At 38.2% G+C, this 72,089-nt stretch overlaps 2 protein-coding genes across 4 annotated transcripts; one reads left to right on the top strand and one right to left on the bottom strand.

Moving 5' to 3' along the window:
• The first annotated feature begins 31,360 nt into the window (after positions 1–31,360).
• LOC148031650 (protein KINESIN LIGHT CHAIN-RELATED 1-like) lies at positions 31,361–35,520 on the top strand. Of its 3 annotated transcripts, none has more exons than XM_087685242.1 (4): positions 31,361–31,720; positions 31,993–33,192; positions 33,326–34,209; positions 34,324–35,518. In XM_087685242.1, exons 2-4 carry the CDS (start codon positions 32,218–32,220, stop codon positions 34,544–34,546), a joined length of 2,082 nt encoding a protein of 693 aa, XP_087541368.1. In that variant the 5' UTR covers positions 31,361–31,720; positions 31,993–32,217; the 3' UTR covers positions 34,547–35,518. The 3 variants fall into 3 exon arrangements, 2 of the variants coding, with proteins under 2 accessions (XP_087541368.1, XP_087541367.1); XR_015691927.1 differs by lacking the exon at positions 31,361–31,720 and having other exon boundaries at positions 31,747–33,192; positions 34,324–34,666; positions 34,783–35,520; XM_087685241.1 differs by lacking the exon at positions 31,361–31,720 and having other exon boundaries at positions 31,747–33,192.
• Positions 35,521–39,659: 4,139 nt separating this feature from the next.
• LOC148031649 (large ribosomal subunit protein eL22y-like) lies at positions 39,660–42,842 on the bottom strand. Its single transcript, XM_087685240.1, has 2 exons — positions 42,513–42,842; positions 39,660–41,913 (listed from the first exon to the last, which is right to left on the bottom strand). The coding sequence occupies exons 1-2, from the start codon at positions 42,758–42,760 to the stop codon at positions 41,769–41,771; spliced, it is 393 nt and encodes a 130-aa protein (XP_087541366.1). The 5' UTR covers positions 42,761–42,842; the 3' UTR covers positions 39,660–41,768.
• Positions 42,843–72,089: the final 29,247 nt, after the last annotated feature.

The following is a 72,089-nucleotide window of genomic DNA, read 5'->3' as shown; positions in this document are numbered from 1 at the left end:
TGTATGTGGGCTTTGATTGTAACATATTCAATGGACTTCTTTATTAAGAAAGATATAGATTGAATGAATCTAGATTGAAGAATCGTTGTCTTCAAAGAGCCATTGGATAATGTACATTGGTTTTTTGTGACATCGCCCATCATAACTGATAGAGTGATGCCTTCTTCTTCTAGCTTATTGAATCCATCTATAGCTAATGGGTAGTCAACTAAGATCGGGTAAATTGCTTCATCCCACTTAGCACCATGCACCATTGGAAACATCCAATTACATGTCTTGTTTTAGGAGGGATTTACTCAAAAAATATTTCTCATAGATAGGGAGGACACTAAATACTATCTTTGAAAAACATAATCAATGATATGCAAGTACATGTCTAAAGGAAGGTTATCAATGAGCATAGACATAAGCAATGGCAAAAGAAGGAAGATATACAAACACTTATTATGGTCTTTCCAACCACATAATTACCAAGATATGTTTTGCTTTTGAGGTGCCAAAAGTCTTAGCAAAGTAGATAATGTTGTGAGTACTAAGGGATTCATATCGATTGTTAGCCTAATTGAAAACAAAGCTTTTTCTTTAACTAAATGAATGTTATAATTGCTAGACAATTTTAAAAGGAATGTATAGTCAATTTTGGATGCATGACATAAAAGGTGGCTAGTGGCTAGGTATCAATGTCTTTAACCATGATGTCATAAATGAGGAAATAATAAGAAAAAAGTAAATTTTAAATGAGTTACTTTGTTGCCACATGATTTTAAAAATCATGGCCCATTTTGCCAACTTAAAACATTTCCTCATTACAAGGAAAATTGATTGTGATAGGGATTTCACATAGATATAAAACTTCAATCCACTCAAAACCACTTCAATCCACTTGAAACCAAGCAATCAACCAACTGTCACTTTTAAGATGTACATTTGTTAAAAAAAGTTTGTGGGCTCAGACATCTATCTCATCTATCTCATTTCATATAGATCACTAAAAAGATTCTTACTTGTACATAAAAGATAAGCACGTAAAACATTTCAAGCAAAAAAAGTCTACAAACAAGGCAAAACTTAAGTCATTTCAATCACTTATTATAACTTTCAAGTGCACTATTGCATGTTTAAAGTTACCATGATATGTTTTTAGACACTTGTTTGAGATGTTTGTAAGTATATAGTTTGTAGTGCCCAATTTCAATAGATTAAAGGGCAACATACTTTTTGCATACATTTAATAAGGTGGACAACTAACTACTTCAATGGACACATGATGTAACATATATGGTCCTTAATGAGCCTTGATAATATACATATTCTAAATGGGGTTGTGGTATCAACTTCCTTACCATAGCCTTGATCAAGTTAGCTAGCTCATGATTTAGTATCCTTAAATGTTTTCACCATTTATTCCAAAACCTATTACAACAAGATTCCAATGTCAATTTCACAATATCATCCTTACGTATCTTCACCATCCATCCCAAAATCTATAAGACAATAATATCTAATGCTTATGTCATGCTTACTTATTGTGATGACCTCATGAGATTACATTAACCCATGACATTGACATGCCATACACCAAAATCATGCTTTATCTAAAGATACTTCAAGCCAAAAATATAACAAAGGACAAAGGGGGCACAATGGCCAATATCTAAACTTTATATTCATGATACTTTGATGTTTTTGTTGCAAATGCTTCAAAAATTGTGTCATCTGCGTACTACTTTCATACTTGAGAGTGTAGAGATTCTTCAAGTTAACATGCTTATATACTTGAGAAATGGTCTTTAAGATATGCCTTAGTGAGATGCTTTGATTGAAAAGAAAATAAAGTACTATGGAAAAGGTAGAAGGCCCCACACTATAAAAAAAGTTCTCATGTAATGACCTAAGCATTAAGTTACACTCCCAATCCCAAAACTTCACAGATTTGATTCCAACATTGTTACTACATTACATAACTAAAAGTAGATTTTGGTAGTATAAGCAAGATTTTACACTGTGTTACTATATTTGATCTAAAAGTTGCTAGTCTCACAATTCTTCCATATGCTTCTCCTGATGCTTATAACCATCGCTTCAACTCTTCTACAACTATTATATCACCACATGGATAAAGAGAACAAAGAGAGGGTAAGTAAATAAATGAAGAGAGGTTGTCTTTTCAAAGCTTTCTATCACATTTCCTCTCAAGCTCTCAACCTCTCTCATAAGCTATAATGAAGCAAGGAGGGGGTAGGGAGTAAAGGCTCTCAAACTTGCAAACACTATAATAAGCTTTATTTAATTTTTGATAATTATATACACAAGGTTTCCTTTTGGGTGGGCATCCTCAACACTTTTGTCCCTTGTCCACTTACAATGGCATGTCCTTAGATTTGCAAGATATTAGTGTTATTGATTCTACAACCATAATAAAGTGATGTAAGACTAATTATATTGTGGAAACAAGAGAATAAAATTTCTAGTAAATCTATGGCAACTAAAATTGCATTTGGTCAAAAAATTTTAAGAAAGAAAGAGTTTGACATATATGTATATTTCACCACCAAACTTCTTGTGAAGTTTTAGAATTAATTCACAAATGCACTTCTTGCATAATTGGATTCCATGGTGCTTCTAAAATGTAGTAAATGGCCTCTAGGATGGTGTTTGCCTCTGAAACTTGACCACTAGGTAGATGAGAGTTTGAATAAAATATTGACCCAACTTTTATATTAGACTTTTGGAAATAGATTTCCTAATGCATCTGTAATGTAGTCGATGGTCTCTAGGATTGTGTTTGCCTCTAAAATCCTAACCATATTGTAGATGAGAGTGAGAAAAATATTGATCCAACTTATACATGAAACTTGAAGAGGTACAACTTCTTACTGGAAGCTATTCCTCCAAAATTGAGCCATTGCAATTTTAAGTGTTTGTTCATACATCTGGTATTTTAGGTTCCAAATGTCCATTTACAATGTGTGTATTTTTATAGAAGACACATATAATCTAAACTTGAGTCAAGGTTTTCATGTCTAGCTTTTGATTCTAGTCTCTATATCAAAGCTTAATATTGCTACAAAAAGTAAGCGGATGAGCTTCAACATAGCAGCAGCACAACGTAGTGTTTAATCAAAAATGAGAACTACATAAAAGCTTATAAAACTTTCTAAAATTTCTAGTATTGTGGCTTGTTTGCATTAGGTCCCTATTGAGGTAGAACATTGTGATAATGAGATCAACATTATTTTGATCAATGTGTCATGATTATCAACAAAATGTCTGGTTAGTGAGCCTAGTGATTGCTCCAACAACTATACTAACCTTGTGTATGCACTCCTCTACAAAGAATATGCTTAAAAGGATCAACGAGACATTGATAGGCCATTTGAACTAATGGGAAGTTTACAAATGTGTACAAAGAGACTAGCCAATGTCCAACTTTTAGCTATAAGAAAGCTTTTTAGTTTGATATCTGGAAGTTATAGTTGCTACACAATTTTAAGAGGAATGTGTATTCAATATTGGATGCATCTCATAAAAGGTGGCTAGTAGCTAAGTATCCATGTCTTTAACCATGATGTCATAAATGAGGAAAATTGAAGGAAAATCAAAATATAAACAAGTCAATTTGTTGCTACATGATTTTGTAAATCATGATCCTTTGTGCCAACTTAAAACATTTTCTCATTATAATGAAAATTAATTGTGATAGAGATTGCACATGGATATAAAACTTCAATCCACTTAAAACCACTTCAATTAACTTGAAACCAACCACCACTTTTGATATGTACATTTCAAACAAAATTTTATGGGCTTAGACATCTATCTCATTTCATATAGATCATGGAAAAGGTTAATTCTTACATATAAAAGATAAGCACATAAAACATTTCAAGCAAAAAACATACAAAGAATGTAAAACTTATGTCACTTCAATCGATTATTATGATTTTCAAGTTCATTGTTGCATGTGTAATGTTATCATGACATGTTCTTAGATGCTTGTTTCATATGTTTGTAAGTTTATAGTTTGCAATGCCCAATGTCAATAGATTAAAGGGAAACATGCTTCTCACATACATTTAATAGGGTGGAAAAACAACAACCAACCACTACAATGGATATGTGATGTAATATTCATGGCCCTTAGTGAGCCTTGATAACATAATTCTTCTAAGTGTGATTGTGTAACCAACTTCCTTACCATAGCCTTAATCAAGTTAGCTAAATCATGATTTACTATATCCTTAAAAAATTCCACCATCCATTCCAAAATCTATTATTACAACAAGATCACAATGTCAATTGGACAATAGCATCCTTAAACATATTCACCATCCATCCCAAAATTTGTGAGACAATAGCATCTAATGCTTATGTCATGCTCACTTATTGTGATGACCTTAAGAGATCACCTTAACCCACGACATTGACATGCCATACACTAGAATCATGCTTTATCTAAAGATGCTTCAAGCTAAAAATATAAGAAAGGACAAAGGGGCACAAGGTCCAATATCTAAACTTTAGACTTGTGATAATGGGAGAGCTAAAAAGGAAAGAGAGAGAGAGAGAGAGAGAGAGAGAGAGAGAGAGAGAGAGAGAGAGAGAGGAGATAAAATATAGAGAAGAGTACTCATACTTATGAGACCACTCAAATGAACACTAATGTATAAAACACATATACAATCGCACACATCTAAATATATATATATGGGAGAAAAAAAGAGCAACCACACAAATAGACATACACATATTAAACACATACATATATGTACACATGTATACACATATATATGCACACAAACACACACACTAGAGAGAGAGAGAGAGAGAGAAGAAAAAATAAAAGGGAAAAATGAAAAATGTACGTGAGATTAAATTTTATTACTATTATTATATCTATAAAAATATTATTATTATACATACAATTATATTTATATTTATTACTATATTTAATATATTTAATAATAAATAACAATGATGATATAATTGTGCGTTAATTCAATAATGTTTGTATTATCTATAGTGGTTAATACATTAACATAATTGATTACGTATCAATTACTAACTATTAATATGTTAATTAATTGCTAATAAAATATGTATAACATATATGTATATAATAATTATTAAGTAAGCTAATTTATATATATATATATATATATATATATATATATATATATATATATATATATATATGTATGTATGTATGTATGTATGTATGTATGTATGTATGTATGTATGTATGTATGTATGTATGTATGTATGTATGTATGTATGTATGTATGTATTATGTATCATGTATATGCATGTAACTAAAATCTAAAATATTGATTAATACTTTATTATGTTAAATTACCCTTCATATATTATTTAATCATGATTGTGTGTGTGTGTGTGTGTGTGTGCGTGTGCGTGTTTATCTTTGAAATACTTTGAGAAATAGTCTTAAGGATTCTTTGGATATATAGTTTAGGCTTTGTCATGTTAATATTGATCTTCTAGTCTCCATATATCAAGGTCACATCCTCATATATTGCATTTTTGTGCATTCAACATGGTATTAGTCTAAGTTTCCAAACCTTTCAAAGTTCAGAGCGTGAAACTCCAAGAGAATTTAGGTGTGGAGTGCCTAGTTTGAACTTTAGAGTCATCATAATGTTTATTTTTTTGTTGCAAATACTTCAAAAAGTGTGTCATCAACTTACTACTTTCATACTTGAGAATGTATAGAGTTTTCAAATTAGCATGCTTATACTCTTGAAAAGTGGTCTATAAACTATGCCTTAGTGAGATGCTTTGATTAAAAAGAAAGTGAAGTAATATGACAAGGCTAGAAGGCTCCACAATATACTCTAAAAAAAGTTATCATTCAATGACCTAAGCATTAAGTTGCACTCCCAATCCCAAAACTTCACAGATTTGGTTCCAACATTGTCACTAGATTACATAACTAAAAGTAGATTTTTGGAAGCATAAGCAAGCTTTTACATTGTGTCACTATATTTAATCAAGTTGCATGTAACCTAAGGTTAGATGCCTTTCTACACCTTGGTCTCAACTGGAATGATGGTTTGGTTGTGATCTAACTAGTTGTCACCTTGACTTTTCATGTGAGAGATGTTTGGCAATCTTCTAATGTCTTCCACTTACACTATAAAAGGTTGTACATAGTTCTAATATATCTTCTAAGTATCTTCTAAAAAGATACAAGTGTCTTTTTGCATACCTAGAAAAGAATGCTCACTATTGAAAATTCCATCCCTCTTTCTTAAATTCCCTTTCAAAGTGGGAGACCATGCAATAGACTTTTAACTATTCAACCAAACTTTTTTGCTATAACTAATTGTCCACCCATGTGCATGCCAACACCATAGAAGTAGATGACATATGTTTCAATCTTTGGTTTTGTAAAAAAAAGGGTCTCTTGTAGTTCTAAAATCCTTCTTATGGCTGGAACCCTATCTATGGGTCCTTACTTTATGATGTCCATTCACATTAGTCATGGTTAGGTCCACATGCCAACATGTCTTTCATTGCCAGAATAAAGTGAATGAGTCTTTACTTTAAAATAACAACGCTTCCAATTGAAAGTTCTTTTTATATGGTTACCATTTCAAGGTGGAAAACCATACATAGCACTTTATGCTGCCTTGCCCACCTTTCTTCGTATTTTTTCTAATATGGACTAATAAATCAAACTATGCTTTGCCATGTGCTCGTATCATCAAGAATCGCTATTACTTTTGAGGTGAAAAACATTGTCAACACCTCCAATGAAAGTTTTGATTATTCGTTTCTACAATAGCATGGTTATCTCCACACATGACCATATCTTTGATCTAGTAAATGAAAATGCATGCAACTCATTAGGGCGACATAAATATAGGATGCACCAAACTAAAACACAAACTTGCAAGTTAGATGTTTAATTGTTTCTATTATCACAACAACAAAAACTCAACAAAGAGGCATAAATCCCTGCAAGATGCATATGTACATAGGAACCATGAAGAGCAATGTTCGAAGTTTTCAAAATCAGCCATATACTCATGGCATCAAAAGTATCTATTTGGATTATGCTCATCATCCAATGTGTACTTAAAGAGTCATACTACTTTAGTAATTATGTATTGATGATACGTGAACAAGGATCATAGGTTAGTCAATACTTTTTTCACCAACATGAAATAAAAACAAAAACAAAAACTTGTACACCATGCATGCCTTTTTCACTAATGTATAACAATGGTTAACAAATCAATACCTAGGAACAATCTAATTTAAGGTAATCTCACTTGAGTTAGTGGAAAGTTTGTTTTTACCTCCCCAAGGAAACAAGCATTGCACAATCACCAATAGTATTCTTTTATTGTGAATTCGCATTTACATTTTGTTTTGTGGTAAAACCTTCTACATTTGAATTACTTTCACACTTGTTGCGATATTCATGGAAAACCAAGATCTAATGTTAATGAAGTTCAAAATCTAGGAGAAATCTTCAAATGCTGAATTTTAGTTTTGAAACTACTATATGTGAAGCTATCTTTGTTATCTTTTGGTGAACTAACCTTCAAATATATTCAAAAGAATGTCCTTTGTGAACATGGAGTGTGAGTTTGAGAAGAGAATATGCTTGACACAATAGAATGCAAATTTTACAAGAAAAGAAAAAGAGCTTTATAAGGGGTCTGAGTAGTGTTGAAAAATTGCAAAAAAACTATCCAAATAGTTGGAGAAGATGTTCTAGGGTGGTTACATACTACCGTGGTCACCCAAACAGGTGCCCTTTTTGTGGGTGCTCATATTGGGTGGCATGTGATCATTTTGACCGTTATCGTTTTCACACATATTAGCGGTCAATTTTTTTATGTTTAAATGATGGTGGATTTTCATCCACTAATCTCTACCCACTATGTGCTTATCAAAGCATGTTCTATATCTTCTTCTCTAATGTTTAGCAAAATTCATCCAATGGCCTTAATTTAAAAGTTTATGGACAACCCATGGACATGGAAGCTTCCCTATCCAAATAAGAACATAGAAATTGGGCAGGGATTGAAATAGGAGTGGTTATACACAAGATAAATGGTGCCCACCAAATAAGTACATGAAAGGACCTACAAAAACCTACTTAATACATGCCTAAGCCCAAATGAGTTTCTTGGAGTGCAATAAGGGTCATTATACACAAGGTACAGGGATCCCCACCAACAAGTATTTAAAAGGAACAATGGAAAACCTACTTTTATATTGGGCTATGCAAAAATTGGCTTGCTTGACTTCATTTCAATGGTCCATATCCATCTTCTCTATTCATTTAGATAATGTAGCCTCCTCTCTTGTTGTCGGTACACTTTTTGGTAGAGCCCTAAAATAGATTCCACCAATCACACCAAAAAAAAGAGAGAGCTAGAACATGCTTTGGCACGCAACAAATGTGCAAATACGAGTGGACACAAGCTCGTTCATAATTTTAACACCAAAATGTAGTCCATTACCTTACATGCAAAGGGTAGTGGGCAAAGTGGATGCTTGCAACCCAAATGTCTACACCCATGAAAATTGCACCCATTTTGGTGCCCATTGCAATGTGTAAGAAACTTACATATGTTCAAAGAATGTTAATGGCATTTGAATAAAGGGAAGGTCGATCACACATTGTGACTATTGTGTGTGTGTCTCTTTCTCTCTTGTTGTTGCTCCTTCTGCAATAGCTCTTGCTTGCGCTCGCGTGCTTCCACTCTAGGCTCACTCCCTTCAACTGGTATTAAAGGCATTGCATCGGCATTCAGGAGCTCTTCCTCTTTAGTTTGCTTCAGCCTGTGAATACCTACATCAATTCATTTTGATATAGCTATGGATCATTCACTCCAAAGTATGCATTGAGCTCCATCCCTTCCCGGCTTCTTCCCATCATTTGAGGCTTATTCCAAGACTTCCCTGAGATATATTGGAGCTTCCCTTTTGCCTCATTTGGATTGGCAATAGTGACAGTCCACATTAGCAAATCAATGTGATTTGCCCTTGTTTGCAAGTCCCCCATCTCTGATTATCTTGATCATCATCTTTAGCTCCTGAGCTACTCAACTGAGCTTATTTGTGCACACCTTTGTCTCAAGTTTCTAAGAGATTTCCTTTGCTGTAATAACAAGGTTGAATGTCATTTATATGGAAAAAGCTTATGTCTATTGCAACTTGATACTGTCGAATTATCTATTGGATGTATAAACCTTTTGGTTGTCATGTATGCCCATGGGCATGTTTATGACATGCTCTCAAGTTGAGATTGGAACTTGGATGCTTCGATATTGGCAATCATTCATTTCATTGGATGCTACATTCATAGTGTGAAGATCTTTATTGGGTTTGATGCTTTGAACTTATGCTACATATATCTTGGATGTGTATTGAGCTTTGCAATGGATTACGCATGTGTTAATTCTCTTCATTTTCTCTTGAGACCTACCTTGTGCACGATATCTATGCCTATTGCATGTAAAATTACTAATACACTTTGGTTGTGACAGTCTTCAGTACCGGTTATTCCTTGCTTCTTCATCTTGATTGCCCACAATGGGTTTTTGACCTATTGCTATAGTTTATTAGGAGCTTATCATTTCTGATCTATGCATTCTTTATGAGGGCAATCACTTGTACTTGTTGACAGCTCATTATTTTATCAGTACCTCTTTTTTTCAGCTTGATTTAGTAGTGGTTTTGGGGCTTATTTGTTGCAGGATATTACAATAGCATGTTTTGTCCTTCTCGGCACTTGCTTGGTCTCATTATGGCTAGTGGTTCTCATGATAATGCTATCTTCAATATTGAGAAACCAGATGGCACCAACTACAGCTATTGGAAGACCTAGATATTGCAAGTTTTAGTGCAAAAATTAGAGGTTAGATCACTCAAAAATGGGGGTGCCAAACCTAAAAACATCGTGGCTAAGGATTGGGATGAATTGGATAACCTATGTAAGTCCACAATCATTTTATCACTCTTTCTTAGGGCTTGGATTCCACCATATATTTGCTATTTTATACCTTAGTATTAGTATGCATGTAGTCTTTTGGATCACCATATGTAAAGAAGTCCTTATACTTTGTATGATGTTTCACTTGAAAAGTCAGGGCGCAGGTTAAAAACATCAAGTAGTTGTATTCGAGCAGTTGCTTTTTTATCAGAAATGGAATATGACTAAGTGCAGCGCCCAGAACTGGTGGTTGATGTTTGATTCCATTGTCTTTTACTTGTCTCTTGAGTGTTAATGTTATTTCTTTCAAGTTGTTCAATCAATCATGGCTATGGAGATAGGAAACATCGTAGTATTTGATGATCAGCAACTCTATGTTGCTGAGTACGATGTGTGCTTTGTGTTTGAATGTATTTCTTGAACTTTATGAAGTGCTAATGGCCGTAAATCCATTCAAGAAGTTCTCTATTGTATTGTGATGTTCTCTCAGGTAGAACACTGTGTTTGAATTGTTATGATATTCTAAGAGGGCATAACACTTTGGTGATCCCTACCAGTTTCAGGAAAATAATTTATTGATTCAGGAGTAGAACTGGAACCAATTCCTTAGAGATTTACGTGACAGGAATGCTGATGGCATTTATCATGTACCAGACGCCTTTTATGGGCAGCATTTATGTCAGGCAATTGTCCTTATTATTCAAACCCTATCCTTCTAATGCAAAGGTTGTTACAGCAGTAGGGAAGTTGGATGAAGAATAGGCTGTACCTGATAGTCAAGGTGATCAAGATGTGGGTCCCTCTGGGGGTACAACAACCGTTTATAATTCTCCTGCTGGTTCTGAAGAATCTTTTCCAACCCCTCCAAATCTTGAAGTTTCATCTAATGTTTCAGAAGATGATAACACAATATTAGTGAGTTTGGGAATCTCCCAATTCCCATTTTTCGAATACTAAAAAGGTGGCACCTAGATAACATGCCCATAAGTTTCTCAAAACCATATGATGTGACCTATCATTGGAAAGCACTTGAAAAATGGAATCTATTGAGCTATAGAGCACTCAATTTGGAGTTATACTGTTCAAATTATGACAAATCCAAAGATTTGACCATGTGTCCCAAACTTATGGAAAATTCCCATATTTTCCAATATGGTGTTTGATGAACTATCATTACCATTTAAAGATCAAGAAACTCCTCCTAAGCAGGCACTTGAAAGACTGCAACATATAGTGCTTGGGAGATCATTTTTACTGAGAGGTACAGCTCATCAATCTAAGAAGTCTTTAAAATTTAATCCTCTACCACCATTGCGAAGGCCTTATAGACCGAACATAATGAATCCAAATCAAATTGTTAACCCAAAAGTTAGAGCCTCTAAGTTTTTAGGAAAGAAAAAAGAAGACCCTGATTGTCATGTGGCCCAGTTTGACATAAAATGGACAGCCTGTGGCTTCAACCAAATGTATGGGGACCAGGTCAAAAAGCAACAATTTGCTACCACCTTTCAGGGAAAAGCTATGGACTGGTTTGCCAGTTATGGTATGGCAGCCTTCAATTCATATGATGCTTTAAAATAGCATTTTTAGGCAGGTTCCGTAAGGACAAAACTACGGGAGATGTTCTAAGGAAGATCAAGAAGATCAAACAAAAGGCTGTGTTGGTGGAGGACTATGCCCAGAAATTCACGAACCTGTTGAATAGGCTGGATACTGATGATACACGTTCAGTGGAAATGCAGATTGCCTATTTTATGAAGGGCCTGAGAGGTAAGATTCAAAATCCTATTGCCAATGTAGAGATGGGTCTGAATGATACATTGGACACATTGATAAGGACAGCTATGAGCGTGGAAAAAAGACTTAGTACCTCCAGATCTAAGAATAGTAAAGATGAGGACTCTTCGGACTCAAATTCTAATGCAGATTCAGTGTCAGATTCAAACATAGATAGTGATGATGAGGATAGTGATTACAGCTCCGATTCAAATGATGATTCAAGTGACTCTGATGAGGATAACTCTAGCAGGAGGAGGCATAAGAAGAAAAAGAAGAAATTAGGATCAGCCAAGACTAAAAAGAAGAAAGCAAAGGACAAAGATAAGAGGAAGTCAAAGGATAGCAAGTTAGATAAAATGATAAAACAGAAGCTAAAAGATTTGGGTATTTCTGAAAGTAAGAAGAAGGAAAAGCATTGTGAGATATGCCAGAGAAAGGGCCATGAGACTAGGGCTTGCTGGTATAATCCTAATGTTAGGATGGCACAGCAAATGCCAGTAATGCAGGCTAGGCCAAGACCTATTCAACCAACTACAGTAAATTAGATTATTCCTGACACCATGTCACAAAGACCCTTCAGAGAACCTAGACGAATGCAGGCTAGACAACCTTGGGAAAATTTTCAGGCATAGCAGCAAACTACCCAAATAGGAGCATGCCACTATTATGGAGGTCAATGCCACTTTATTGGACCAAACTGTGAACTTTGGGCAAGGCATAGGACTGAGAGAGGAATGCCAATAGCAAGGTCCCGCAATGATGGAAGACCTGTAAGAGTATCTCATCAACAGCATCCACTTGCCCCAGTTGCAGCAGTCCTTATAGAGTTACCTAATCAAGATGAGAAAAGGCAATCTCTTGATGGTATAGGAATTGCTAGCTATGAGACAATTCAGTAAGAGAAGATTCAAGATGAGGCAAAGGAGGTGTCAGGTAACACTAATGCTATAAGTATGCATGTTGATTGTGATTGTTCTAATTGCATTGAAATAGAGGAATGTCAAGAGGAACCAATGGTTTTAGTAGTAACCAGAAGTCAAGGTGTTATGAAGCTTGATTGGCAAGAACAAGAGAAGATAAGGAAAAAGGCAACAAAGCAGGTGAGAAAGGTGCAAAAACTTGCTGAAAAATGTGAAGTTGATCAACTTGATGATGTAGGGAATTCATGTCTGCAAAGACCTGAATTGCAAGAGCAGTTTCCTAAGATTCAAGAGTATGCTCGTGAACAATAGAACCAACCTCTTGAAGATCAGGAGCAGTTTCTTGATAGTATTGTTGCTCAAAAATTACAGCAATGAGGCTCAGAAGAGCTATTCCAGGCTTTAGCAAAGTGTTCTATGCATTTAACTTTGGAGCAAATCTTGGATCTAATACCGGGATTTAAGGAGAAGTTGCTTCTGAAGATCAGGCAGAAGCAACAAGAAGTCCTTAAAAGTATAGTAGTTCAGGATCAAATCGTTTCTGACTGTCAAGCAGTGATACCAACCCAACAGGAAGTGGTGGATTATCAAGTACCTACCATTCAGGTTGAGTATGCAAGTAGTAAGTATGATGATGTTCTATTGGATGGAGGTTCAAGAATTAATATACTTCATGAACATACATATTTGGCAAATAAGCAAGAAGAGTTATTGCCATCCCCATTTTAGGTTCGGATGGCAGACCAAAGGAGGCTATAGCCTTTGGGTATTCTTAGAAATCAACAAATTCGAGTAGTTGGCCTGAAGTTTAGGGTCAGTTTTGTGGTCTTGAGAATGTCCGAAATTGGGGATTCTTATACAATGCTTTTGGGGAGGCCGTGGTTTAGTTTGGCTAAACTCAAGCAGGATTGGGGAAATGATTATGTGTGTATTCCAAGAGGACTCAAGGAAATCAGGTTATCTACAGTGAATAAGGTTATTTTGAAGAGTTCATCTAGACCTGTCATGGCCCAAACTATTAACCTTGTAGCTAAAGTAGAAGATGATGAGGAGGAATTATATCTTCAAGAAAATCCTTACGTAGTTCCAGTTTTTGAGATAGATGTTGATGGTATTATACAAGGGTATCAAGAGCAACCCAATATGGCTGGAGATGTATTTCTGGAGCAGCAACCTGTTAAAAATGCAGGTCAAAATTAGCATGCACAACAATCAAAAGGTTTTCTTGAAGGTCAGGAGAATCCTAAATTTCAAGACAGGTCAAGGCATGAAAGGAATAAATTAATTTAGGACCGAGACACCACTCATCCTAAAGTTTTACAGCACAAAATACCTGATAAACAACAAACTAGTATGGACAATTTCAGGGACAGTTCCGGTACAATGGAGGAGTAAGGGCAGAAAGCTATTGTTCAGGCCGAATTAAGATATAAGCATACAATGAGAAGATCAGCAAGAATGGTTGAAGATGAGGTTCAAGAGGTTAATCTAACTGTTGAAGACGAGCTTAAACCCATCAAGGTCAGTATTTTTGTGGAAGATAATTTCAAGCATGATCTAATTCAGTTGTGCAAAAAGTTTCAAGATATTTTTGTTTGGGATTATACAAAAATGAAGGGATTCAATCCATTGTGTGTCAGCACAGGATAAACTTGAAAAATGATGCTAAGCCTTTTGTTCAAAAGAGGTATAGAATGAATCCTAATTATGCCAAACAGGTCAAGGAAGAAATTTGTAAGCTTTTGAGAGTTGGGTTTATCAAATTAGTTAATGAGGTTACTTGGTTATCTCCTATTGTTATAGTGCCAAAGAATACTGGGAAGATTAGAGTTTGCATGGATTGTAGGAAATTAAAATGCAGCTACCATTACTAATCCCTTTCCCATTCCTTTTACCAATTCTCTTCTGGATGATATAGCAGATCATGAAATGTATAGTTTCCTGGATGGTTTTTCAAGATATAATCAAATTAGGATGCATCCAGAAGATATGGATAGGACAGCTTTCATTACAGAGTGGGGAGCTTACGTTAGCACAGTTAGAACTTTGGGCTGAAAAATGGACCGCCTGAATTTCAAGGAGCTGCTCACAAAACCTTTGAACCATATTTAACAACTTTTATGAGAGTATTCATTGATAATTTTTGTGTTTTTGGTAGCAAAGCGGAGCACTTAAAACACCTTAGACTATGCTTTCGGAGATGTAGAATGTTTGGTATGTCATTAAATTCTTTCAAGTCAGTGTTCATAGCCAAAAGAGGTGTGTTGTTGGGTCATATCCTATCTAAAGAGGGTATGAGTATAGACCCTAGAAATATTGCAATTGTAAAGAAGGCTAAGGCCACCAGTAATGTGCAAGAAATCATGAGGTTTGTGGGGCAAGTTAAGTGGCATAGCAGATACTTAAGGTACCTGTCGCATATGTATTCTCCTCTTACAACTCTCACAAAGAAAGGAATGCAGTTTGTTTGGAGGGAAGATCAAGAGAGAGCTTTTAGTGTTTTGAAAAAGATGTTGGTGGTGGCTCCAATTTTACAACCTCCAATATGGGAATAACATTCCCATATTTTTGTTGATGCATCTAATTTGGCTGTGGGAGTTGTTCTTATGCGGGATAAAGTGTCTAGTTGGTATAGACCAATTTATTATGCAGCCAGGAGATTGAGTGCTACGGAGAAGAACTATTCAGCTACGGAAAGGGAAGCACCTAGAATGGTCTTTTCGATGCAAAAATTCAGATATTATTTATTGGGAAATCAAGTTTTTTCCATGTGGATCATCAAGCATTTTTGTTTTTTATTAATAAGCCCCAATTGACAAGTAGATTGGCTAAATGGATGTTGCTGCTGCAAGAGTTTGATTTTAAGGTTATTCATACCCCTAGGAAAGAGCATGCCATTGCTAATTATCTAAGTAGATTACAAACTTATGAGCCTGAAGTAGGAATTCATGATCAGTTACCTAATGCTGAACTTTTTGAGGTTCAGGTTTTTGACCCCGATTCATACTATAACCAGATGCTGCATTTCCTGAAGTCAGGAATTATGCCTGCACATCTTTTAGTAGATCAAAGAAGAAGGTTGACATTAAAGAGTAGATTATTTCATGTCATTTTGAACACACTCTGTGGAAGGGGAGTTGATTATATATTGAGATGATGTGTGCCTGAGTTTGAGCAACCAGCAGTATTGCATGAAGTTCATTTCGGATTATCAGGAGGTCATTTTTCAGGAGAGATTACAGGTAGGAAAATTTTGTAGGCAGCTCTTTGGTGGCCTACTGTGTTTAAAGATGCTCATCAATATGCCAAAGAGTGTTTACAGTGTCTAAAGGAAGGTCAACCACTTAATAGGGATTATTACCACTTGAACCATTTCAAAAATGGGGAATTGACTTTGTTGGGCCCATCAAACCAGCAGCTAAACAGGCAGGTTATAGATACATTTTGGTATGCACTGACTATGCTACAAAGTGGGTAGAAGCTCATGCATTAAAGGATAATAAAGCAGCAAGTGTGGCCAAGTTTTTATACTCTAATATTATGACTAGATTTGGTTGTCCTATTGAGCTAATTAGTGATCGAGGAAAGCATTTCTTGAATCAAGTGATCAGAGAACTAACTATCACACAAATGATTCTGCATAAGAAATCTACTCCCTATCACCCTTAAGCTAATGGTCAAGCTGAAAGTTCTAACAAGATTTTACTCCGCATCTTGAAGAAAATTGTCAAGGATAACATGAGGATTGGGATATTAAACTTGATTCAGCATTATGGGCCTTCAGGACAGCATATAAAGTTGCCACAGGGCTTACACCTTTTAGGCTAGTTTATGGTTTGGAAGCAATGGTTCCTATGGAATTTGTAGTTCCAAGTCTGAGAGTTGCTGTTATGCACAAGATGGATCTTGAAGAATCAGTGCAGCATAGACTAGAACATTTTTTGAAATTGGAAGAGGATCGGATATTAGTAGCTTATATTACAAGTGTCACACAATAGAGGAGACAAGCATGGGTTAGTAGGCATGTTAAGAAGAAAATTTTTCAAGAGGGAGACTGGGTTGTAGTATATAACTCTCGCCTTGGAAAGTTTCCCGGTAAGCTAAAACTCAAGTATGCAAGTCCCTTTGTTATTTTCAAGGATATGGGTCAGGGTACTTTTTTGTTGCATGACTTACAAGGAAAGGTTTTATACCCTACAGTGAATGGGTTTAGGCTTAAGAGGTTAGTACAACCGTATTATTCAAATGTTCATGTTATCATTCAAAATGGGACGAAGGAATCAGTTATTGGTAGTTACATTTATGAATGGTCTAAATCTTATGATGTTGAGGTGACACTTAGCACAAAACAGGGTACACTGAGAGAAGACTTGGACTTTGGCATGCAAATGGAAAAGGGCATGTGTTCATTTGGGAGTTTTTCTCCTTCTCCATTCTCGACTCATTCTCAGTTTGCAACTCTCACTATCATGTTGCTTTGGTTTATGGAATGCTTTATGATGTTCATCAAGACAAATAGCATTGTTAGAGATACTTATGGGATTCTTTACTATGCAAAGAATTTAGGGATGCCAAATTGGGCAGGCCTTATGTTTGAGAGGCTTATGGCTGACATTAAAATTTCAAAAACCAAGAAGATTTTTCAAAAATCTCAAATGGGTTGTTTTCTAGCATGGTTGTATGAGCATGCACAGGTTTTATATCCAAAGCTTGACTGAATGTTTGTTGAAAATGGATGTTGCTTCTTTGGCCAAAGATGCAGTGGAAGACAATCATAAAGTTGATGTTTCCCATGAGCTTTAAAATGTCAATGATGCTCATGATATGTTTGATGGTGATGTTGGAAAACATGCTATTTATCGTGACTTGAAACAGGTTGGATATGATGAGGCATGTGCCAAGCAGGTGGCTTCCGAATTTGTTAAGGGAGACCATAGAGATACAGGTATTAAAGATGTACTTCATGTTAGTAAGCAGTATGATGGGAATGCTTCTAAAATGGATGGTAAATTTTATGCAAAGAAGAAGCAGAAAATTGGGAAGATATGGTTGAGTTGTAGGTCAGTATCAAAGGAGAAAAAGCAAGATACTAATCTTGATGCTCGGAATCATCTTTTCAATGACTTTGGTGATCAGCATGTGGCTGAAGGTACAACAGAAATACCTTCGGGTTCAACCGGTTGTCAGATGTATGATGGTCAATTTGACAGTTTTTCTAATGTTGTTGGAGTTATGCAGAAACTCATGGTTTACTTCCAGGATTATGATAAGCGGAATGCTCAAACTGTTGTTTGGGTTACTGAATTGCAGGATCAGTTGGTTGCCAGGCAAAAGGCAATTGAGGAGTTGAATCAGAAGCTACAGCAAAACCAGACAGAGAATGATGCATTAGAATTGGATCTTGGGGTTAAAATTGCAGATATGCAGCAAATGTTGGATAGAAACAAAATGTCTACTGCACTTTTTGAAAAATGGACTAGTGAACGTAGGATTCAATGTTTGGAGGAGATGCAGTCTTTTATGGGGAAACATGTTCAACTTCAGGTTGATTATCAAATGCTATTGGAGAGATTTCAGCCATTGTAGGGAGTGGAAAAGCAAATTTTGAGCAATGTTGAAGTCGAAGTGAATGCTTCAGTGACAGTCTTATCATATGCTTAAAAATGTATTTGTGTCAGCAGATTATGAGGATCTCATGCATGAGAGAGATGCTTTGAGATTGAAAGTGGAAGAATTGGAGACAAAATGCATGGATCTAAATGAAAGATTGGAGAAGGCATTGGATGCAAAAAGAGTAAGTGAAGAGCATGTGGCTTCTTTGTTGCAGCATAGAGATTTTTGATCTAATGAGCATGATTCTGTCATTAAGGAGGTGGTTCATAAACTTCATCAGGATTTTTCTATTATGGATCATGGGATAGTTCAGAATCATGATGTCGGTGCTATGGCATCTAAGATATCTTTGTGCATAGACATCGTTTTATATACTTTTAGATCTATCTAGTTGTTACTTTGGATGTAGTTTTGTTTTTTGCATGACATCTTTTGATAATCCCACTAACTCTTAGAACCAATAATGCAACTACACGAGAGGACTATGAGTATCCTAGAGGGGCTCTACTCATGGTAGCTCAGTGTGGCTTGTTAAGAGGTGCAAGGTCTCTGGCAAGGCATAATTATGTTCTCTGAGTAGTTATTTATCATATTTAGTTTTCATATGTTTAATTAGCCATCTATATGCTTGTGGGTTCGAGTCATGACTATTCTAGTCATCCATCGGGCTGTGCCAGGTGTTAGGGCTCGAATTCCACCATATATTTGCTATTTTACTTAGTATTAGTATGCATGTAGTCTTTTGGATCAGCATATGTAAAGTAGTCCTTATACTTCGTATGATGTTTCACCTGAAAGTCAAGGCGCAAGTTAAAAACTCGGGTAGTTGTATTCGAGCAGTTGCTTTTTGATCAAAAATGGAATACAACTGAGTGCAGCGCCCAGAACTCATGGCTGATGTTTGATTCCATTATCTTTTGCTTGTCTCTAGAGTATTAATGTTATTCTCTTTCAAGTTGTTCAATCAATGATGGCTATGGAGATAGGAAGCAGCACAGTATTTGATGATCAGCAACTCTATGTTGCTAAGTACAATGTGTGCTTTGTATTTGAATGTATTTCTTGAACGTTATGAAGTGCTAATGGCCTAAATCCATTCAGGAAGTTCTCTATTGTATTGTGATGTTCTCTCAGGTAGAACATTGTGTCTGAATTGTTATGATATTCTAAGAGGGCATAACACTCTCTAAGCAAGTTCACTACAATGTTGTAACTAAAAATCAAATTGCATATGAGCTTTGGACACAGATTAAGAATTTTTATGACAAACAAAGTCCTACATCTCAAATGTATTAGCTAAAACAATTGATGGATCTTCTCATGAAGGAAGGGACTTTTATGTGCACACACTTGAATGAGTTTCACTCCGTCATTAGCCATTTAGCTTCGTAGGAGATTGAGTTGGATACTTTTTGTGTCCTTTATTTCTACTTGGTACTCTACGTGGGTTGTGGGACACTTTCCGTACAGCTCTATGTGCTAAGGATAGGCTAAAATTACAATACATTGAGAGTGCCCTCTTGATAAAAGAGGTGAACAAAAAGAATGTGGATGCTTCCTAAACATCACATGCATTGATTGTGAGAGGCTGGCAAGATAGAAATAGTCGTGGTAAAGACTCTAACAAGTCTCAGTCTAAGACATGTGGATAGTCTCGTAGTAAGTCCCGTGGCTGTAAGTCTAGTCTTACTTATGATTATTGTGAGAAAGTAGGTCATATTCGACCATAGTGCCATAAAATGCACAAACAAGTGCAAGGAAAAGGAAAAGAGTAAAGTGTAGAAAGAATGATGATTGCAGCATTGTGCCTAACAAATCTAGCATCAAGATTGAGGAGATTAATACGGTGCAGCCTGATGTATCTAATGATCTTATATTTGAAGCCTCTTCTTTGGATGTTTCATTATTGATTTATGCTTGTCAGGACACCCATTGTTGGTTTATAGATTCAAGGGCTTCCTTTCATGTGACCCCTCATAGAGAGTGGTTTCACTCCTATCGCAGTATAACTAGATCTATCCATTTGGGTAATGACATGGCATTGGAGATAGTTGGTATTAGTGATGTCCAACTATGTTTCAATTCAAGCAGTATGTTCACTCTTCATGATATACATCATATGCTGGCTCTCATGAAGAGCCTTATCTCTGTTGGTACCTTGGATGATGCAGGTTATGTTGCCTCTTTTGGTGATTTTTCATGGAAGATTACCCGTGGGAATCTTGTTATTGCATGTGGTGCTAAGTCTAGTACTCTCTAGCCTTTGCTTGTGTTTGGGTCATTTGACCATGTTTTAGTTGTTGCTATAGTTTCAAGTGTATCTCTTTGGCATTGTTACCTTGGGCACATGTCTCTGAAAGGAATAAAAATGTTTATCAATTTATAGCATCTTCTATCCCTAGACTATAAGTGTTTTGAGTCTTGTGATAATTGTTTATATGGCAAGTAGACGCATGGTATGCATATAAGAAGTATGGCATGAAGCATATGGATGAGCCTTCGGCTCTTGTTCATTCGGATGTATGCAATTTCATTCCTTGTCAATCGCTAGGTGGTGTGAAGTACTTTGTCACATTCATTGATGATTACTTACATAAGATCTGAGCTTACTATATTAAGCAGAAATTGGATGTCTTGTCTACCTTTTAAGGTTGGCTTGCTCTTGTTGAGAACCAGTTTGGGTATAGGCTGAAATGCCTAAGGTCAAATAATGGGGGTAAGTATGTCTCGAAAGCTTTTGGGTAGTTTTGTAATGAGCGGGGTATTAAATGTTAGTTAACCGCCCCTTACATCCCATTTTCCAAACGCATGAATAGAACAATTCAAGAGAGAGTATGCATTATGCTTAGTCAAGTAGGCTTATCACAACACTTTTGGACTGAGGTAGTTACTACTACCATACACTTGATATACCAACCCCTTACGTTACTATTGATTGCCAGGTAGGTATGGGCTAGAAAACCTCCATCATATGTTCATTTGCACGTCTTTGATAGTGAGGTATTCTACCATGTTCCTAAGGATAAGCACAATAAGTTGGATCCTAAGTCTATGAAATGTATCTTTCTTGGTAATGGGGATGCAAGTGAGATGGGCTATTGCCTATGGGATCCACATGCTCGTAGGGTTATCCGTAGCCATGATATAGTTTTCCATGAGGAAAAGATGCATAAGCAGACTAAGCAAGTAGTTGAGGTACACAGGATGATCTTTTAGGAGGAGCCTCTTGCTCTCATCCAAGCAACTAAACTACTTGCAGTAGTAGTTGATGCTCCAATGGCCCACGATATGCCTGGATCAACTTGTTTTGAGATGCTCTACTAGAGTTGCAATGCTTTATGCCCTCCATTGATTACATTATGGTGACAAATATAGGTGAGTCTCTCTCTTATAATGTGGCCATGCACAACAATGATAATCATTCATGGGACAAGTCTATGTAGTCGGAGTGTGATTTGGTTCCTTTGCCTATTGACAAGAAGGCATTGTCATGCATGTGGGTATACAAGTTGAAAAGTATCCTTGGATGCCCCAAGCATGCTTATAAGGCCAAATTGGTAGCTAAGGGTTTCAAGCAGGAACGTGTTGTTGACTTTAATGAAGTCTTTTCTCCTATGGTCAAAATGACGACCCTACACTTGGTAGTAGCATTGGTTGCTCAGCTGGATCTGGAACTTTATCAGATGGATGTAAAGACACTTTTCTCTATCGAGACTTGCATGATGAGATTTATATGCAACAACCTAATGGGATGTAAAGAAAAAGGCAAGGAACACCTAGTGTGCAAGTCGAGAAAGAGTCTAGCCTCAAGTAGGCACCTAAAGAATAGTACCGTAAGTGTAAGGCTTTTATGTATTCACAAGGCTATAGTTGTAGTGCTATGGATCTAAGTTTATACATGAATAAAGCATGTGATGGTAGCCTTATGATTTTGGCACTCTATGTGGATGAAATGTTTATTGCTGGGAGCGCTTATGATGAGCTGGATGCCTTGAAAACTCAGCTCAAGAAGAGCTTTGATATGAAGGACATGGGACTTGCCTTGCATATTCTTGGAATGCACATCATGGGTGATCGCTCTAAGAGGCTCCTTTATATGTCACAAAAGAAGTATATCCAAAAATTCCTTAAGTAGTTTTATATGCAAGATGGTAAGCCTATTGGTTGCCCTCTACCTTCTCATGTGAAGGTTAGCCAGATGACATTGGAATTCCCTAAAGGGTATCATGAGGTACTTGAAGGGCATAACAGCTATGTGCTGAAAGGGAAGTACAACCCAGGAGGAAGAAGCTTGGCGGTGAGAGCTATGGCGGATGGAAAGCAAGAGCGAGAGAGAGAGAGAGAGTCTCAAAAGTGGGAACTCCAACAACCACAATGTGTGGCCGGGCCTTCCTTTATTCAAACTTTCACTAAAAGAATAAGGAATAAGTGACCGTGATGGGCACCCGGCCACCTGCAGTGTGTAGTGGCAGGTACTGTCACTGTAGTAATACATGGGCGGCTAGGCGGAGGCGCCTTTACCCCCAACAACCTCCCACTTAAAGGTAAATATGCCCTGGTGAGAGAGAAAAGAAAAGAAAATACAGGACAACATGTACACATGTACAACAGGATGAGGAAAAAGACATCATCTCATCCAACGCCCATCAATCTTCTGAGGAAGGCAAAGCGCTCTGTAGTAAGGCTCTTCATGAGCAAATCTATAGGATTCTACTCAGTCAAAGTCTTGACAAGGTCAACAGACCTGTCCTCAATGACCTTGCGAATGAAGTGATACCTCACCTCAATATGTTTCGTCTTCTCGTGGAAGACTGGATTCTCGGCCAACTGAATGGCACTCATAGAATCCGAATGCAGTGTAGAGCCATAGCATCTGTCATACCAAGGTCTGCAATCAAACGGCCTAACCAAATAGCCTCCTTGCAAGCCTCTGTGGATGCAATATACTGGGTCTCTGTAGTAGAAAGAGCCGTACACTTCTGTGCCCTAGACATCCAAGAGATAGCCTCTCCAACATAAGTGAACACATAGCCAGAAGTGAACTTCCTACTATCTGCATGTCCTGCATAATCAGAGTTAGTGTACCCACGACTCCTATATCTTGGCTTCCATAGCGAATACACATATCTGTTGTGCCCTTCAAGTACCTCATGATACCCTTCACGGCATCCCAATGTTTCTTGCCAGGTGTAGCCATATAACGTGCCACAACCCCAACTGTAAAAGCAATATCTGGATGGGTGGCTATCGTGGCATACATAAGACTTCCCATGGCTAATGCATAGGAAATCTTGGCCATCCCGGCCCTCTGCTCATCTATTTGTAGACAATCGGCCTGTGAAACCTTCACATGAGAAGGTAATGGGCAGCCAATATGCTTAACATCTTGCATATGAAAGCGCTCAAGGACTTTATGAATGTACTCCCTCTGACAGATAGAGTAGTCCTTGAGATCTGTCGCGCGTAATGCACATACCAAGTATATGACAGGCATGTCCCAGATCTTTCATCTCAAAGCTCTTCTTGAGCTGAGCCTTAAGAGCATCTAGCTCCTCACGAGCTTTCCCTGCTAAAAGCATGTCATCCACATAGAGTACCAAAATCAGTAAAGAACTGTCACGGGCTTTCTTCATGTACAAGCACGAATCCATAGCACTGCGACTATAGCCCTATGACTGCATGAATGCATCGAACTTATGGTACCATTCCCTAGGTGCCTGCTTCAAGCCATATAGACTCTTCTTTAGCTTGCACACTAGGTGTTCCTTGCCAGGGTCTGCAAAGCCCTTTTAGGTTGCTCCATGTAAATCCCATCATGCAAGTCCCCATGTAAAAAAACCATCTTGACATCCATCTGGTACAAGTCCAGGTCAAGCTGTGCAACCAAAGCCAAGACTAAGCATAGGGTGGTCATCTTAACCACAAGAGAAAAGACTTCATCAAAGTCAACACCATGCTCCTGCTTAAAGCCCTTAATAACCAATCGAGCCTTGTATGCCGGCTTGGGGTGCCCAGGGGTACTTTTTAGCTTGTACACCCACTTGCATAGAAAAGTCTTCTTGCCCTGAGGCAAGGAAACCAAATCCCAAGTCTAATTCTTATGCAATGAGTCAAGCTCAGACTACATAGCCCTCTCCCAAGAGTGACAATCACCCCTATGCATAGCCTCATCATAAGTGAGAGGCTCTCCTACACCTGTAACCAGTATATAATCCATAGAGGGCGCAAAACGGTCAGAAGGTCGTCTATCTCTAGTAGAACGTCTCAACCCAGGCTCTACTGCCTGACCAACATCATGTCTAACATCAATATGTCTAACATCTAGGCCATGAGCATCAGGTGATGTTGCACGCTATCTAGCTAGCCATGAAGCGGGCTATACGAGAGCAAGTAGCTCCTCCTGAAAGATAACTCTATGTACCTCAACAATTTTCTCAGACTGCATATGCATTTTGTTCTCATGAAAGATGATATCATGGCTGCAAATCACTTTTTGTGCCTGCAGATCCCATAAATGGTAACCCATCTCTCCTGCATCTCCATAGCCAATGAAAATGCATTTGACACTTTTAGGATCCAGCTTATTGCATTTGTCCTTGGGCACATGGCAGAATGCCTCACATCGAAAGACACGCAAATGATCATAAGAGGGGGGCTTGCCTGCCCATACCTCCTCTGCAACCTGAAAGTCAATGCTACTGCTAGGTGACCTGTTAATGAGATGCACTGCAGTAGTAACTGCCTCAGCCCAAAAGTGTTGCGATAAGCTAGCCTAGCTAAGCATGCTACGAACCCTTTCGTGAATGGTCATATTCATGTGTTCAGCCATACCATTCTGGGGAAGGGTGTAAGGGGCGGTCAACTGACGCTTAATACCCCGCTCATCACAAAACTACTCAAAAGCATGTGATACATACTCACCCCCATTATCTGACCTTAGGCATTTCAACCTATTCCCAGACTGGTTCTCTGCTAATGCAAGCCAACGTTGAAATGTGTCTAAGACATCAAATTTTCTCTTTACAGGATAAGCCCAAAACTTATGTGAGTAATTATCTATGAAAGTAACAAAATACTTTGCCCCACCTAGTGACTGGCAAGGCATGGGCCCACATACATTTGAGTGCACAAGAGCCAAGGGCTCACCCATGCGTTTCTTACCAAACTTTTTATGTGTATTCCTGGTCTACCTGCCATACAAACAATGATCACAAGAATCAAAATGCGAAGAGTCAAAAGGCGGAAGATACTGCAAAGCACGAAGCATTTTCATTCCTTTAAGGGACATATGTCCCAAAAACGAGAATGCCAGAGGGATACATGAGGGATAGAACCCACAGACAAAACATGATTCAATGTAGCTCCAGATACAAGTAAGGGATAGAGGCTGCCAGACTTGGCACCTCTTGCAAGCACAAGCCTGCCACCCACGAGTAATCTTCCATGCAGAGTCTCCAAAAGACACAAAATACCCTACATCATCAAGCTATCCAGTTGACATAAGGCTGCGAGTCAATGCAGGTACATGATGTACATCATGCAAAACAAAAGAACTGCCAAAAGGAAACTGAAGCCTAACATCTCCAATGCCCATAATGTCAAGAGACCTGTCATCACCAAGACGCATAGAACCAGAGATGGTACGATAGGTATGAAACCAATCTCTATAGGGTGTCACATAAAATGACGCACTCGAATCCAAAAGCCAACACTGCGCATACATAGAATGTGTCTCAAAAGCCTGCAAGGCATCACATGAAGAAGCTGCAATTATGTAATCCTCATCTGAATCAGTGGCCTGCATGACATTAACCTCTTCTATCTTTACACTGGACTTTGTAGGTACAATACTGCGCTTAGAAGACTTTTCCTGTACTTTCTCTTTTCCCTTTTCCTTGCGCTTATCATCGCGCATCTTATGGCACTACGGTCTAATATGTCCTACTTCCCCACAATAATGACATGTGAGATCAGACTTCCATCCCCAAAGGACTTACTACAGCCACGTGACTTTGACCTAGACTTCTAAGATTCCTTGCCCTTATGATCATTATCATACCTGCCATGTCTGCCACCTCTAACGGTCAATGCATGTGAAGAGCGGGAAGCATCATTGTTTCTCCTGTTGATTTCCTTAGTCAATAAAGCACTCTCAACATCTTTGATTTTCAGCCCATCAAGCTTGTTCGTGCATATGGTAGTACGGAAGACATCCCATGATTCAAGCAAGGTGCCAAGTAGAAACAATGGGTGCAAGTTGTCTTTGAACTCAATACCTTGTGACAATAGGTTCTTCATGATAGCATGAAACTGACTGAAATGAGATGATAGGGATGTCCCCTCCTTCATGCAAAGGTCCGTTAACTGTGCTTCAGTCAATACATCTGTGACACAGGACTCTGCTGCACATAAAGCTCTTGAATCTTCTCCCATAAGTCCCATGCACTCTAATTCTCATCTTCAACAACATTATGATGGACCTCTTCTGAGAGTGACAAGATTGGTAGACTTGCATAGCTCATCAACTTCCATCCAAACATCATCATCCATATCCTCGGGTTTAACACCCTTGAAACATAAGGGTTTAATCCGCAACTTCTACACCAAAACCTGCCATATCTGGGACTTCCAATATCCATAGTTGGTACCATCCAACTTGGCAATGTTAAAGAGAGTTGTGTCTTTCAAATGACCAGTCATACTGTCCCAAATCAAAGCAAAAATGCAAAATTGCAGGTTTCTGTAATTAGCAAAAAATACACTAAAACCATTGCTAAAACTGGCTGAAAGAGTGGATATCACCAAGAGAACCACCTATCCACCAAATATGACCAAGATAACATCAAATAGTAAGCATTACCCTCATACAAGTGCTCGAAATCTGTAAATTTCAACTTGCTGGAATAAATTACAGCAGTATGTAAAACTGTCCCAAAGTGAAGCAATCACTAATACATATGTCACTGCAACTACCAGGTTACAAGATACATCCAAAAGTGAGTGTCAAGGGGCAAGAAAGTACCAAGAACTATCAAACCAATAACCTATCAGGCAAGATACATCTCATACGTCTAGAAGTCATGCATGTAATGGGTTTTGGGGTAAGAGAAGAGACCAAGCACAAGCACAACTGATAGAGCAAGAAGCTCAATGCATAACCATCCAAGATGCATACAAAACTGGCAAACATGTGATAGAGATAGGTACCTGCCCCAATAGGCGTATCAAATCAGCCCAATATAGACTAACTACAAACATAAAGCTCTCAAGAGAGCAAATGCATGTAACTGTCCCACAAGCTCAAGCTCAAGTGTAAGTAAAACTCTGTGTACATCCAAATATGCCAAGAGGCTCCCACTGGAAGTAAAGTCAGATGCAAATAGAGCTTTGCAACACTCAAATGCATTGAGTACATAGCATCAAAAATTCCAAATCCAAGTAGGGTACATCCGGAGCATAAAGCCCAAGCTATCTCTGACCCGTAAAGTATAAGCATGAAAGCAGTCAAATAGCATGTAACTGTCAACCAAATGTAATGCCCAGTAGGTCCAAAATGCTCAAATACATCCAAAGATGAAGCTCCAAGTGACTGTCAAGCATGGGCAAACCAAGTGGCATCCATATCTGACCAAAGCATAAATGCAAGAAGCCTAAATGTCAAGCAGTGACAATAGGCATAAACCGGTCCAAAGCATGCCAACTCAATCCAAATGCCAGTGAATGACGACCAAGACAGAGCCTAATCCAAGCTCAAAAGCATTTCGGAACCAAAAAAAAAGTATTTGACAATCTCCAAATACATCGGTATGATCATTCAAATCGTCGATAAGCACCCCGTATCCAAGAACCAATGCATACACCAAGTAAATGAGCTTCATCCCACTATATTACAGTAGTATATTCATTGGCAAATGAAGCTCAATCGATGCCCAAATCTGCTCCAAATCAGTCCCAAAGCATAAACATAGCATCCTATAACATCCGAGCATCACCGGGCATCAATAGGTATCAAACGGGCAATGCCAAGAAGCATCAAACATTAAATGTCAAGTGTTGCCCTATTTTTTACGGTCTTGGGACTATGTACACAGCAATGGTTGAAGATGAAAGCACTCGTATCAATCGCCGAGAGCCAAGAACCAATGCCGAGGAGTCCGAAGATGATCGGAAAGGTTGCAAACAGTGCCGAAAAACCGGGAAAGGAACTGGAAATGCCAGGAGGAGATCAGCCCAACCCCCTAAAAATGCGCCGCATTTTGCATTGGCTGCTCCAAGGGGCTGGGGGGTCTTCAGCAATGCTACTGAGCACTTGGCAATGATTAGGGGACTTCGATGCAGCCCTGCAAGGTGCCGAATGAAGGCTGGAAGATCAAGGAGGAGACAAGAGATCAAAACATACGTGCAAATGAAGGTGCCATGGTTGCCATTGAAGCTTGAGTTGAAGCTCTTCAAATCCGGGCTAAAGAGAATGCCGAGCAAGCTCCAATGCCTTTACTTTGATACCAATTGAAAGGGAAGTTGAACCCAAGAGGAAAAAGCTTGGCGGTGAGAGCTATGGCGGATGGAGAGCAAGAGCAAGAGAGAGAGAGAGAGAGAGAGAGTCTCAAAAGTGGAAACTCTAACAACCACAATGTGTGGCCGGGCCTTCCTTTATTCAAACTGTCACTAAAAGAATAAAGAATAAGTGACTGTGACGGGCGCCCGCCACCTACAGTATGCAGTGGTGGATACTGTTAGTGTAGTAATACATGGGCAGCTAGGCGGAGGTGCCTTTACCCCCAACATGTGCATCTATTATGGTGACCAAGATACAGGAGTCGTGGGGTATACTAACCCTGATTATGCAGCCTGACATGTCGATAGTATGAAGTCCAACCCTAGCTATGTCTTTACATTTGCTGGAGGTGTTGTTTCTTAGATGTCCAAGGGTAGAAACGCACGGCCCTCTCTACTACCAAGGCCAAGTATGTTGTAACCATTGAGGCTTGCAAGGAGGCTGGTCTAGTGGTAGACTTTGGTATTATTGATGTGGTCCCTACATGCATTTGAATTCCATAAGTGCTATCTGGTTAGCCAAGAATCCAGTCTTCCATGCGGAGACAAAACACATTGAGGTGCGTTACATCTTTATCAGAGAGGTCATTGAGGATAGATCTATTGACCTTTTCAAGATCTCAATTGACCAAAATCCTACAGATTTGCTTATAAAAGCCTGTCGACAAAGCATTTTACCTTCCTTAGGAAGTTGAATGGGCATTGGATGAAATGGCATTTTTTTCTCATCATGTTCTACTTATGTATATTTGTACTTCGTCATCGCTTCTCATTCTCTCTTCACTAGGGCCACATTCGCCTTTAAGTGGGAGGTTGTTGGGGGTAAAGGCACATGTGCCTAGCCACCCATATATCACTATATTAACATTACCCACACACCCATACATTGCAAGTGGCGGACACCCATCACTATCACTTCATTCTTTATTCTTTCAATGATATTTAAATAAAGGGAAGACCAGTCACATATTGTGGCAATTAGAGTCCCCACATCTCTCTCTCTCTCTCTCTCTCTCTCTCTCTCTCTCTCTCTCTCTCTCTCTCTCTCTCTCTCTCTCTCTCTCTCTCTCTCTCTCTCTCTCTCTCTCTCTATGCTCACTTCCTTCAGTAACTAATGTCGTTTCTTTGGATTCAAGCTATCTATTCTTATGTAATAAAATGACAAACACATAAAATTTGTTTGAAAAATCCCTCCAAAATTTTGAGTTAAAGGTTTTGGCTAGCATTCTAAGCAATGTAATTGAGTTGAAACTTTTATATGTGATGCCATTTACTTAATTCAAGTTGCCTCCCATTCAAAAATGACAAACAAATAAAATTTGATTCAAAAATCCCTCCCAAATAGGTTTTTACATTTCATACTAAAAATGTTTTTAGTGAATATTACTCATATCCTTGGAAAAAATCTAGTTTTTTCAGTTGTGGTGTAGTGGTTTGAGAGTGGGTTGAGTTATTAGGTATGTGAGTTAAAACCCTACACCGCACATCCTCTAAGTCATAATGAAATATTTGTTTGTGGTATAGTGGTTTGAGAGTGGATTGAGTTATTAGGTATGTGAGTTCAAACCCTACACCACACATCCTCTAAGGCATAATGAAATGTATGTTTGTGTCCAAAAATTTAGAAATTTACCAAGACCTGCTAGCTCAAGTAGTGATAGTGAGGTTGTGTGATAAACGTAGGATCAAGAGTTCCACTCTCACAAGTAACAATGAAGACACCTTGTATATTGTGAAAAGTGAATATGGCTACACTTGGATGGTCACCAAGGTTGATGTTGTAATGGGACCACAAATTGAGTCAATAGGCAAAGTTTTGGGCAACCCTTCACTACACGTATCAAGCCATGTGCAAGTCAATAGACCTGCCCAGTAGAAAGAGAATAAGTTCAACAATACAACCCCACATAAGTCCATGCTTTAGTGGGACTCATAACTTCACAAGGAGAGCGCAGGACCGCTGTTGCAAAAGACACAAGAGCTGTATGTGCGTGTGAGGAGAGAGAAACCTGAGCACTAGCAATCATAGCATGCCATATACATGGACTTGAACGAGTATATGCAAAAGAGAGAGAACCATGGGCACTAGAGATCATAACATGCGATATACATGGACTTGAATGAGTATGTGCAAAAGAGAGAACCATGTGAGGAGAGAGAAACATGGGCACTAGAGATCATAACATGCCATATACACAGACTTGAACAAGTTCAATGGAGCACTTCTATTTCTTGAGGTACTAGATCGACTGGCTAGAGCTGCATGTAGGTTTCTCGAAGTGAAGGTTCAGGTGACCCCTCCATGTGCCATTAACCTTGACTATAGCAACCCATACAAATCGAAGTGACTTGTGCGGGCTTGGGTCTAAAAGAAATGTTTTTTTTGTATGGCTGTCAAAAATGTTTTTCATGTGCATTGGGTGCGAGTCTTGAGACTTGAAAGTTTCAGTCAGCAAAAAGCCATTGCCTGCTGGCCCGGGGGTACAAGCTATTCCATGACGAAGGGGAGTCTTCTTGTACCTAAAGCTAATGGATTTGTGCCACCGCACTGTCCCTCTCACAAGAGCTTCTCTCTCCCCTCTGCTAGTGCCACCTCTCACACACATTCTCTCTCTCTCATATACTCTCTCGACACACTCTTCCACCCCCCGTCCGTCCTGAATCCTTTTATGCACTTTCCTCGAGAATCGGTTATGGCGATATGAGCCTCCACGGCCCCCGCTTTCTTTATTCCAGGATGCATTTTTGGCGCTCTGCTTTACAGCTAAGACTCGATCTGCCATCGCCATTCCCTTTTGACAGGCCTTGCTTCATCATCATCATCAACAAGCATAAGCGCATGAGTCATCATCGCCCGAGGTTGGACTTGTTGACCAGCCAGGTAAGTGTCCATTTTGTGCCGGTTTTTCTTCGTTGACAGATTATAGCTTGCAAACATTGCCGGTAGATACTAAAGAGTATCGACAGCGACCAGAACGGCCATGCTGCCATCGGAATCAAACTCATAAGAAAAGCACACCCCCAAATGCCCCTCCTTCGTTTTAGCTTTAAGGCAGGCCTTGCCTGAAACCATACACAACCTCAGAAAGTGATGCTTTTATCTAAGGCCTGACCGCGCTTCATTCGCTATAATCATCTCTTTTCTTGTTGTAGTTCGCATCATCAGTTCGCCATTATCAAGCCTTTCCTTGTTGTAGTTCACCTCATCAGCTAAAGGTGATCAAATTTTCTGCCCTGGAGCAAGCATCCATGTCAAAGCAAAAGGCTGAAGTAAAGCTTCCATGTCTAGCTTCTGTCTACCAAAAGGCTGCACCTGAGCAAGCTCCTTATTATTAGCCTGTTTGTTTGGCCATAGCTGATTTCCTCAGAAAATACAGAATGCCAGGCCTTGCCGCTGAAACCCCTAGTTCTCCTGGATATGTTAGAAGAGCTAGGGTCGAACATCGTTTGCGGAGCTCCAGAAGCACCAAGAGTTCAGAAAGCATCACAGAGAGTCCCAGGGCGCAAATTCATCGTCCCCTTGCTTCAAAGAGTGTCGACCATGGCCGTTCACGGCAGTCATCATGTGAAAGCCTTGAACATGAAGGAGGGAGAGTGCTTCCTGCAAGAATATTCACCAAACAAAGGATTATGGAGGAAGAGAGTACACCAAGAAGCGATAGCCATAGTTATGGATATGGCTTACATGATGGCACAACGCCTCAGAAAGGTGAAAGGCATAGCATGGATAAGCCTACTCGAAGCATGTCATTATCATCATCCTCAGAAAAGCTGAGGAGAAGCAGATCCCGTGTAGTTCAGCATAGAAGAAGCAACAGCAACGACAGTTCCACCACTATGACAAATGATCATCTGTCTGTTGTGGACGAGGAGGTGGTGTCAAACCATAATAACCAGGTACTAGCAAATCCGAATAGTGAGGATCTCGGGCCATTGTTGCTAAGACTAGCTACAGCATTGCATCTATCTGGAGAAAACTCTTCCAAAGCTCTGGAATGTGCAACACGGGCATCAAAATTCCTCGAAAAGGCTGCAGGCGGGAGGGCAAGCCTGGACCTTGTAACAAGTTTACACATCCTGGCAGCCATCCATTGTAGGCTAGGCCAGTTTGAAGAAGCCATACCTATTTTGCAGCGAGCTGTTACTATCCCTGACTTACAAGAAGGAATAGATCATGCTCTTGCTGCCTTTGCTGGGTACATGCAGTTGGGGGATATTCTTGCATTGCTTGGTCAGCAATTCAGGGCACTCTCCTACTATAGGACTGCTTATGAAATGCAGAAAGGTGCATTAGGTGATATGGATCCGCAGGTGGGAGAAACATGCAGTTACCTAGCGGAAGCATACCTGAAGGTACGTGTATGCGTATGGGTGTGTATAGTAAAACATGCGGAGCTGTTAGGTGTTCCTTTTGCAAATTTTCCGCATATATGTACAATTAAAAGGTTTTTTTGGACGTTTAAAGTAATGTCTGGTGGGAATTCAGGCTCTGCAGTTCAGGGAAGCAGAAGAGCTTTGCCAGCATGCTCTGAAGATCCACAGTGTTAACAGCCATCCAGCCTCTGAAGAAGAAGCAGCAGATAGAAGGCTTATGGCATTGATTCTCAGTGGGAAGGGGGCTCACGAGGCAGCTCTTCAGCATCTGGTTCTAGCAAGTGCTGCTTTGCGGTCAAATGGCAAGGATGTGGATGTGGCTGCTGTTGACTCTAGCGTCGGTGATGCATATGTTGCATTGGGTAGGTTTGATGAGGCCATTTTCTCTTATCAAAAGGCTCTCAATCTCTTCAGAAGTGTGAACGGGGAAACCCATACCACTGTTGCTTCAGTGTATGTCAGTATAGCTGTGCTTTACATGAAAATGCGTAAGCAGAAAGAGGCCAAAAATTACTGCGACACTGCCCTTAAAATTTATGGGAAGCAAAATGCTGGACACTCCCCAGATGAATTGGCAAGTGGCCTGACAGAGATTGCATCCGTTTTTGAGAGCATGAACGAGCGAGAACAGGCAATTTATCTTCTGCAACAAGCTCTTGATATCCTGGAATCCCTGCCTGGCCAGCAGAGTGCTGTAGCAGGGGTAGAAGCGCAGATGGGTGTGCTTTATTATTACTTGGGAAAATTTGAGGAGGCATTTATGTCGTTCAAGAGTGCAGTTTCAAAGCTTCGGTCAGGATCTGAGAAGAAGTCAGCTCAGCTTGGTATTGTTCTTAATCAGATGGGGCTGGCTTGTGTTGGGCTGAATGAGATTTGGCATGCTGCAGACACCTTTGAGGAGTCCAGACGCATTCTAGAGGAAACCTATGGTCCTCATCATTCTGAAACCTTGGCAGTTTGTAGTAACTTAGCTGGTGCATATGATGCATTGGGCAGGTATGGAGCATTTGTTGCAAATAGATTAACACTAAACTTCTGGACATACAATCCTGCATGCTTTGTTTGTTTTAATGAGCTATAATGTTTAATTTATTGATTTAATATCTCCAGGTCAGAGGAGGCGATTTACCTGCTTGAACACATTCTTGAAGTGAAGGAGGAGAGGCTGGGAACTGTGCATCCAGAAGTAGAGGACGAAAGGAGTAGATTGGCTGAGTTACTCAAGGAGGCTGGTCGTTCAAGGATAAGAAAGACAAACACTCTGGAAGAACTGCTTTTAATCTCTAACGTTGATAGCTCCAGATACCAAACCAAAAAGCTTTCTTATAACTAAAAGTTGGCCATTGGCTCGTTTCTCTGTACACATATGTAACCTTCCCATTAACTCAAATGACCTAGCAATGTCTCACTGATCCTGCCGAGGGTATTCTCTGTAGAGGAGTGCAGACACAAGGTTAGTACAGTTGTTGGAGCGATCACTAGGCTCACTAACCGGAGATTTTGTTGATAATCATGACACACTGATCGAAATCATGTTGATCTCTTTAACACCGTGTTCTCCCTCAATAGGGACTTGATGCAAAAAAGCCAGAATACCAGAAATTGTAGAAAGTTTTATTGTGCTTCTATCCAGTTCTCAATTCCGATTTAACACCAGGGTGCTGCTGCTATGTTTGAGTTCACCCACTTACTTTCACAGTGACATTAAGCTTTGATACAGAGACCAGAAGCAGCTGGAAAATCCTGACTCGAGTTTAGATCTTCTGTGCCTTATATAACACTAAGCACTTTGTAAAGGGACCTTTGGAACCTAAAATGTCAGGCGTATGAACGAACACTTCAAATCGGGATGGCCCAGGTTTGGAGGAATAGCTTGCAGGAAGTTGTTGTACCTCTTCAAGTTTCACTTACGAGTTTGGTTTGGGATTCTCTCTCTCTAATTTACAAGATGGTCAGGAGTTCAGAGGCAAACACCATCCCGGAGACCATTGACTACATTGCAGATGGACCATGGAATCTATTTCCAAAAGTCTAATATAGAAGTTGGGTCAAGATTTTACTCAAAACTCTCATCTACCAGGTGGTCAGGTTTCAGAGGCAACAAACACCGTCCTAAGGACCATTCACTATATTCCAGAAGTACCATGGATTCCAGTTATGTCAGGAGAGGAAATGTATTTGTTAATTAATTCTTGAACTTCACAAAAAGTTTGGTGGTGAAATATGTATTTGTCAACCTCTTCCTTTTTTAAAAATATTTGACTGGATGCAGTTTTAGTTGTCACAGATTTGCTAGAAATTTTGTTCCCTTGACCATATAATTTTCAAAATTAAATGGAGAGATTATTGTGCGTGCAACGCTGAGAGCCTTTGCTTCCCTACCTTCTCCTCCCCTTTGCTTCACAACTAGAGCTTATGAAATAGGTTGAGAGCTTGAGGGAGAATGTGTTAGAAAGCTCCGAAAAGGCTTTTTCTCTTCGTTTACTTGCTTCCCTTATCTTTGTTCTCTTTCTCCAGGTGCACCAATAATAGTCACAGAAGAGTCGAAACAATGATTTTAGGCATTAACAGAAGCATATGGAAGAATTGTGAGACTACCTTCTTCTTAATGCATGGCATTGAGCTTGCTCTTACGCACTTCTCGGGGAAGTTTCAATCTTTTCATCACCTCCCCTTCTGGTGCATAATTCCTTGCCATGCAAATCAGAGCTTACGTTGTGCTACTTGGTCATGCTTTGAGAAGGTCAAGAAGTTGGGATTTTCTTGAATAGTTTTAGCCCACTATCAAGTGCGTCTACCAATGGATTAGATTCGAACTTGAGATAGGAGGTTAACTCCTACAATCCTTGGCATGGCATTGCTTCATTGCTTGGCGCTTCAATTCACACATCTAGAGAACGTCGAATATCTTGTGCTTGGTTGTGAGAATCTGCTCATTCAACATAATCTCTGATCTTTATCTCATCTCCAACATGCTTTAACCTTTCCTTCGTCCCTAGAGATCTTGCGAAAGCTTCAAACGACCCTCGAATACACCTCCTCCAAGCATGATTGAGGGAATACATTGAATCCGATGAAAAGACCGTTTTAATTCTTTGGAGTCTCAATCTTGGATGTTTGTCACCACTTGCATTATTTATCTCTTCTATTCATCAAGAGATTGCAAGTCTTCATTCTACCTAGTTAAGAGGCGCTCTAGACTTTGTTAAGAGCCTCTCAAGTTATGTCCAAATTAATAATTTGAGAGCAAGAATGCTGAACCTTGCAACTCCTTGGAACTAGTGAATAGCTCTACTATCATCTAGAGGCACCATTCCCTCGATCTCTCAAGGTATTAATACCTTGAGAACATCTACACTAGTCCCTACATTATTCATTGGACACATCATTGTCACAACTATTATTCATTGGACACATCATTGTCACAACTATTATTCATTGGACACATCATTGTCACAACTATGGAAGAGTCCAAGCTTGGCACAAAAGTAGCCCATTTGGACTTTCATAGAGAGAAGCCAACTTTACCTCATTAAGTACCTCTCAAGTTCTCATTTAAAATGCATTAAGCACTTGTTAAACTCAACCACAACCCCCTTGAACTACAAATGCTACACTCTACACTTGCCTTAGACCATAGTGAGTCTCTAGCCATGAGCTTAGGATGAGTCTACACTTGAAAATAAAAATAGATTTTTGTGTGCATTGTTAAAAAGCCCTTGAGCTACTATATGAGAACACTTCAAGGCTATGGTAAATCAAGCCTTTGGACCCTTAACAATTTTCAACTTGGAGATCCTTGAGCTTAGACTTGTGGGGCCTACTCTCAAAACTTGTGAAGGGAACCTTTAACTTCTTATTGCCTACCTAAACCCTTTTACAACTTGAATAGTACCCTCTCATGGTTTGCTTCACAAAACATATGTTGATCTTAGCAAAGCATTTCCATTCTTTCGAGCCATCTTGACTACACCTAAGACTAGTTCTTAAACTAAAAGATAAGAACTTGAGACTTCTAAACCCTTGCAAAAGACAAAAAGGGGGGCCTTTGGAATACTACCTCTCAAAGTGTTACTCAAAGAATACCCCAAGGTTATCTCTAACTTCATTAGAGCTTTCTTTAAACCCATCTATCAACTCCAAACTTTCATAGTCACATTAATTAAGGGTATCCAATTTTCATTGGGAGAGTATATAGTATGTAAGAGCATATAAGGGTTACACTTGCCTTGAAGAGACCCTCTTGTGTTTTTCATAGAACACCGCACTTGATTCTTGCCAAACATGTCCACTAAATACCTAGAACCAAATTTCTCTAAAGACATTAACTCTTGCATGCAAACCTTTCTTGAAGAGACCCTCTTGTGTTTTTCATAGAACACCTTGAGAGTACTTGATTCTTGCCAAACATGTCCATTAAATACCTAAAACCATATTTCTCTAAAGACATTAACTCTTACATGCAAACCTTTCTACTTGCTTCACATTAATGAAGAGTATTCAATATTCATTGGGAGAGAATGTAGTATCTAAGAGCACAAAAGGGTGACGTAAACCCTTGAAGAGATTCTTGTGGTATTTTCTATAGAACACCTTGAGAGCACATATTTGCCAAACATGACTACTAAATACCTCAAACCAAATCTGTCTAAAGACATCAACTCTTGAATGCAAACCTTTCTATCTACATCACGTTAATGAAGAGTAATAAATTTTCATTGGGATGTCTTAACTCTTGAATGCAAACCTTTCTATCTAATTCACATTAATGAAGAGTAATCAATTTCCATTGGGAGGGAGTACAGTATCTAAGAGCATAAAAGGGTTACACAAACTCTTTAAGAGACCCTATTGTGGTGTTTTTCATAGGACACTTTGAGTACATCCTTGCCAAACATGTCCACTATCACTACTACCTCAAACCACATTAGTCCCTTGACAAGGTCTGAAAACATTAACTCTTGCACGCTAACTTTTCTAACTACTTGCAAAATAAGCCATTTCTTAAAACAAAAAATACCCTCACTATAACAAAAATCAAGTATATACGATACATTCTCATCTCCCTCTCCTTCCACGAATTACACACACTCAACAATAATCAAATATTCAAGAGATACTCATCTCCTCCCTCTCCTTAAAAAGATTAAACAAGACCCCCACAATGCTTTAAGATTTTAATAACAATTAATCAAAGAGATGCCAAGACTTGTGAGAGCATAAAAGGGTTACACAAACTATTTAATCTAAGAGCATAAAAGGGTTACACAAACTCCTTAAGAGACCCTATTGTGGTGTTTTTCATAGGACACTTTGAGTACATCCTTGCCAAACATGTCCACTATCACTACTACCTCAAACCACATTAGTCCCTTGACAAGGTCTGAAAACATTAACTCTTGCACGCTAACTTTTCTAACTACTTGCAAAATAAGCCATTTCTTAAAACAAAAAATACCCTCACTATAACAAAAATCAAGTATATACAATACATTCTCATCTCCCTCTCCTTCCACGGATTACACACACTCAACAATAATCAAATATTCAAGAGATACTCATCTCCTCCCTCTCCTTCAAAAGATTAAACAAGACCCCCACAATGCTTTAAGATTTTAATAACAATTAATCAAAGAGATGCCAAGACTTGTGAGAGCATAAAAGGGTTACACAAACTATTTAAGAGACCCTACTGTGGTATTTTTTATAGGACACTTTGAGTACATCCTTGCCAAACATGTCCACTGTCACTAATACCTCAAACCACATTAGTCCCTTGACAAGGTCTGAAAACATTAACTCTTGCGCGCTGACTTTCATAACTACTTGCAAAATAAGCCATTTCTTAAAACAAAAAATACCCACTATAACAAAAATCAAGATACATTCTCATCCCCTCCCTATCCGTCCAAGGATTACACACAATCAACAATAATCAAAAATTCAAGAGATACTCATCTCCTCCCTCTCCTTAAAAAGATTAAACATGACCCCCACAATGCTTTGAGATTTTAATAACAATTAATCAAAGAGATGCCAAGACTTGTGAGAAGACATGGTGGTTGTTGTTAGCCTTTTGCCAATAAGGCAATCATTGATTGAAAAAACCTTCAGCCTCAAAAAGAAGACATGCTCTTTAACAATGAAAATTAGAGTACACTCAACAAAAATCAAGCATACAAGAGAGATCTTCATCTCCTCCCTCTCCTCCCATGAATTAAACATGACAGCACATTAAAGAAAAGAGAACAAGAGTTGTACTAATGTTATAGAGAGGGACAGGCGAGTGAATTAGCATGATAAATAGGAGAGGAGCAACAGTTATTAATAGAGAGAGGGAAAGACAAGTGTAAACTCCCACATCTCCCAACTATCCTTTTAATTTTTGAAAGCTTGGTTTTATATGAGTTTTTTGGCTCTAACAAAAGGTTTACATATAAAGTGTGTTTGTTGAAAAGCACCCACTCCAACTTTTGAAGCTCGTGCTCGTGGCTTTATTATGTGTACTCGTTAGAGAGCCATGGCAAGTTACAATTAATGTCTGCGGGGATAGAGCACTTAGAAGAATTGAAAGGTCAAAATGCTTGCTTAATTTTTGACACTAAAGGCAAGCATGAACCCTCAGATTTTGAAACGAATAGTTGGCTAAGGATAAGCAATTCATGTTGATGAAGAAATTACAACTTCACATTTCACATTGTAATGGTCCGTTTCAATCAGTACCAGTCCAATGACACCACACTTCACATTTCAGAACTTCAACTTCTTCACACCACTTAGCAAAAATCTGCCACTTTTGGCTTTGAAAAGGAAAAGGCAAAACTCTCCAACCAAAGACCCAGCTTGCACGCAATCTTTGGCGGACAAGAACCACTATCATGAGCACATTTGCTTCTCCATGGAAAAGACCAAAGGCTAATTTAATTGACCTGCAAAAGAATGTGAGTTGAAGCACACCCGAGTTGAATATCTGCTGATGAAGAGCTCCACCCAGTGGACGTAGTGTTGGTACAAAAGAAAAGGACAATGATTTTCTTCTTTGTTTAAAGACTTTCCTTCGATTATTGTGTTGAAGGCACCATTCTACATTTCATTCACATGTCTTACCAACTATTCTTCGTGTCATTCAAGAGTCTAATACCTTCAACACAAGAATCAAATGTTAAAGCATTAAATATTTTTGAATTTCAAAACAAAATATATAGATGGAGCCAGAACATGTCACGTGGCAAAGATGAAGATAATGGAGATGGGGTGCAGACTGCAGTTGACACAGGCAGGTCTGAGAGGAGGCACAAGAGGTTTCCATAAAGAGGTGGAGACTGACAGCTACGCATTCACCTAATATAGATGTAATATGATCATACAGAAGAAGCAGACATTTAAATGATGACATGATGTCCCTGTAGTTCCAGGGCACTATTGCTTTACCATTGTGTATCCTTCAAGCTGCATAAGCATGAATTATAAGTTCAGCACATATCCTTATGCAACACACCAGGATACTAAATTTCTGGTTTAGATGCAAACAAGATGGTCACAGTGGGCATAACTTATCTGTAATAAGAACACTAATCCATAAACCATATAGCACTCTCGTTGAACTCCACAGTAAGGTTAAGATGCTTTCACACCAGGATACTAAATTTCTGGATTAGATGCAAACAAGATGGTCACAGTGAGCATAACTCATCTACGATAAAACACTAATCCATAAACCATATAGCACTCTCATTGAACTCAACAGCAAGGTTAAGATGCTATCAAGCCTTCGAATGGTGCAAGAGTTGAAAACTCCTAAGGTTGACACAGGAATAGGATAGGCACACACCCTAGACTGGTAGAAAAATCGAGAGTCCCTCAGGATGAGTCCCTGATTACTTCTTTGTAGGCAAATTTTAAAAATGAATATTTCTGGTCTTAATGCAAACCAGATGGTCCAGGCATGGCTCATCTATGACAAGGAACATAATCCATGAAATTTATGACAAGGAACATAATCCATGAAAGGCAGCAATAGCAAACTTAAGATACTATCAAGCCATCGATTTGTGCAATAGTTGGATACCCCATGACAAGACAAAAATAGGATTTCACTCTACATGCTATACCCTTAATATGCTAAAGAGAATTCCTAACCTCCACCAAGTTATAAAAAAAAATTTAAAAAAAAATTTAAAAAAAACAGACATACATCACCTCCACTAAGCAAAACACCAATAGAGAATGCTGCCAAGCTTTCAATTGAAAGCAGTTACGAACACACCTAACAGCAACCTATCATTCCCAGTGAACATTTGAAGAGAGTGTCAAAATCTCACAGCTCGTAATACCAAAAGATTGTCTGTCAAAACAACTTGACAGAACATCTGTAACCTATATCCATCGAGCGACGAGCAGTACAATCAAGGCACCATAGTCATTTAGGCCGTTGGGGCATAAGACATAGACAAAAGAAAAACGGCAGTACTAGAACCTCAGTCTATAAAAAATCTGGTGTGCAAAATTGGGGTGTATTAATTAAAATTTGTCACCCACAATACAAAACTGTAAGTTTACTCTTCCTCCTCAGCCTCATTGTCAGCAATGTTGAAATATCTCAGCTCATATACATTCCGGTCTTTGTTAGAAGCAATGACTCGAAGCCAGTCTCTGACATTGTGCTTCTTCAGGTATTTCTTGGTCAGATATTTCAAGTACCTACATGGACCAACAAGTAGATTAAACGATTCATGAGCACAATAAAGGATGCTAGCTGGAAAAATCTCCTAATCACAAACACTTAAAGAAAAGAAAAGCCAATAAGACCTAAGGGGCCACATCTAGCACTAATCCTCTGAAAATTCATCACGTCTGGCGGCCAGCATGATCAAATGTTACAACAGGTTATGAGTTACCAAACAACTATCTTGCTAGGAAGGAGAGGAGGTGCCAATGCCATTGCGCCACAATCAAGAATGGTCTGTAAACTAGCCAGGTAAGACCATGTAAGATGGTTTTAACTTGTTAACCATACTACGGCTTGTGACAAGATGAAGCCATTGCTATACCACACTATGCAAAAAGATTAGACACCATTAAGCTGACCTGACACAAGCATACGACTAGAACACCTCAGGTTACTCTGTGCATAACCTTTCCAGAACGTAGAATACTGTTGCGACATGAAAAATCCCTTATAACCCTACAGATTGTGCAAGGCCAAACCATTAAGCAGGCAATTATCGGGCTAGCACAAGCATCCATTGACAAGGCCTCTAACGTTTACGCTATCAATTCTTTCTGGGCACAATTCTTACCTTTTGGATAAGGCGCTCTCCGAAGTGACACTGATCCTGTTCTTCTCCCGGGAGATGGCGACGGCCTCTCCGAGGACGCCGGCCTTGCCGCCAACCTTGATGCGATCCTGCAGGAACTTCTCGAGGGAGGCAATGTCCATGATCTTGTCCTCCACTGGCTTCCCACAGTCGATGGTGAAGGTCGACTTCTTCTTCCCCTTCGGCCCTGCGGCCTTCTTCGCCGCTGCTGCTGCAGCCGGCCGCACCATGGCCTGCCTGTCTTTCTTCTCTCTCTCACACACTATATATGAACAAGCAGCCCTAACTTGCCTCCCCAAATAACCCTAGCAGCTAGATTTTAGAACGCACTTCCACATTACATACCATTAAGAGTGGTGCCACGTCTAGTGTCTTGGCTAGACTTTCAAAGTAAAAGAAGCCATAATTTCAATAAGTAGGAACTTGGAAGCAAAAGAACATGTCCGGCAATGTTCACTTAACTTACAAGACTCCTCCATAGTTTAATCTCATCTAGCCATGACACAACCTAACACACACACACACGTGCACGTGTATGTACTTTGAGAACATCAAGCCGGTATATTAAATAGTGAAGACTGGTTATATCTCTATGGGTTTATAGCATGTCCCCACACAACCAATTTGACCTATGCAAGCAAGTATGACAATTATGGGCCCAAGCTGAAGATCAAGGTTAAGGCTCCAAGAATGCTCTAAGAACCCACAAAAAAGAAAGAGCACATGAAATGAGACATTAAGGTAGCAAGTTATTCACAAGATGTTGGGAATGTCAATTCCCTGCCACATGTCGATTTGACATGCATCCTCCTCTTATCTCTTCCATCATGCTTCAGGCTCGGCAAAGCGAATGGGACTCCTCTCACATGCAAGTACTGTACTCAACCCATTGTATCATATTTAAGAATTCTGATTCTTCTCCCTCTTTCCTTCTAACCATGGCTTTGAATTCAAAGAAAGTAGAGGATACTTTAGATTTTTGTTTGAGGAAGTATACCCAAATATATCTTGAGCAGTCATTCATGAAGTTAACAATATAAACTTAACCACTCAATGAAGGGCTTTGATAAAGATCCCATACATCAATATGAATGATATCCAAGACTCTAGAAGTTCTTGTGGAGCTTATAATGAAACTTTGTTTTGTTTGGTTGATATAGCAACAAGCTTCACATACACCAAGATGACCATGTAGAGCTAGAGTTCCTATTGCCATAAAGTTAGATCTCAATGTTAACAAGCTTTTGAAGTTCAAATGGCCATACCATTTATGTCATAGCCCTATATCATTTTCTCTTCCATATTCATTACATTCAAGTTGGGAATGTAAGCATCCACTTTGAATAGCCTTCCATGCTTGATTCCTATTGCAATCAACTTATAGCCCTCTTCCTATCCTTTATGAGACATCTCTTGCCTTCAAATTCGGCTTTGTGATCTCTTTCAACCATAGCACCAAACTGATAACAAGCTCTTTGGGAATGAAGGAACAAATGAAGCATCACTCGCCTTAGTCTTACCCTCAAACATGGCGTGGATATATCCTTTTCCTTCAATTGAATTCAACATTTTTAATAGGATACACAATTGGACCAAAAAACTATAAATAGAGAGCTCAAGGATTACAAGATGTCATGCAGGAGCTTTCCCACAGTTAATCCACCAAGGTTTCTAAAGAACGTCCTAGTTGTCAACTTGTATATTGTTAGCAACATCATATTCAAAAAGGATAGCAAACTTCCCCCCCAAAATGAGAGGTTACTTCTTCCATGAATTTTTCATGCTTTTCTTTCTTTTTCAACTACTAGCAATCTCTTTCATCATGTCCCCTTCTATGATAATAATCATGTTCTACATTTGGCCTAGAAGAGCCTCTTCCTCTTCAACAAGCATGCCTACCTCTAACTTTGCCATTTTCTCCTTAAGAAGGAGGTTGAGAATATCCAACATGATTTTGATAGTTGTCGATGGCATAGTTGTTATAGCCACCTCCTTTGAAGTTTGCATTGTTGTTATTACATCATAGCTAATCTCCTTGATTCCTTATGATAGAATGGTAGATTTTAATGTTTAGAACAACATTTGTAGAAGATGCAATTCTTATCCAAGGTTGTAGGACTAGGTAGAAGCCCTCCAAACATTGTTAGGTGGTTGCAGTCCAAATTTTGTTCAAATTTCTACCAACCACGACATTGATTTGATATCATTAGATCTGAGTTGAATCCAAAAATCCCAACAATCAATGTGTCGATCACATTGAGAGTGACATCTCATAGTTTTAGACTAGGGAATTTCAATGGTCAGATCAGGGAATTTCAACAATTAGATATTGAGATATAAGATTTGCAAGGGTACCTTTTGAAAACCTAAAATTTATGCTATAATGTAGGAGCTATTTTGTAAGTTGACTAATGCTTGTTTTCTACTTTTACATCAAGAACACGTAATATTAATTGAACTTACATATTATTCACAAGTTCTAAATATAATTTGAGCTTGCTATCTTTATTAAATCCACAATTGGAAGGACCTTTAGGACTATGCAAATAAAGTTTGGATTCAAGAGAATGCTCAAAAATAGATTTTGACTCAATTGGAAAGATTTGCTAGCCATCAATCATCATAAAAGATATGAGAAATAGCACTAACTTTCTCTTTGTTTGACTAGATTATCGAGTCAATGTAAACGACTACAAATGGCATAGTATGTATGTAAGCACATAGAGGTATTTTCAAACCATGTTCTTGAAAAGTTGCACACACATACACACACAAATTCCAATGGGGTGTTTATGTGGGCATAAGAGAGAGATTTCATAATTAATTTATCGTGCAAGAGAAAACCCAACCTATTAAGGATTATTAAGATGGGTCACTTGCTTGCACCAATCATCATATTTGGTTGACCTTCCATCACACACACTCATTACCTATGTACACTTACACCAATGCACAACTATGGTTATGTTAGGATTAACATCAACATCATCTTCTTGAAGGTGTTATGGTTTAACCAGTGCCACACTCAATAGGTGAGGGACACGTATAGAGGTTGTACTACTTCAGGCTTCACATTGTGCCCCTCCTTTGTATTAGTCTAGTATAGGGGGAGCTAGGTGACACACTACTCCATGAGTTCAACGAGGAATCATACACCTCCATTATGAAGCTCAACATCATTTGCATTGATTTGAGGTACTAGCACTCAACAACATTAGCATGATGTTAAAGAAATGGTGGTTTGAAGGCATCCTTGCACCCATGTATAATTATGCATGATTCTACACATAGATGTTTTTAGTTTGAGGTGGCACTCACTTTGAATGTATGGCCCCCACAAACATTGGACATGCATCAACAAATACTTAGACACACAAACTCAAACTTTCTATCTTACACACATGTATAAACACAAGCATGTGCATACGCGAATACATACACAAGACTACTCTTTAGCATGTGCAAGCTTCTCCAAGGGTCTACAAGTTGGTTTAAGCATGAAGCATCATGAATAGTTAAGATAAAGTGTTTGTACATGTATAATATAACAGTAGGCACTTCGTGCCTAGATTCTCTTGGTGTTTCGCATCGGTGTTCTCATGATGCTTTGTATTGGGGTTCCCAAAGCATGTTTCGTGTGGCAAGAGGGTTCATGAGAGGTTGATATTAACTTTGAAATATTCGACAACACACACATTCGTGTGTGTGTGTGTGCGCGCGCGCGCGTGTGTGTAAGTGAATGGTATACGCATAGACACATATGTGTGCACATGTGTATGTATAAGTGAATGGTACACACACACACACACACACACATGCATTTTTTCTTTTTTCCAACTTCTTGTTTTTTCTACTGTGCATGTGTGTGTGTACATATGTATTTGTGCATTTAATACATGTGTTTATTTGTGTAGTCCCATAATTGTGTGTCCTCTCTCTCACTCTCATCCTTTTTATTTTCTTCCTCTTGTCTCTCGTCTTTCTTCATCTCATATCTGTGGATGTTGTGTGTACGCATGTGTATATGCGTATGCACATGTGTAGATGCACTGCATGTATATTTCCATGTATATATTTGTGTATGGATGTATATGTCTATAGATGTGGGTATGCATATTTGTAAGTGCATATTTTAAAGTGTGTATTCGTTCTCTCTACTCATTTTTCTCTCCATGTTTTCTCACTCATATATGTGTTGAGATGTGTACGAGTGTGTGTATATTTTACACGTGTATCCATTTGTGTGTATTCAATACATGTGTGTCTATTTGTATAGTCTCATAAAGGTGTGTCCTCTCTCTCCCTCTCGTGCGGAGTTATGAGTCTATATATGTGCATGTGTGCATGTGTGTATATATGTAAGTGTGTCTTTTATAGGTGTGTATCCATTCACACACACTCTCTCTCTGATTTCTCTCTCATATATGTTTACATGTGTACGAGTATGTATGCATACACACACACATATTTGCATGTGTGTGTGTATGTGTGCATGCATGTATGTATGTGAATCACACACATGTACACTCACTTTCCTTTTTGCATCTTGTTTTTTCTATATTGTGTGTGTGCACATGCACACATATATGTATATACATGTGTATTGTGCATGTATGTATATGTGTTTCTAATATATGTGTGCTTATTTGCATAATCTCGTAAATATGTGTCCTCTCTCTCCCTCTCATCAATTTTATTTTCTTTCCTTTCTTTTTCTTTCTCCTTTTTCTCATCTTTCTTCACCTCATGTATGTGCATATGCATACGTGTATATATGTATTTGCATGTGCGTGTATAGATTTATATATATATATATATATATATATATATATATATATATGCATGTACATATTTTTGTGTGGATGTGTGTGTCTACATCTCTCTCTCCATTTTTTCCCTCACTCATATATTTATGTGTATGTGACCATGTATGTATATATGCATACACATGCTCATGCATTTGCACGTGTATAGGCACATGTGTATATGTGCATGTATTGTTTATGTGTCTTTATAGTCTATGTGCTTTATTGCTTGAACATGTTCAGCTGTTGAAGATCAAACTTCTCCTCCTTGTGCCACACAAGCTTTGAAGCATTCTGATTGGTTCAGGATCCCTAAGGCAAACCTCTAAATAATATATAGAATAGATAAAGATATTTATTAAATGAATATAACCACGTGCAACAAAACTTTGAGAAACATCCTCCTTGCTAAGATAGTGTAAAAGGCTTCATCTTTATTATCATCCTTATATGTTGATAAGATTCCAATTCTAGTATTGTCCCATACATGAGACATGATCACTTGGTTCTCACCTCTAGTGGCAAAGACATTGTAGTAGCCAAAGTAAACAAATTTGAAGTAGTTACCCTAGATAGGTTGTTTGCCCATTTGCATCTATTCATCGCCTTGAAATCCTTCTTCTTCTACTCACCACCTATTTAAGTTTTAGACCTTCAACTGTGTGCGTGTGTGTGTGCTCGCACGCATGCTTTTTTGCTACTTTTTATATATATTTACAAGCATCCATATTAACAACGTATACATTAATTAGTTACGTGTATATTACATAATAAAATACATATTATTACTATATCTTAATGTTGATCTATATAAACATATATTAGTAACATATATAAATGTACATATTATTAATATATGTAAATGTTATTGTTATCTAATATGTGTACATATGAATCATATATTAGTGAATATATACACGTTACTATTATATAAATGTATATGTTATTTATAAATGTAAATGTTAATATTATTGATATATAAGATATATTAGTAATGTTGGCACATGCTCGACTGATAAAGGGAATCCTCTTTCACATGCATGGTGGTGATACTAAAGGAGTATTGGTAGGGTGAAGTGACCTTGTATTTGGCCCAATTGGCTCAAGTTCAATGGAACAATCCTGAGAGTAGCTTGCAATGAAATGAAAGACCCAAGAGGAACAACGATTCTAGCTTAGCTCATAAATCTTTTGTTGACCTAAACTTAACCTCTATGCCCTTCTTAGTTGTAGAGCCTCAATGGATACCTCTTTTGTGATTCAAAGTTCCCATTGAGACCATCAACATCCTCAGTGACCACAATGGACCACAACTCAAGATCTCTACATCTACTCTCTAACTAACCTCAGGCATATAGGCATAACTCTTCCAACTTAGAGGATGTTCATATTTCCTTATTTCTATGATAGAATTATCCAACACTAACATATGTGCCAAACCTCAAAGACTTACAAGACAAATCACCTTTCTCTCTACAGTCTATCAAAAACAAGTTAACAAGTTTTTCCACAAAGGCAACTTGAAGCCCTAATCTTACACTCCCAAACTCACCACATGAAAGCAATTTCTACTTTCTCGTCTCAAAGAGTTGATGTCAAGTTTGCTTTGTTTTGCCATCGTACCTATACCATTTCTTTGAGATTATACTTCTTATCTCCCTCTCATAAGATATTGCATCGTTCCACAAGTTGAGGGGTTTTAGCCTAGTTGGTGCAAACTTTGAGCTAAAGAACAGATAAAACAACTAGCACACAAGTAAGTTAGGTATATACAAGAGTTAATTCGATGATGATACATAATCACTTTGCTTTGTAATGAACCATTCAAATAAATCCACATTATATTGCAACAAAGCATGGTTATCGTGCTTCCTTGGCCTAGTCTACTACCGGTATGTGGCTCTTCTTCTATGAGGATTTTGTCCAGTAGGGGGTGGTGTAAGGTTGATCCAACTAACTCCATACCTCATACGATGGCAAGTTCTCATAGGGAAGTTGAAGCTACATATGTTGGGTCATATGTCATCTTTGTTGTGAACAAGTCATTGATTGACTTCCATATTTTGTCATCAAATCTTAGCTAGTGTACTGATAATTTTCAAATGGGCATTGTCCCTCTATTTTCTATTCCAGTTCTTGCACTTCGTCAATGGTGGTTATTTGGCATGTGCATTGTGTAATGCAGAAATGAGATAATATTCCTCATCTTCCTCCTTAGGAATGAGTTTTCCAAGGTCACTTAGATGCTTTGTGCATGGCTCATTAAGGTGTTATTGCTCTTCCCATGTCACTAGACCCTCAAAAAATTCAATGTGTTCCTTGGTTAGGATTTTGGCATTGGCCTAGGCATAGTCATGAACAAGTATCATCACTGTATCATTTAGTTCTTTGAGGCATTTATTTGTTTGATGTTTCATTTCAAGCTATTTCCTCTTCCACTTTGTTGAGTGACCTCCCAAACAATCGATTTTCTTCTCTAGAATGAGAATATAGACTAGCCAAATGGATTACTATAGTGGCAATTCAAACGGTTCCCTATGTGAAAACAATTTTCTATGAGTGGTTTTAGAAATAATAGATTCAATCCTTTGTAGTGTGAACACAACTTCTTGCATGCGTGATTCAATCTAAACCAATTCCAGGTGATTGCATTGTGAAAATATCTTCCTTCTTATCTAATCCAAATCTTTCAAGTGTGAAGACAGCTTTGGATGAACCAATTTTAAGCCTAATTAAGCTACCCCCTACTTAAGTAGTTACCTTGCTTGGATACATTAATATGTGTACCAAATCTTTCTTTGAACAATTTGAAAACCAAATCTACTTGCCTTGATTCTAGTAACTATTGGTTATCCAAAAACTTCTAAATTAGGCTATGGTAGCTTCCAAACTAATTCTCAATGGCTCTCTTAATTTGAAGTTCTTATCTGATTTAAATAGGAGAGTGCAATGATAATATTTGTACCTATTTTAGATTCTAACAACAAACATCAAAATCATAGTAAGCCTTGGCTCCTTGCACTTTTCATTCCAACTAAGAGCTCCCACGAATGATGTGCTGGTAGTATTTTAAAGGAATTGATGGTGGGATGCAAAGTCAATGGAGAGAGAGAGAGAGAGAGAGAGAGAGAGAGAGAGAGAGAGAGAGAGAGAGTTTTTATGGGTACTTTGTTACCCTAATTCTTCATTATTTTTGCCTGCATATGAATGTACAATGTGTAGATGTTTAAGGTACCAACCTAATCTTTGGCCATTGGCCTTTATCCTAGCACATTCCCCATAGTCGAGGTATCCCAAGCAATGTGTAGAGTGGAACGAGCGAGGAAAAGAAAAAGCAACGTCACTTTTTTAAGAAGGATAGTTTTAACACACAATGTGATAAAGATGAGCATGTCAAATATAGAGATGAACTCTCTCCACATCCTCTTTCACCTTGTGAGTATGCAATGATAAAGAAAGGTTGGCATGCAAAAATGCACATACATTTCCATGAATAGTCTCAATATGATGTTACACATGATTGAAGAAGTTAACTTTCCAACAATGTATCCAATTTTCTTTATTTCACACCAATCCCAATGGCATCTTAAGATTATCATTATCTCCTATGCTCTTATCATTTTTAAACAAATGCATTTTCTATAATGTTGCTCCTTTGTTTTCTTGTTATAACACAAATCTTGAGGCATATTCTATGGTACAATTTGGATCACGTACTATGGAAGAACAATTGGGATAGACCCACAACAATGATGCTCAAATCACATTGACACAATGCTAAATAGACATGCTTAGATCAAACAAAACAAACTAATCAGAAAGTATCATAAATTGGCATATGTTTTCAACATGTAAATGCCAATGATTATAACTCTCAAAGCGGCCTAGATATTAATCAAAATATCCAAAGAGAACTTCATTGCTATCTAAAAAAACTTGAATGGCAACATAGTTACTTTCAAGCATCTTTGCATTATGCAACTAAAATGATACAAGAACCAAAATAAGTTTGGATATCAAATAATAAGATGATCCAACAACCTAACAAAATGTTAATGCACAAAGCCAGAAACCATATGCAAGTGCCACACATTGAAATAGGGTAAGTGCTTACTAGTCATCATATGGAGAGACACACGTTACACCTGTTAAAATATATTGAACTCTATGAGGAAGACAAGAGACCACAGGGAGAGAGAGTTATGATTATACAGAGGGGACCAATATGCCATATATATACACATTATATTTAGCACAACACCTCCACTCAAACGAGGGTCACTAACCGTGGATGAGAAAACACTAGCTTAAGGGAAGACCCACAACCCTATATATGCCTATCTTTTATATTGATCTTTGAAATATAAAGTTATAAAGTTTAAAGGAGCTATATCATTCGTGAATCTACAACAACCTACTTGCATTTGAGCTGCTCCGTTGCATGTGCCCCCTTAAATAATCTCTAATAATGTATTGTGCTTTGCTATCAACAGGCAAGTAGTGGTACACAATGGAGTTTATAGGGTTGAGCCCAAGTTCCTCAAATAGAGGGTGATTGGAATCTAGATGTTGGGGCTGGGGGGGCTTCTCATCAACACAATCAAACAAGAATATGAGTTTGTAGGGTTAATAATGTCTCTCTCTCTCTCTCTCTCTCTCTCTCTCTCTCTCTCTCTCTCTCTCTCTCTCTCTCTCTCTCTCTCTCTCTCTCTCTCTCTCTCTCTCTCTCTCTCTCTCTCTCTCTCTCTCTCTCTCTCTCTCTCCGTTTTGAGCAACCTCTCTCAAAGCATTGATAGCAATCCAACACCAATTTACATCATCTCATTGTACACACACTCGAATAAGATATACATGTGATGCCCCTTTTTTAATGCCCCATTAATCATGTGATGCTCCTTCAATCACGAAGAGACATGCAAAATTTATAATGTTTGTCAAGGACCACCTCAAACATGACCAGGATCAATATATAATGAGCTATTTCATACATTGTGGATAGTATAAGGTGCAATCTCTTTGAATCAATTTGCAATGTACTATAGGGGCTTCTAAAATAAGCAGCCCACATTGGCGCGAACTACTTTAGCGGCTAGCCTGCAAAAAATGTTGACTCCAATGAAGGTCCCAATCATGATCATGGCAGCTATTATTGCGAGGGGATATAACAAGCAATGATTAGCACGATTGAGACACACAAAAATTTGTATTCTCAATGTTTGAGCTTTGAAACAATGTTTGTTAAGGAACACCTCAAAGATGTCTTGAATCAATATGTGATGGACTATTTTGTACATTATGGATAGTATAAGGTGTAATCTCTCTTTGAATCAATATGTAATGTATTGTAGGGGCTTCTAAAGTAGCCCCTATTAGTGCAGACTACTTTAGCAGCTAACCTAACAAAAATGTTAACTTCGATGAATGTCTTGATCATGATCATTGCAGCTGCTATTGTAGGTATATAACAAGTAATAATTAACACAATCAGCCTTGAATCATGAGCAAAGTTTGCATGTAATCAATGGAAGTAAGTCAAGCTGACATGCAGCATGCACTGGCATCACTAGCCAATTGCTAATCGACTTGTATGACAAGTTATATGATGCAACTATGATGGTTGATGGCGCAGTTGATGTAGATGTTGACTTTGCTCTGATAGTGCAAACAACATAATTGTAGTAATTAGACAAAATTATCATGAAAATGGTCAAGAGTCACCTTGAAATTAAAAAATGAAAAAATTTTATCTTGATCTAAGAGATATTTCAAACGTTTTTATAACTAGGGACCTTTTTGTGCACATTCATCTCATAATTATCATTATTTTGGCACTTTAACTCCTTTAAACTCTCTAACCTCATTTCTCATCAAGACTGGAGACCTTCTCCTCCATAGCTTCTTCTTTGTAACCATCTAACAAGATCTTCACAAGATTAACAAATAGAAAAGAGAAAATGTGAGATTTCACTGCAAAGGGTGAATTTTGGGATTCTAGTTTGCAAAGCTAAAACTGGCATACAAACATTCAACATGTATAATCCACAAAAGATCTTCCCTTGGTTCCTTCTATATAGTAATACCTCTAACCTTATTGTAAGGTAACAAGATTTACCTTTTAAGAAAGGTTAGTGTATAAAGTGTGCATTTTTATTTTAGTGTTATTGTTTCAATAAGCCTCTAAACAAACTTTTAGAACATTTTTATTTAGATTTAGTGGGTCTCATTTCTTTTCAATACCTCAAACTCCTTTCATGGCTTTTTCTAGAAACCATGTATCTCTATAATGATACACACAAGTCAAAACACATATGGAATTATATATACCATCCAACAATCTACAAGATCCATTATTGGATAATAATGATATTTTCTTACAAACATCATTACAAAATCAATACACAAAAATGAGATAATGTGAACTTTCATAAGAAAGGATGGATTTTGAGCTTCAAGTTATAGGATGAAAAAAGGTATAACTTGTATATTCTACAAACTACCTATTTGGTGCCTTTGTTCATAGTATTTTTCACCTTATTATAAGGTAATAATTTTTTTGATTAATTGCATTATTATTATTTAAGTAAAATCTAGGTTTTCCTATGAGAATTTTGTGCAAATATAGTCGTGTCAACAAGTGTAGAGTAGTAAACATTGAAGTCACTAACAAGTATATTAAGCATCATGCATGTAGAAGTTGGCTATGATATTTACCTTGTATCATTAATTCTTCTTTCTAGCAAAGAATTGATTCTTTACTTTGTAATGTATATTCTTCCAACAAAGATACAAGGTATGGAAGGTTGAAAGAACTTTCTATACTAAATCTTAGTTTAGTTACAAAATGGGATATGCTTGATGATGACACATCCATGCCTTCAAGGTTCAAGCCATGAAGATTCAATCAAGTATATTTTGCCAATGTTATTCTAGGATCCTCATGGGGGATACTTCATTTGATGCCTTTATGTATAGTATCCTCATAGGGTATCTCTTGGGGATGTTTAATATGTTTTTATGTGTCCTTTGCACTCTCCTTGACTCCTTTGGACCTATTTTCCTTAGTGTCCTTGGGGGACTTCTCTTGTATTTGAAGTTCACTCTTCCTTATCAAGACTAGATGATGAAGAACCTAAATCTTCAAAAATATCCACATGTTGTCAATAAGACTCTTTAGTACTTTGGCTCTTGTAAATTATACATTTTCTCCTTTGGAGAAATTTGATGTAAGCTACCATGGATGCTTTAAAAAGTTGAAAATAAAACTGCAATAACTAGACATATCACTTATAATTATAATTTTTCTATAAGCATAACTTTGCTTTAGAGAACCTCTAAGTTATTAATCTCCATCCATAAGTATTATCCTTTCTAAATGGGACTCCTCTAATGTAGCATGCACTCCTATTGAAAACTATTAAAAAATATATTGGGATCTCTTTGGAAAAAGGTCATCACAATCACATATACCTAAATTAGATATGAAGTATTGCAATAGTTTGGGAGGAGCTCCATGGACAACCAAGATTAGGCTACCAAAAGAATTTAAATAATTTATTAATAAATATTATTAAATACATATTTATTAAAAATATTATTTAGTATATATCTATTAAAAAACTCTACCCCTCATGATAGGGCATTACAATAGAATAAGCTTTCTACAAAGTCTTCGTGATGCTTAAAGATACAAAAAATATAATAAATTTTATTTGAGAAAGCATTAAAACTTCTCTAACCTTCATTTATATTTAAATAAGAAAAACCATCCATAAATGGCAACTTAGCTAGAGATTACTCTTCCTTGACAATTCTTTCTCCAATATGATTGACCTGTATGATAGGGTCCTTTGAGATTTGTATGTGCACATAAATGAGAAAAAACATCTAAACATAATGTAAATTGAAAAAATCTCAACTTAAAAGTGAACCCTACGACATACGAGGAGGTAATCCAATATTGTCAGATTAGCTCCTAGCATGCCATAGAGTCTAGGTTCAAAATAACACAATTTCTTTATATTTGGAATATCTAAAGACTTTTCACTCTATGATATAATTGTGTATGAATATATGAATAAATAAAATAATATTAAGTAGTAAATATGATAAATACATAATACACATACAAATTCCTAGTATCACATCTCCATCAGAGACAGAATGCCAACTCGAAAATGACACCCCTTCTATTTCTTAAAGTTCAATAACCAAAAACATCAGATTGATACCTAATCTTAATAACAAGTGGCACTTGCAAAATGAAACCTCTCACAATTGGATTTGAGCTACAAAAGTATTTATCCCAAATATCCCTCCCAATGTCTATGACAAGATGATTTACTATGTATTGCATGGTACATTGAAGTTTTTATTAACATTGTTAAAGCAATAGGTTTCTCTAGCTTTACACAGGAAGAAAAATAAATTCTCACTTGAGAATTCTTCTCTATTGATAGTTTCTTATCCAATATAATAATCCTTTATGCTAGGGTTTCTTGCGGCTTTTGCACCAACTCTTATTTCTTATATACACTAATGACATCAATTACTTGGAGAAAATGTAAATTGTTTGAGCTAATATTATAATATATAAAAAATATGATAACACTATTCACTCAGAGAAAAATATTAAAATTTTTGAGATGCAAGGTGGACACTAGTAGAAATATGGTAATATTGATATAGAATTTTTGTAGTGATGATTTTTATCATTACACATAGATGAGCTCAAAAGGCCTATTCTAATCAGTTTCAATATAGACATTACCCCATTGTAAGCTCTGGAGTAAAAGATATGGAATTTTTTATGGTGTACTTTGACTCTAATCCTATGGTGTACATAGGACTAGCCTAGCCCTACGACACATGTAGGATCAATCTAGCTAGGCTGGATTTTGGTGAATAGAATAGTTTAGTTATTTGATAAACACAAATGGATTTTTCTTAGTGCAGTTCATTAGATGAGATTATATAAGAGAATATTTGGTCATCAATTGATAGTTTTCTTGCCTCTAAGAGATCATAATTTTTTGTGAAAACCAAGTAAAACTTGGATTCAAAGTAAGTTTGTCTCAAAATATTTGGGTGCATTATGGTGATGCACTATCACTTGGCTTTTTAGGGCGAGTGCTTGATCTAATTCTTCACAAGATTGAGCTTCAATCTCTGCATTTTTGATACGCTTGTCACGAGTTTCAACATTCTAATGTACTACTAATCCACTATTTGCATTGAATAATTTAATTATTTGCACAATAGAGATTTCTTGGAATTTTTGCAAAGAAAGGATGCACCGACGCATGGCCCATTACCATTGAGCATTTTCTTGGTGTGATTTTATTATGTTGTTACTTGGCTAACTTTGTGCTCATAGTATGGGTGCTTTGTATTGACAATAAGGTTCTATTTTCTCCTGCATGTGTCATGCATGCTAGCATTTGGCAAATTGGTGCATACTCCAAGCTATGAAGTGATGGCACTTGGCACTTCTGTCAATAGATACTATGGGGGTTCCTAAGTTTTGTGCATTATTCCAATGGGGCTTATTGAGTTCTACATTATATTGAACAAAAGAGACTCATGAGTACTAAAAGAGGTCGCAATTTAACCGCATGAGTTTCGAACAACAAAGCAACTATGGTTATGTACTAATGTACAAGATTTAGCAGAGAATGAAGTAGCATTAAGCCATTTACTTTGTTAGGATCTTCTTCAACTTCATTTTCAAACAACACAGGTCCTACTATGTTTACTCTTGCTCAAGCTACTCTACACATCTTTGGATTGAGCTAAATTTCTAAATTTTCAATCCTCCCAAAAGCCATATCAAGCTTTGCACAATGATTGGCTTTAGCACTATATACTCAAAAAACATCAATGAATACCATTATGAACTTCTCGAGTAGGGAGCCAATATAGCATTCACCCTTTTTTGAAACACAAATCATCCCATGAGGTAAACCAAAATGCAAGCCCTTGTAGCAAAAACATCCCATGGCATAATAAATGTTGTTTTCTTTGGGTCCTCTGGAGCAATGAACAATTGGAAATACCTTGAATACCCATCACATCAACTATGTCTCTTATAGCATGCTACCTTGTCCAAAATCTAAAAATGAGTAATCGATAAAGGTCTCTTTTCATTGCAACATTTAGGAGTTGAAAATCCACATAAATTCTCCATCCTCTTATATTCTTAGTCTAGATAAAAATAAGGCTTACCCATTCTATACATTCTACAAGGTATATAAATCTAGCCTTGAGAAACTTGTTTACCTCCTCCAAAACTTTTGCTTTCTCATTCGATAAAGGCCTTAGCTTTTGACATACAGTTTAGCTCCCTCTTTCAACTCCAAATGCAAAGCTTCACTCCAATATCCTCTAATCTCTTCATATAAAGTATTAAACACATATGGGTACTTCCTAAGCATGCTTCTATAATCTTCCCTTTCTCTTGAAGTTAGATTAATAGTAAACATAGTCTTCATCAAGGCCTCCTTCCCAATTAAAAGGTTACTCTCTAGTAGCTCCTCAATTTCTTTTGTTGTACCTCCTTTATCTTCATCTTCCATGGCATGAGTGAGAAGCATCTCATCTTGTTCCAAAACGATAATAGATACTTTAATTATCAAATTTGGATGCTAAAGTCTCTTCTTCTTTAATTCCTTAAATAGGGATGACTCACTTTCTATGTCTTCTTCATCTTCTTCACTTTCCTCCCCTAGTAGCCTTTGGGTTTCCATGCTAAACTTTTTTCTCATTCCCTTCTTGTCATAAAGAGTAATAATACCTTATCCCCAATATTGGATATCATTAACAATCCTTAACCAAGGCCTTCCCAAAATTAATGGAAAAGCTCTCAACTCTGTAGGCATCACGTGTCAATATATCTTTGTAGAAATACAAAATAAAAATCTACCTCCAAAACTTAGACAACTCCCAAAGCATTTGATATTTGAATAGTTCAAAATCCTAATTCCAAAACTTAAAAATCATTCATCCCCAAGTCTAATCTTTGCATACAAGTTTCTACTATTACACATGTGCACTCCACCATCAATATATGCATCTTTTATATTTTCACTAAAACGCCAAGTCTCCATTACATGGCATATATCCAAAAGGCCTTCTATACTATGCACATGTAGAACTCTCCTTTTTCGTTCTGCCATTAATGGATCCATAGCTAATTACATGACATTCTTAGCATAGGATATAACTCCATTAGTTGTCCATAAGTCACATCCACCTTCTTGTTTTGCAAGTCTTTCTTCATATCATAACTTTCTTGTCCTTCTCTTAGAGGCAAATCCCTACCCTTGAACTTCCTTCTAATCTTCTCTTATTCATCATCATAGTGGATTATTCTTCAACAATTTGCTTTGTCTTGGGTCTATAAGTAGCTTACTCCTCCTTCTTTCTTGCCTTTTTACTAGAGCCACATTGAATATTCCATGCCTATTAAATTTGCTACACTCTATCTTGTCTTCTTCCTTCACTCCACTAGACCCTTCTTCTTCTTCTTTAATTTCAATACCATAATCGTTGCTCTTATTTTGAACATTCTTAGGCATTAGGTACATATCTCCTCCTCTTCTTGGTATGCAAGGACAATTAGGGCTCAAATGACCTACCTCTTGATGTAGCATGCTCTTTCTTCTCCATGTTCTCCATGTTGTCTCCCATCTTCTCCATCAAGATCTCCACCTTTCTCTCCTTCTAGATTCCTCCAGGGGAAGGGCAAGAAGCGAGCTTTTCGAGCGAGCATTTAAGCAAGCTTTTCTAGGCAACCTCCATTTCTTGTTCCACATATTCCACTTATTTTTCCTATTCTCTTATGCACATATCAAGCACCACTACCACCCCTATTGCCACCACCATCTCCACCACCACCACCACCACCACCACAGCCATTACCACCACCACTACCTCTACCACTGCCTCCACTGCCGCTGTCATTACCACCTCCACATCTTCCACCACTACCGTCCCCTCCCATGTTTCTCCCCCCATGTTGATTAAGCTCTCTCTCTCTCTCTCTCTCTCTCTCTCTCTCTCTCTCTCTCTCTCTCTCTCTCTCTCTCTCTCTCTCACCCCCATCTTCCACCAATTATTCTCTCTCTGTTTTCTCTCCTCCCCGTCTCCCTTTCTCTCACTCTCTCACTCACTCACACACTCTCTCTCTCTATATTGGCAACTTCTCGCTTCTCCCTCTCTTACACTCACCTTCTCTCTCTCGCTCTCTCTCTTCTTGTGTCGCCCATGAATACATATACACCCACTCTCTCTCTATCCCTCTTTCCTTTCCTCTCTCTCTCTCTCTCTCTCTCTCTCTCTCTCTCTCTCTCTCTCTCCTTCCCCCCTCTCTCTCAAATATAGCAATTAATGAATATTAGATCAAAGAGCACTAGACCAACTAAGCAACTCTTCTCTTTCTCCCCCTCTTACACACACACACACACGCGCGCGCTCTCTCTCTCTCTCTCTCTCTCTCTCTCTCAATTAGCAGCTTTTCATTTTCTCCCTCTCTTGCACTCTCTCTCACTCTCAAATAACAACCTCTCTCTCTCCCCCTCTCTCTCACACACATACACACACACTCTCTAAATTAGCAACTTCTCTCTCTCTCTTCCTCTTAATTTTGCAATGGTCATCCATCTATTTTTCACAACCCTCTTATTATTACAAGGGTCAAGGGTTTGCATTATGTAAATTATCTTAAACACTTTTAGTTGTTAATATTAGGATGAAACGAATATCACATTATTATCCCACATGCATATATACATTCACGTACCTCTCACTTTTATGTGCATGATTTGATATTATATCTTGATATATCACTTCCATTGTTGTGCACACATAAGAAAAACTACATTGCACATGTTTTCGCTACTTTCAATAGAGCATTATTGTGTGGACTTACTACAAGAGGATAGGGTATCAAATAGTTTGTTATACTCACTGCAGTAACGTGTGATATCTATCATTTTTCACTTTGTTCGAATAGTTAATATCGAGACAATGATAACCTGATTGTTACTCAATCCACTGTGTACATATACATTCACATGCATGCATGTTTCCTACACTCCACCCTTCCCTAGATATTTTGAATGTGCTCTGTTTACACATCTTGCAGTATTGTAATTGAGCAAATGCCTATACAGAATCTCCTTCACTTGCACATTCCTCTCTCTTTCTCCTCTTTTCTCTCATCCTCATTTTATTGCGCTTGTAAATAAAAAGAATCTAATAATTCTAAAAGAACATATTCATCATGCACATCAAATATCGATCGAGTTCCATTGCTAGGGGGTGGAATTGGTGATCCCTAACAAAGTCTAGGATTGAACCACAGAAGCACACTAGCTCGGTCAAGTAGGAAAGAATGTGCTCCAGAAGGATAGTGTCCATGGGGTTTCCCTCAAATGGGGGTGGGAATATAAAGGTGTTGGGTGGGTTCATCCGCATCTTCTCCATGCTATCACCACAAATAGTGTTGTTGTTGGGCTGAAGTGCAGCCAATCAATATCACCGAAACATTTTATGAAAAGGGGCTTTGTGTAACTCCTTCCTGTAGAAGCTGTTGTGGGAGTTGCTTTGCACTTTCCTTGTCCATATTGGAATACAAAGGTTGGTGCTTGCTTTGACGACTTCACCGTTCACTAATGTGGATATTTCCTTTAAAAATCTAGCAAGCCCTGGCCACAAAATCACCCAATACCTGCCCACTTCTAGGGGCTTCAATGGTAATGACCCCTTTTGCTTTGGCCGCCTATGTAGAAGCACCCCATTCATATTGAACACGATTAATTTTCGGGTTGTGGGAGGTAGCTATATATGCACACGTGGAAGGGTGAGCACCCATGTATTGGTATGATGAAAAAGAACACTACATTACAATAAGATATTGTACAAGTTTATGTAAACATGTTACCTTTGCTCTTAGATATCTTCCATCTTTGGTGAAGTGATACAGACATGCAATCAGTCTATTGGAATTTAGCGCCACCGATGCAAAGTCACCACATCCCACATTGCAATCTAAAATGGTGTCCCCTTCTTTTGTGTACGTTTGCAAGAACAAGCTTCAAAAAGCCCTACCACGTTGCATGCCACCTACAGTATTTGGTAGTCATATAACGAATTAGGAATCTACTAAATGTTTACAAAACATATCTACAATAGTTTAATAACATTGGATCTCATATTGACCTCTCATTGGGGATCTTGATGTATATTACACCCACTCATTCGCAGTAATGTCGTCTTTTGTGAACTCCGGAGGGATGATCTCATTGTAAGCGATATCTGAACACATGTACACTAGAATATATAGCACATGTATCTGCATTTAAATATTGAAATATTAATTTTAGTAATTATGCTCACTAAATGGAACCAACAAGTGTGATACATAAAGAGTATCGAGCATGAGCATATCATGACTTTAAAACTCTCACCTCTCTACCTCTAATGAAACATACAGGCGTCTCGCAATGAACAACTTGTGCCATGCGTAAGGCCGGACACTTTTGCCCTGACTCCATTCGTCGGTGTCCATCCTCCACAACTTGCTCGACAAGCTCTACCATGGAGTGTGTTGTGGCAAGGAAAAGTAATATCCCTGCATCCTTGAGAACACGATCAACCAGATACATGGCATTGTCTAACTCTGCCTCAGTATGGGAGTTCCATGACAAAATTCCATCCCCCAATCGATGCACGACACTATCTTCAAGAAGACAAACCACCATGATATCTCATGCTGTGTTTGTGGTTTCTTTGTCAACCTCGACCATCTTGTTTTGGTTGATCTCCTCCAATGCCTCTACCAATCGAGAGAGTGCCTTACTTGGCTGAACATTTTGCAATGCATGTCTGATCTTGAATGGGTCGCAGAGAACAACACGCCACTCCACCTTTGCCATCATAGCAGCATGGGAGACAACAACTTGCAAGGGGTCTTCCATGGGGCTTTCAATGTTGTGGACCTCTGCACATTGACTCCTCAATCAGTAATATATTCTTCTTACTAAATGTAAACGATAGATAATATTCTTCTTATATGTTTGTTTACCTACATGTGTAGTTGGAACATCTTGCATCATTGTAGCTTCGTGGGAAATGATGTCTTGCAAGTGGACTTCCACATGACTTTTAGTATGGTCCTCTGCATGATAAATTCATAATTAGCAACATATTTTTCATTCAAAATGTTATTGTAGATAGTATTATTGAGACACATGGCTGGCACATCCTCCAGCATTATAGGTTGAAAAGCAAAAATTGTATCCCCTCTGCAAAAATACAAACCATTCTTATTGGCATTGGATTGTGGGAAAAAAAAACAATGAGTCACGCTTGTTTACCGGTAGTTGCCACATCCCCTAGCATGGCTAGTCCATGTTCTTGCATTCTTTCCTTCTCTACACAAGGACACATATCACTATTAACATCATATAATGATAGAATATTTTAAAACTCTGACATCATCCAATCATGACATCTGTGGAATTCATGAGCATTGTTTCTTTACCTCTCTGTGCACGTGCCATGTCTGATGTGACCTCAAATCCAAGACACTCAATTCTTCCACCCTCTGCATGTTAAAAAATATTATTGATGTTACTTTGGTGATGAACAAGAATTATGTGCCTTCACATCATGAGTTTTGTACAAAAGCAAGCTTACCATCTTGGTGCTCTATAATACATGTGTCAATTCCATGTGGTCTCACTACTTCTCGTCATTGTCGTGCATCTCTCTATAGCAATGTGTAAGGTAACACTCTCTATTGCAAGATCTGGAAGAACTTGTTGTATCCTTCTATCCATGCCAATGTCACGGACCTCCTCGGTGATGCCTTCTGTTGCGATTTGCTCTTCAATGGTATCAATGAAGGGGCCTACATGGTTTGATGGTTATGATTCATATTCAAGGAAATATTTTCAATAAAGGGATACAAGAGATGTCTTGGCTATAGTACTTTAAAACATAAAACCTTTTAGGTGTGGAGAAACCAAATTAATTGGTGATGAGGGTAGCCTCTCTTCAATGATATTGGATGTGCACTTGCTCTTCTGTTTTCTTTTTATAGTAACCGCACTACTAGTATTAGTTTCCTATGAACCCATCATAGTCTTTTCATTAGGAGACAACAAAGTCACAAACACAAGTGCAGAAATTATTGATAGTTCTGGAAAAGTTGTCGACAAGGAAGAAAGGAGAAACAACCTATATGAGCTAAGTGCTCTTACATCCATCATTGGTGTGGGCACAAGTAAACTTTGGCATGAAATATTTGGTCACATTGGTTTTGCAGTGTTGACGGAGATGCATAAACAAGGTATGATTGCTCACCTACTTGGAGTAACTGAAATGAAGGAACCATGTGAAGCTTGTAAGTATTATGGGTAAGCAACAGAGAATGGTATTTCCATGAGAAAGCAAGAAGAGAGTGAAGGCTCCTCTAGAGTTAGTGCATACTGACTTGTGCGGCAAAATGCCTACAAAAGCCTTGGGAGGATCTTCTTATTTTATGTTGATCATCGACGACTATAGTAGGAAGATATGGGCGTATTTCCTTCATGATAAGACTCAAGCTTTTGATAAGTTTAAATAATAGCCAAAACTTGTGAAGAATGAAACATGGCAAAGTGTGAAAGAAGTTTAGAATAGATCATGGTAGTGAGTTCAACTCAAAGGAGTTTGAAGACTTTTGCAAGAGCAAAGGGATGGATTAAATGGCAATTGATGACATCTCATACACCTTAGGAGAATGGCATTGTTGAACACCAAAATCACACCATTATGAAAATGGCAAGGTGCATGCTTAAGGGAAAGACCCATTTTGGTTAGAAGATGTTCATACTGCAGACTACATTCTCAATTGGAGTTACACAAAGGCTCTTAAGGGAAAAACTCCTCATGAGGCCTATTCTGGTAAGAAACCGCCGTCTATCTCACATTTTAGAACTCTTGGATGTGAATGTTATGCACATGTTGCAAATGATTAGAGAAACAAGTTAAAATCCAAAAAGCACAAAATGTATCTTCTTAGGTTATAGTGATGAGTAAAACAATTACAAGTTATATGACCAAGAGGCAAAGAAGATCAGAATGAGCCATGATGTGGTGTTCAAGGAGCAGCCACATACAATGGAGAAGGAGAAGATAAATTCTTCCACTTTATCATCCAACGATGAAGTAGTCTACTATGAACCTATCCCAAGAGATATCCCTACTCTCATCAAGGAGGAGGAAGCATCATCTTCGAATGATAAGGACAAAGTTCACCAACCTAGAATTACACCACTCGAAAAGCCATTGCCATGATGGGTGAAGTAGCTCTATGATCATAGTAATCCTATGCCTACAATAGTTGAGGAAAAGGCAAATGGACCAAGGAGGTTTCTGAGAATAGAGAAGCAAAGAAAGCCTTCTACTCACATAGTCAATATGGCCTTGATGGGTGGTTGAGATTATAAGAGAAGTAAAGGAGCCAGTAGACTTGGAAGAAGCACTTTTGCTAATCAAGCATGGAGAGTAGTTATGCAAGCTGAGTACTTGTTGAGTATGATAACATAATGAAGAATGACACTTGGGAGCTAGTCGATCGGCCATAAAAGCAAAATATTATCAGTACCAAGTGGGTCTGGAAAGTAAAGTACAAGGTTGATGGTAGCTTAGAAAAGTACAAAGCTAGATTAGTTGCATATGGATTTTACAAGTTGAAGGATTTGATTTTCAAGAATCATTTGCTCCAACTGCTAGAATGACTACTACTCACATAGTACTTGCAGTGGCTACTCATAAAAAGTGGCCAGTTTATCAAATGGATGTCAAATTAGAATTCTTGAATGGTGATCCCAAGGAGGAGTTGTACGTGGCTTAGCCACCAGGGTTTGAGGCCCTCTATTCTGAGAGAAAAGTTTGTAAGTTGAAGAAGGCATTGTATGGGCTAAAGCAAGCCCCTAGACCATGGTACCAACGAGGATAGATAAATTATTTTTAGGCTTGACTTTCAAAATATGTGCTCAGATACTAACTTGCATGTTTACAGGGATGGTAAAAAGTCTATAGTGATTGTCTTATATGTGGATAACCTCCTTATTACAGGTGACTATGAAGATACGATCCATCAAACTCGAAAGGCTTTGAGCTTAGAGTTTGAAATGATAGACTTGGGCTTATTGCACTATTGTTTGGGGATTGAAGTATGGCAAGTGCCTGGCAAAATCTTCATCTCTCAAAAGAAGTATGCATGGGAGATCTTAAAATCATTTGGCATGACTGAGTATAAGGAGATAGGTACACTTATGGAGATCAATGTAAAGTTATCCATTGAGGATATATCAACACTAGTAGACATTGGGAGGTACATGAGGTTGGTTGTTAACTTCACGTACTTGTGTAATATTAGGCCAAATATCAATTTTAGCTATTGGTATTTTGAGCAGGCTCTCAAACAAACCGCGAGAAAGCCATTAGAAAGTTGGGTTATGGGTGCTTAAATACTTGAAGGGAACTCTTGACTATGGTATCACATACAATTCTTGAAGTGCTCTTATGGGGAACTGTGACTCAGATTGGTTAGGTGATAGTTCTAGAAAATCAGTTTATGGATATTGTTTCTCTTTAGGTTCAGGAATCTCTCTCATATTTGGAACATGTATCCATACACACACACACACACACTCTCTCTCTCTCTCTCTCTCTCTCTCTCCGTGGCACCCACATCCACACACACACACTCTCTCTCTATCTCCCTCTTTTGCTCTCTCCCTCTCACACAAATCTTTATATCCTCTCTCTCTCTCTCTCTCATATACACGTAGAGGGAGAGAGAGAGAGAGAGAGAGAGAGAGAGAGAGAGAGAGAGAGAGAGAGAGAGAGAGAGAGAGAGAGAGAGAGAGAGAGAGAGAGAGAGTGTGTGTGTGTGTGTGTGTGTGTGTGTGTGAGTTAGTAAGTGAGTGAGTGAGTGAAGGTAGTGGTGGCAATCGTGGAGGTGGTGGGGATAATGGTAGTGGTGGTGGAGGTGGCAACAGTATTGGTGGCGATGACAGAGATGGTGGTAGTGGTGGTGGAGGTAGCCGTTGTCACACAAATTTTTACCCACCCCATAAAAATCCTACTATGATGGGTCTACAAGTAAAGTCTAGATTCAATGTGCATGATCCTTGGATTAAGGTTTTCTAACTTATGCATAAGTAAATACCTCAACGAACCACATGATATATGAATTTCTAACCTCTTGAACTTTTACATAAGTACATGGCTTTTGGACAAGGGATAGATGTCATGTTAATTCACATCCATGGTATGACAATTGATGGTATTACCTTGGATGTGGGCATTGACACTTATGTTTTGCCCAGCATATTAGGTTTTCTTACTTCAAAGGCACTATGAGCATGCATTCTTTGCGTAGGCACTTCAATAAAACAACTCAAGGATGTCGCGATGTTGGAGGGGTTTTTGTCGTAAGGTCAAATCCACTGGGGATCAAAGGTAGAAGGAAGTACAAATAGGAGATGGAAGAGAAGATAAAGAATACACAAGAGGTAAACACAATAATGACAAAGCTCAATGAATTAAATCAATATGTATTGAAAGAACATGAAATTCTTTGTCTGGCACTACTCAGAAGCACTCTCTAGGCATTAGATCTCTTGGAGCTCCCTTGTAGAACAAAAACGTGGATAAAAAATAATAGCCCCTTCTCTACTGCTCGGAACCCAAATCTGATGGCTCCGTTGGCTCCGCAAGGGGGGTAAAACTCCAAGACACATGCTCACGGATCTCCCAGATCACTTCCTCTTCCTCTTCTAGTTCAAATTGCAGTTTTTTGCATGTCAATAGCGATCGTGACACGCGCGATTTTGCCAATCTGTTTTTTTTATGAAAATCCCATAACTGGCTGAAAAAGCAACTTGCTTTTTGCATGCCATCCTAATCTAGAAGCTTTTTTAACTTTTTTGGATTTTTAAACAATAAATAATATAAAAAATAGGCTAAAATTATCCAAAAATCTAGTATTTTTAGATAATCCATGCCACTCACACTAGTACTAATGACTCAGATCACATTGACTCTCTTGATCAATAAGAAAGTCGAATGATGATGCATTCCAGAGTTTTTCACACCGTGTCCGCATAGTGGCACAACATCCACCCCCTCTGAATTTGCACGTCCTTCGATATGTGCCAAAATCCTAGTTATCACCAGATTCTGAGTCCTCCTCATCCTTTGCAATCATATCCTTTGCTTCTTCATCTTCCATGTCTTCCTGGCTAGCCCCTGTATCATGGCCACTATTTTCTTCCAATTCTGGCAACTCATAGGCATTAGATTCCCACCTCTTGAATAATATGATTCTTTTCCCTGCTACCAAAAGTTTTATGGCTATCCCATCTAGCTCATTTAATGCATAAGTAGCATTATCAAACACATGTCTTACCACATAGGGTCCAAACCATCTTTTGGAAACTTTACACATGGCACTATGCTAATTGTCTAAACTACTATCATAAACCAATACCCAATCCCCATCTTGCATGGTTCTTGGCCTCAATCTATGTCTTTTGTCAAACCGTTTCTTGTTTTGTATTCTTGCTGCCCTTAACTTTGCAATTGCTGCCTCTATGTCTTCTGACTTTCTTTCCAACTGTTTAATGCAAAAGGCCAACAACTCCTCTCGATTCAACTCCTCTTCCCAAGGCACATACTCCATGTGACTATCATCTCTTCTATTGGCATGATAGGTTTTTGACCATACATCAATTCTACAAGCATATATCTTGTAACGACACTATGATTTGTTCTGTCAGCCCACAAAGCATAATGGAGCAATTGTGGTTGCTCTTTTACCTTCTCTCCACATGCTTTTGCCAATGCCTTCACAATAGGTGGATGAACTCTTTCACTTTTTCCATTTCCTTCAGGGTTAAAGGCTAAAGTTAAAGCAAGCTTTATCCCCAACTGTGCAAAGAAATCATGAGCTTCATCTGCATCCAGCTCACCCCTATTTGCAGTAATTTTTCCCATAGCCATACCTACAAAAGATCTCTTCTAAGAGAAAAGTACACACAGTACTTGTTGTCTTAGTACGTAAATCTCTCCCTTCCACTTGATTAGTCGATTCTTCACGGGCAAGCACAAGATACCTCATTTGCCAAAGACCTGTAGGCATTGTGACCAAATCCACCACCCACTTAAAATGAAGAGACAATGGATATGTGGAATGTAATCCATCCCGATGTCTCACAGATGAATACATTTGACATGTCATACATGTTTCCACAAAGTGAGCGACATATTTATACATACCCTACCACCAATATCTTTCTTTGATCTTTGCAAAAGTACCCCAAACACCTCTATGACAGCCCATAAGCTTTCATGAAACTCTTGCATAACATTTACTTGTGAAGCTCTGTCAACCAAAACTCGCAATGGCATATCCTGTTTCTTTTTAGCATGTTTGCATAAGTATCCATATTTTAAGAAAAATCCATAGGCTTTCCTCTTGATCTTTTTAAACTCCTCATCTGATCATTCATATCTCTTTGTTAATGTACTGAGGTATTGCTCAATTCTCAACCACTCTCCTGCATATTTGTCTTCCAGAAACACTTCTACACAATATGCAAAATATCTAAAGTGCCTTCTCTTTGTTGTCTAAGCTTCAGTTAATGCTGTAGCAACACCTTGCATTGCTAAATTCACTCTTGCAACATCATTTGCAGCCACAAGAAAGTCATCTTCTTCCTCCTCATCCATCATCCCATCTTCATTCTCATAGCGTGCTCAAGATAACATGTTTGCTCTACTGGGTTATCTCTTTCTACAATATGCTGAAATTCAGGGTTCAAAGATTTGATGTATGCAATCCACCGGAGCATAGCAATGCCTGGGGTAGCACAACTAGTAATCATACCCAATACCGGCAAACAATCGGTCTCAATGACTACATGAGCACCCATAAAATACTCCTTATCACATTTAAGGGCTGTCACAATTTCCCATAATTCTCTTTTAACCTGTGGATATCTTCTCTGCCGTTTAGTCAATACTTTAGCACCAAAGTGTATTGCATATCTTTGCCCTTCCTCATCATCTTGCCCAATTGCCCATCCAATCTCGATTGGGGTTGTATCCACAGTAATAATGATAGGCTTTCCATGTGAATAGTCAGTCTTTCTCAATGTAGGAGCAGATTTTAAGAGTTGCTTCAATTTCTTCATTGCTTTCTGATGCTTCCTTTCCCAATGAAATCTCTGACCTTTCCTTAGAAGTTGATATAGAGCATCGACTATATGTGCAAAGTGAGGAATCCATATTAAATAGAACACACATGCTCCCAAGAATCTACGCATCCCTGATACATTCGTGCATACATCTTGCATTCTATCAATCCCATCTATTTTTGCTGGTGATGGTCTTTGCCCATAGGGCCCACACATATGTCCAACAATCAAAACCTCTTCAACTCCAAAGATAGACTTTTGTCCCGAAAGAGTTAAATGCACCTCTTCTAGACATGTCAAAATCCTCTCACAATCCACAATATGGTCTATAACAAACTGTCTGCACCCATGAGCATCCATCTCTTCATTCTTTTCATCCACTGCACACCTACAACACTTTCTATTTGAGCAAAAGCTTGCATCACCTGTTGTTGTTGTTGTACCTGCATAAGCATATTCATATTTTACACCGACTATTGTAAAACATCACTGGAGATTGCATTCGAAGGTTCTCCCATCTTATCTTTCCTTCTTCTGACGACCTTTCATGTCGGGTTCACCAATGTTGAAGGGGTTTTTGTTGTAAGGTCGAATCCACCAGGGATCAGAGGTAGAAGGAAGTAGAGATAGGAGATGGAAGAGAAGATAACGAATACACAAGAGGTAAACACAATAATGGCAAAGCACAATGAATCAAACCAATATGTATTGACAGAACCTAAAATCCTTTATCTAGCACTACTCAGAAGCACTCTCCAGCATTAGATCTCTTGGAGCTCCCTCATAGAACAAAAACGTGGATACGAAATAACAGCTCCTTCTCTCTTGCTCGGACCCCAAATCTGATGGCTCCGCAAGGGGGGTAAAACTCCAGACACCTGCTCACGGATCTCCTAGATCACTTCCTCTTCATCTTCTAGTTCAAACTGCAGTTTTCAACTTGTCAACAGTGACTGTGACACGCGCGATTTTGCCAAACTGTCCTTTTTATGAAAATCCCATAATTGGCTGAAAAAGCAACTTGCTTTTTGCATGACATCCTAATCTAGAAGCTTTTTTTACTTTTTTGAAAATTTTTTACAATAAATAATATAAAGGTATGCTAAAATTATCCCAAAATCTAGTATTTTTAGATAATCCATGCCACTCAGACTAGTACTAATGACTCAGATCACATTGACTCTCTTGATTAATAAGAAAGTCGGATGATGATACATTCCAGAGTTTTTCACACTGTGTCCGCATGGTGGCATGACAACGCTACTCTAAGGACACTGCATCAAACTAGTAAGTAGATTGGTAATCTTTTGGATTTTTATTAATATAGGTCTCCCATACGAGGACCACCATGACATCATTATGTGAATTGAGAGGTGTATTGGCTGCTCTAGCCTTAAGCATATGAAGGCACCTTTAGACCTAATAATGCTTTAAGAAGGATGAATGGATATATTGGGATTGAGAGCCGCCATTGGGAAGATTGTGGTATGCCACCTACAAGAGGAAAGGGGAATGATATTGTTGTGGGCAACGCATGTTGTTGAGATCATGTGACTTTATGGCTTATCTTGAGTTTACTTTCGTATGGACAAAAAGGGAAGGAGAAGAATTGTTAAAGAGGTGGCTTTTGCATGAGCTTCGGACTATAGGCGTATCTAATAACTAGTGAGTTCGGGCTACATGTCTAAACTATACGTTGTGCATGCAGAGGACTTGATTATCTACCTTAAATCTCGAGTTGGCTACCGGGAGAACTCCTCCTTCTTCAAGGCCACTCACACACTATTTAAACATCATCTTCTACGCTAGGGGAAAAAAAGAAGAAAAAGATCATCATAAGAAGGCCAGGCTTCATTATCACTTGGTGGAGGTCATCTTTGAAGCAGAAGTAGTCAAGCAGTACTACGTGGTTTAAGAACGAAGCCGTGTAGATGCAACAAAGCTAGAAGGACCTACCTTATAGGTGGGAGCTTCTTTGGAAAGAGACAACGTCTCATCGTTCAACCAGTGGAAGACCATAATCAGCAAAAGGTAGATGACTGAACAATGGATGATTACCATCAAGAAGTAGGGAAAGCATACCTATTGTAGGAGCGGACTATGCAAAAGAATCAAGGAAGGAGTGGATGCAGTGTCATCATACAGCAACGATTGCAACAAGCTCTACTTATGAGTTCTATCATTATTTTATAAAGATGGTGGCCTGGTCATGGAGGAGGATCCTTGTAGTTCATCAACTTCTAAGAGAGCTAGCTAACATATTCCTGTGAGAATATAGCATGGCCTGAATTGCATGAAAGATTATGATGAAGAGACCATTATGATGTGCCACTTTGCCAATCGCTCTGATTAGCATATAAATGTGAAGCTCTATTTATTCTACTACAAAGAGTGGCTCGCCTCAACATCTATGGTTCTATTTACATCATAGGCAACCTTTATCTATTTGCTACGACCATCCTTATTTGGTTTTACATATGGTAATATGAGCCTATTACACA

The sequence above is a fragment of the Lygodium microphyllum genome, chromosome 9 (assembly GCF_053477565.2).
Source record: "Lygodium microphyllum isolate KBCC chromosome 9, Lygodium_microphyllum_v1.1.10, whole genome shotgun sequence".
NCBI classification, from domain to species: domain Eukaryota; kingdom Viridiplantae; phylum Streptophyta; class Polypodiopsida; order Schizaeales; family Lygodiaceae; genus Lygodium; species Lygodium microphyllum.
The sequence above is the reverse complement of the archived record's forward strand: the minus strand, read 5'-3'. Positions and strand labels throughout refer to the sequence as shown.

Bases quoted from the DNA above. Each gene is read 5' to 3' on its own strand.
- LOC148031650 (XM_087685242.1), top strand. From the start codon at position 32,218: ATGCCAGGCCTTGCCGCTGAAACCCCTAGTTCTCCTGGATATGTTAGA. The intron at 33,193-33,325 runs GTACGTGTATGC...GTGGGAATTCAG, and splicing joins TAGCGGAAGCATACCTGAAG to GCTCTGCAGTTCAGGGAAGC. The intron at 34,210-34,323 runs GTATGGAGCATT...TAATATCTCCAG, and splicing joins GCATATGATGCATTGGGCAG to GTCAGAGGAGGCGATTTACC.
- LOC148031649 (XM_087685240.1), bottom strand. From the start codon at position 42,760: ATGGTGCGGCCGGCTGCAGCAGCAGCGGCGAAGAAGGCCGCAGGGCCG. The intron at 41,914-42,512 runs GTAAGAATTGTG...TGGTCCATGTAG, and splicing joins GAGAGCGCCTTATCCAAAAG to GTACTTGAAATATCTGACCA.